The 71,308-nt window shown below is 32.4% G+C and overlaps 9 protein-coding genes and 6 pseudogenes across 9 annotated transcripts in view; 11 read left to right on the forward strand and 4 right to left on the reverse strand.

Moving 5' to 3' along the window:
* Window positions 1-4,261: 4,261 nt before the first annotated feature.
* Window positions 4,262-5,434, reverse strand: LOC146938438 (putative serine/threonine-protein kinase WNK11). The gene is made up of 2 exons (XM_085757845.1): window positions 4,934-5,434; window positions 4,262-4,843 (listed from the first exon to the last, which is right to left on the reverse strand). Exons 1-2 carry the CDS (start codon window positions 5,432-5,434, stop codon window positions 4,454-4,456), a joined length of 891 nt encoding a protein of 296 aa, XP_085613971.1. The 3' UTR covers window positions 4,262-4,453.
* A 2,392-nt stretch (window positions 5,435-7,826) lies between these two features.
* LOC146938439 (ras-related protein RABB1c-like) lies at window positions 7,827-8,387 on the forward strand. The gene is made up of 2 exons (XM_085757846.1): window positions 7,827-8,171; window positions 8,214-8,387. Exons 1-2 carry the CDS (start codon window positions 7,827-7,829, stop codon window positions 8,334-8,336), a joined length of 468 nt encoding a protein of 155 aa, XP_085613972.1. The 3' UTR covers window positions 8,337-8,387.
* Window positions 8,388-12,841: 4,454 nt separating this feature from the next.
* Window positions 12,842-13,639, reverse strand: LOC146938440 (putative serine/threonine-protein kinase WNK11). Its single transcript, XM_085757847.1, has 2 exons — window positions 13,346-13,639; window positions 12,842-13,255 (listed from the first exon to the last, which is right to left on the reverse strand). The coding sequence occupies exons 1-2, from the start codon at window positions 13,622-13,624 to the stop codon at window positions 12,866-12,868; spliced, it is 669 nt and encodes a 222-aa protein (XP_085613973.1). The 5' UTR covers window positions 13,625-13,639; the 3' UTR covers window positions 12,842-12,865.
* A 2,563-nt stretch (window positions 13,640-16,202) lies between these two features.
* Window positions 16,203-16,932, forward strand: LOC146938441 (ras-related protein RABB1c pseudogene; annotated as a pseudogene).
* A 4,292-nt stretch (window positions 16,933-21,224) lies between these two features.
* LOC146938442 (putative serine/threonine-protein kinase WNK11) lies at window positions 21,225-22,218 on the reverse strand. Its single transcript, XM_085757848.1, has 2 exons — window positions 21,705-22,218; window positions 21,225-21,614 (listed from the first exon to the last, which is right to left on the reverse strand). The coding sequence occupies exons 1-2, from the start codon at window positions 22,206-22,208 to the stop codon at window positions 21,225-21,227; spliced, it is 894 nt and encodes a 297-aa protein (XP_085613974.1). The 5' UTR covers window positions 22,209-22,218.
* Window positions 22,219-24,117: 1,899 nt separating this feature from the next.
* LOC146938443 (ras-related protein RABB1c-like) lies at window positions 24,118-24,794 on the forward strand. The gene is made up of 2 exons (XM_085757849.1): window positions 24,118-24,638; window positions 24,681-24,794. Exons 1-2 carry the CDS (start codon window positions 24,165-24,167, stop codon window positions 24,792-24,794), a joined length of 588 nt encoding a protein of 195 aa, XP_085613975.1. The 5' UTR covers window positions 24,118-24,164.
* A 386-nt stretch (window positions 24,795-25,180) lies between these two features.
* On the forward strand, window positions 25,181-25,681 carry LOC146938444 (putative serine/threonine-protein kinase WNK11 pseudogene; annotated as a pseudogene).
* A 2,713-nt stretch (window positions 25,682-28,394) lies between these two features.
* LOC146938445 (uncharacterized) lies at window positions 28,395-28,892 on the forward strand. The gene has a single exon (XM_085749634.1). The coding sequence runs from the start codon at window positions 28,395-28,397 to the stop codon at window positions 28,890-28,892; it is 498 nt and encodes a 165-aa protein (XP_085605760.1).
* A 2,094-nt stretch (window positions 28,893-30,986) lies between these two features.
* On the reverse strand, window positions 30,987-31,970 carry LOC146938446 (putative serine/threonine-protein kinase WNK11). Its single transcript, XM_085757850.1, has 2 exons — window positions 31,467-31,970; window positions 30,987-31,376 (listed from the first exon to the last, which is right to left on the reverse strand). Exons 1-2 carry the CDS (start codon window positions 31,968-31,970, stop codon window positions 30,987-30,989), a joined length of 894 nt encoding a protein of 297 aa, XP_085613976.1.
* A 1,378-nt stretch (window positions 31,971-33,348) lies between these two features.
* On the forward strand, window positions 33,349-33,875 carry LOC146938447 (putative serine/threonine-protein kinase WNK11 pseudogene; annotated as a pseudogene).
* A 9,511-nt stretch (window positions 33,876-43,386) lies between these two features.
* Window positions 43,387-47,327, forward strand: LOC146938448 (uncharacterized). Its single transcript, XM_085749635.1, has 5 exons — window positions 43,387-44,457; window positions 45,202-45,903; window positions 46,441-46,997; window positions 47,115-47,207; window positions 47,315-47,327. The coding sequence occupies exons 1-5, from the start codon at window positions 43,387-43,389 to the stop codon at window positions 47,325-47,327; spliced, it is 2,436 nt and encodes an 811-aa protein (XP_085605761.1).
* Window positions 47,328-48,496: 1,169 nt separating this feature from the next.
* LOC146938449 (uncharacterized) lies at window positions 48,497-51,701 on the forward strand (annotated as a pseudogene).
* A 10,151-nt stretch (window positions 51,702-61,852) lies between these two features.
* On the forward strand, window positions 61,853-62,466 carry LOC146938450 (putative serine/threonine-protein kinase WNK11 pseudogene; annotated as a pseudogene).
* Window positions 62,467-65,194: 2,728 nt separating this feature from the next.
* On the forward strand, window positions 65,195-66,681 carry LOC146938451 (uncharacterized; annotated as a pseudogene).
* A 2,147-nt stretch (window positions 66,682-68,828) lies between these two features.
* Window positions 68,829-71,308, forward strand: part of LOC146938452 (truncated FRIGIDA-like protein 1) — a 3,147-nt gene continuing 667 nt past the window's right edge. The window contains exons 1-3 of the mRNA XM_085752392.1: window positions 68,829-69,675; window positions 70,859-71,022; window positions 71,092-71,308. The exon at window positions 71,092-71,308 is cut by the window's right edge and continues 667 nt beyond it. Coding sequence (XP_085608518.1) covers window positions 68,946-69,675; window positions 70,859-71,022; window positions 71,092-71,308 — 1,111 coding nt within the window. The 5' untranslated portion in view covers window positions 68,829-68,945. The remainder of the gene's footprint in view (window positions 69,676-70,858; window positions 71,023-71,091) is intronic.

Genomic DNA, 71,308 nt, shown 5'->3' on the forward strand with positions numbered 1-71,308 from the left:
TCCACCACAATCGAATTCGAGTAGAGGCTTTACAAGCAGCGAAGAACATGAGCGAAATTGAGATAAAACCTGACAGAGAAGAGGGCAGCGAACCACAAAGGTTTCCGCCGGGATCGAAATCGACGATAAATTCGTCATGTAACTGAAAAATCTGAATCTTTCTGTTGACGGCAGAAGCGACTGGTTCCTGTTTTCCGGCGAAGCAGCAAACGCCGTAAACAGGTCCAAAGCATGTGATAACAGTATCGATGATGAGATGCTTCGAATTCTTGATCGTAGCTTCAGAAACTATGAACTCAGAGTCGCGATTCGTCGAATTCGTGGATTTGGCAGAAACGATTAACTCATAATCACGATCTTGCAGCTTCTGATTTTCTTCTGAAGCATCAAAAGTAGATTTCCGATTGCTGCAATGTGAATCAACGAGAAAACAAGGAACGTCACCTATCTTGATGGTGAATCCATCAATAACTGGTGCGATCCATGGTGAAGGAGGAGTAGTAGAAACCGAATCGCCAAAACTACCGAAAACAACTGAAACTTGCGAAGCTGAAGAACTCGAGGTTGCTGATGCGGAAGCTTCAAGATCTTCTTCTTCATCACCATCGGAATCTTCTTCTTCATCAGAAACTGGATCAAATTCGCTATCTCCATAGCGCTCTGATACCATGTTATGAAACATGATATCCATGAAGGAATGAGAGAAAACTAAGAGAATCTTTCTATTGATGATAAAAGTGAATGATACAAATGATAAGAGATAGTGAAATAGTACATAGGTGTAGCTTATTTATAGTGACTTGGAGTAACTAACTCCCTAACTAACTTTCTACTATAGTTACCACTAAGTAACTCTAGTTTATTCTCACTATACTCTAATAGCTCCCAAATCAAAACACATTGCTCCAAAATCCACAAAACTCCCTTCATTATCTCATTAGGCAATCATTTCGATTCTAACATCATTCATAGAAGAGACAAGAAGCTATTTCCAATATACTCAAACTCCAACGCCAAAAACATAACTTTTAAAGCATCTTTCATTTTTCACCCTCTAAATCACCCAAAGAGTAGCCTACCAAATTAACAACATACCTTTTCTAATTTTCCTCCGTTTCACTCCCTCCACCCAACATGCCAAATGATTAAATAAATTCTATGAAGTAATAAAATTCAACTGCAGCCACATCATCATATTTTGCCAAACCTTATCCCCATATAACAATAGAGAAAAATGTAAGCATTATTATATTGAAAGCCATATACTAGAGTGTATAACTACAAAAGCTATATTTCTAAAATGGCTTTCAAGGTTAACTTAGAACAAGCATGAATTTAGTGAATATTGAAGCACTGCTAAAAAGTTAAGAAAGGAACTTTGTCCTGAAAGTTTTATACTCCTATTCAAGCAACTCTGGGAATCAAAATGATAGTTGTTTGCTAGATTTAATTGGAAAGCATAAAGCATAAAATATGAAACGAACACTACTAGCACTTTTTTTCGAATTAAAAGTGAACTTTCCTGCGAAGCAGTTGACGAAAAAGCAGAGTTCATATTCCATACAAATTGATTCATGTTGCAATGTGCACTAATCAATCATAAAAATTGCTCTCCCTCCTTTGTTTGTATTCCATACAACCAGTTCGCATATATTTTTCTGCACGGTTATGCATAAATCACTAGGCGGTAGCCACTAGAAATCTACGGAAATGGCAGTAGCAACTAGAAATATATGGGAATGGCTAATAACTTTTAATCTCATGACATCAATTCAACTTTCAAGTTTGCATAATTCACCAGAGATAAAAGTGTAAAATTAGAGTTAAAAGATAAAAAAGAATACAAACAGCTCCACACAAAAAAATCTTCAACTGAGTTCACCATACAAAAGACAGTTTCACATTCCACACAAAAAGTGCACCACAAAATTGAATTCCAATAATTGTTTGAACATAGGTGTATTAAGACACTTTATTTGTATTGTATATGCATTACCATAGTGTTCTTGGATATAGCTCATTCTCATTAGTAACTTCAAATAATTGTATAAAGATGCATTATACCCGTTAGTTCTTGTTTCAATTATGCTTAATGGCAATAAAAGTTAGTGTTTCTTTAGTAACTTTACCGAATTCTCTCATGCAGCAACCACTGAACGTTGACTCCCCTGCTCCGATTCAAAATGTTTCCAAGCTGCTAGATGACATGATTATCGTCTCCGATCCATGATCAATATATTGTGTTGCCAAGTTATCGCTTATCTTTGTAACTAGCCCTATGTTGTATTCATAGAATTTGAACTCGTTACAATAACTCAAAGCTTTTATTAATTTATTTATTTTGGTACAAAAGCTTTTCTTAATTTAAAAGCATGATAAATATATTTAACAGAGACAACAATATTTTCATGTATAGATTCTGAAATTAGTATCGAAGCTGAAGTTATTGAGGATCATGGGACCAAACCTAACTCATCAAAAACCTACAAACTTTTGATAGAGTTGCATCGTATAAGACCAAACCCAAATGCCAGAAATTGTCAAAACATCAACCTTGGAATTCCAAGACTTGTTGCAATAAATGCTTTATTGCAAGAAATGCATTAGATGTGTGTAAATGAATGGTCAAGTAAATATTATGTTTACGTATTATAAAACAATAATCAAAGTGGCGCAGCGGAAGCGTGGTGGGCCCATAACCCACAGGTCCCTGGATCGAAACCAGGCTTTGATAAAGGCTTTGATAATTTCCCATTTTTTATCTCAATTATCTTCTCTTTGATAATTTCCCATTTTTTATCTCAATTATCTTCTATTTAATCTATCTCAATTATCTTCTATTTAATCTTCTATTTAACAGGCTTTGATAATTTCCCATTTTTTATCTCAATTATCTTCTATTTAATCTTCTATTTAACGACATAAGTTACTATTTTTTTTTTTATAATTTCCCATTTTTTATCTCAATTATCTTCTATTTAATCTTCTATTTAACGACATAAGTTACTATTTTTTTTTTTTATAATTTCCCATTTTTTATCTCAATTATCTTCTATTTAATCTATCTCAATTATCTTCTATTTAATCTTCTATTTAACGACATAAGTTACTATTTTTTTTCTCTCAATTTACTTCTATTCAATGACCGTCGTTTTGAATAGCTGTAGGTTACTTTTGATTATTTAAGTTAAAATATTTCAATTCTTGATAAAATGAAACCAAAAAATGAACGTTGACCAAAATAAACTATACACAAATTAAAAAACAAAAAAAAAACTATACACACTAATTCGCACACTTATTTGTTGAGTGTAGGTTGTTGATTAAATATGGTGCATGTTGTATCTTTCTTTTAGTGGCTTAGTCATTCTTCTTGTGCGGCATCTTTAATAATATGTTTTTTAAAAAGAACACCAAAATGATTGAAGCTTAATTAATATTATCACTTAATGTGTACAAGCTTTTCTGTCAGTACTGAAAAATACGTCAGTTTCATTCTCTCTAAATAAACCAAATAGTATAGTGCCATATAATAGTAAGACTCATACAAATTTGCTTTGAGAAGCCTCCCGAAGTAGTAAAATGTAAAAGATGATCTAATAGGTAGCCCGGATTTACCGTAACAAATCCAATCCAATCATACATTAATGACCAATTTTGGCAAAAAAATCATTTTTGATGAACAAGAGATCCACATCTTCATGCTTCCTGCCCACAAAACAAGTGCGCTACCGGCCCTATGGTAACAGACAGCAGCAGATGTACCCTTGACAGCGTCAAAACAGCCACCCAACGAGGTACGATGGCGTGCATTTGTACCAAGGACAGCTACAGACCTGCGCCCAAAAGAACATCACCAGGAAAGACCACGAAACTGCGGAATCAAAACTGATATTACGCACCAAAATCAAACACCAGCTACAGCCCTCCAACTCCTTAAGCCCGTACAATACTGATATGCAATTCAAAGCTCCAAAACTTAAAACCTAAAACGTCCTTCTTTGGTCTAGTGAACCAGTAACTCTAGAATTTAATAAAACTAAATCTAAATTTTCAGCAATTAACACAATAAATCAAATTGTCCTAAAGCTTATAGGAATGAAACTAGTCCAACAGAAACATCAAAACAGCAGACAGCTAACTGCAGGTAAGAAAAAGTAACCTAGGAGGAGTCCTGCATATATTTGAAACAAATATCATATCATACAATAAAATAAATATACAAGCAAGAACAGAAGATACCGTTTAGTCACAAAATAACTAAAGAAATTAACAATATCATTTTCATCATCGTTAAGTGTAACACACATCATATTCATCAAATCCTACCCTAAATTGATTTACAAACAAAAATTTGGGTAAATCAAATTTTTTCATAAAGAAATAAGAATACATACTATATCAACATATAGTTGGTCAAGATAAATACAAATTTCAAATCACAAAGTAACTATTAGTAATCAACATCGTCGTTTTCATCATACTCAACATCATCAAAAAAAGGATCCTTTAGCAATTCCTCAGCAGAAGGTCTAGCCCTTGGTTGAGCGAGACACTTTTCGATGAAAGTCTTCACTTCTACATCTTTTATCTTGTTCAAGGATTGCGGTCTCACACCTGAAGTCACCTTCTTGTATATCTTTGCAACATTGTCACATTCACTATATGGAATCTCTAGTGTCACCATCTCTAATACTAACATTCCAAATGAGTATATGTCTACCATTTCTGTGTAATCCTCTTCATATAGCTCTGGTGCCATAAATTCCGGTGTGCCTAGAACTGAATGCGCTGAATGATTCTTTCCCACAATTGCTGCCAAACCTAAGTCACCAATCTTAACCTAATATACATTAAAACAAATAATTTAGTACTAATGACATCTTGAGATAAACAACATGGAAAATAAGAATATGAAACAGAAATAATGTACCTGGCCAGTATTTCCATTGACAAAAACATTACTGCAGTTGAGGTCTCTATGAATGATACAAGGATCATGCACATGTAAATAATTCAACCCTTCCAAAATTTTCTTAGACCACTTCTTCAAAGCCTTAATAGAAACATGCTTATGTTTCTTCCTATACTCCCTCAAATTCCCACTTGTACAAACCTCGGTGATGAAATTCAGTGTGCTATACTTGTCTCTCCAAACACTGTAAAGTGCAATGATGTTTTTGTTTCTCATGTTTCTAAGAAGTCTCACTTCAGAGTAAAGTCTTTCAATCATTGCAGGGTCATTGCTGAAATTTCTGAGCTTAACTTGATTCCATGCTACTTCTATTCCTTCTTCATTATCAAATGCTTTATAGACTTTTTTACAAGCACCAGCTCCAAGTAATTCATCGTATCTTCCATATCTTCCGGTTGGATCAGTTTCAACAAATGTTTCTGAGTCTTTGTCGGATGGATTTTGTTGAGCACTTGGCATCTAGAACAAAAAACATGGATCAAATCAGATTATCTTAATTAAAACCAAATTAGAGACCAAAAAGTATAATAATAATAATAATAATAATAATAATAATAATAATAATAAATAATTTTAGAAACTTGATCTGATTATCATAGAACAGAATCAACAATATTTTTATGAATGTTTAACTATCTACATCGTGACCTAACATTTTTATGGCTCTACAACATAGGCAAACTTTGATCAAAAGTAGTTTAATTGTGATCCTCTTCAACAATAAACGAATTACGCAGCCGCGACGACTATTAAAATCTTAATATAACCTACTTATTGAGACTTGGTATGATACCTTTGATTTTCAAAGAACAAAATCAACAGACATTTTTAAAAGGTTTCCCAATTTATATGTTGCGACACTAGGGTTTTTGATGTCTCTACAACCATAGTCATACTTTGATCAAGAGTATTTTAATTGTGATCGTCTTCAATATTAAACATATTACGCACGCGGCCACTACCGTTTCCGCTATAAATATTAAAATATTAATATAACTTAATAGTTAGACTTGGTTTGTTCAAAGAACAAATTCAACAGAGTTTTTTAAAAAGTTTCCCAATTTATATGTTGCGACACCAGGGTTTTTGATGTCTCAATCAAACCTCAATTTAGGTCTAGGGTTCAAGTTCTGCAGAGAAGACATATACTAACACACTAACATTTATTATTAACAAGAAATAAAAAACCTTGATTTGGGTCTTGTTACTATGACAACAATTAAAACCTAAATTGAATATAGTTCTGTAAAAATAAAAATAAAAAGTTTTTCAATTTAAGAGTTTTTGAATAATGAATGGTTACCATGAAGTAGAAAACTGAGGCTATGTCGTTGAAAAGTGAAGCTTCGGATTATTTGAAAAGAGAGAGTGGAATGAACTGAGGTTACCAAACACTAGGAATGTGAAAAAGAATATTTGAACGGAAGTATTTATACACAAATTAAGGAGTGCAGTTAAAGTAATATTTGATTTGATTCACATTAGGATAAATGTTAAATATTTTTAGAATTCAGTATTGATTTTGAGATTAATCCGCAACTCAAATCAAAAGTTTGAGAAAATCTCTTTTTAAAAAATAAAAATAAAAATAATAATCTTACTAGATAAACACTTTGTTCCGTAACCTACTAAATCCCTCCCGTGTTAAAATTTAGTCTTTTTTCAATTATTTAATTATTAGATTTAAGTCAACCGAATTTAAATTCTTAAAAAAAAAAAAAGTCAACCGAATTTAAAGAAATTGTTCTTTATAGACCGTTTTTCCGCTCTTTTTATTGCGCTAACATTTTAAAATTATTAATGGTGTTTATTTATTTATTTTGATTTTGATTAAAACTAAAAATATAATCGTTTGTTGCTTTCAAGTGATAAAAAAACCAAATTAATCATGATCATCTATTTCAATGACACCAACAATATAACAAAATAATATAATCTAAATAACAATCTTTAATATAGACAAAAAAAAAAGTTGTTTAAGGGTATAATTGAAATAATGAAAAAGTAAGTATAGATATACTCATATAGTTTGTTACACTATTTAAATGATAAAGAAAAAAATTGAACATATATATATTCATATCGTGTTTGTTACACTTTGATTTTAATATTTGAATTTACTCTTATCTATTTTTTTATATGTGTTATTTGTATTGAAAGTTGAGGGTAATTTTAGAAAGAAAAAATGTCAGCACAAAAGAGTCAAATCACTATTTTCTTTAGATATAGTCTAGCTTACTAGCGAAAAGAAAAGCGTTCACTTACTCGTCTTTCCGATCTTTTAATTGCGCTAACGTTTGAAAACGATGAAAGTTGTTTTCAAATTATAACAAATCAATGTAATCATGGTTATCTATTTCTATGACACCAACAATATAACAAAAAAAATATAATCTACATTTTTTTTAATGACACCGACAACAATTTTTATCTTAGATTGTTACACTTTTAAAATATAAAGAAAAAAAAATTGTTACATTCTTATATTAATATTTGAATTTACTTTTATCTATTTGTTCATGTGCTATTTTTATAATTTAAGATTAACAAGGTTGTTTCATAAAAAAAAAAAAAAGATTAGCTAGGTTTTTTTTTAAGGAAGATTAACTAGGTTTTTTTTAAGGATTAACTAACTAGGTTTGTTATATCAGTAGGCGATTATCTTGATAGTTAGTTCCTCTATTCAAGTAGTATTGTATCCCTATAAATAGCTAGTTCCTCTATCCACTTTTTAAAACCATCACAACTCCTCGCTTTCATTCTCTATACTCTTTCCTACTTAAAAATACAAATCTCTACTTTCCTTCCTTGTTCCCTCTTTGCTTTTTCACAATAAGTCTCGTAGAAAAAAATGTCTAACTCATATGCCTTCAAATACATAATAATCGGCGACATGGGAGTCGGAAAATCATGTCTTCTACTTCAATTCACAGACAACCGCTTTCAACGCTTCCACGACGCAACAATTGGTGTCGAATTCGGTTTCAGAACAATCAACGTAAACAATAATCCAGTCAGATATGATCATTATGTTGATCATTATGCAAGTTCAGATATGATCATTATGTTGATCGGAAACAAGAGCGATCTCGCTGGTAATCGTGTGGTGAGTACCGAAGAAGGTGAGAAATTCGCGAAGGAGAATGGTCTGATGTTTATGGAGGTTTCGGCCAAATCAAGAGAAAATATTGAAGAGGCATTTGTAAAAACTGCTGAAAGTATATATAAAAATATCCAGGTTAGGGTTTCTGATGTGTTGGATGAGACTCATGGAATCAAAGTTGGATATGGTGGACCACCAGCAGAAGGTAGGGATAGCCATATGAACCCTTACGCTTTGGGTAGAAGCCGCTGCAGTTGAACTCAACAATATTCAACATATATTCATTTAACCTAGTTCTTTAATATGTAGTTCTTTTATTTTTTGGCTAGTCACCGTATTTTGTATGTTTATCCTTCTTATATTGAACATTGTTTAATTAATAATATAAATTAAGTTTGTTTGTTAAAAAAAAAAGTTCTTTTATATTTTATATTTTTAGAGGTTGAATGTAGATCTATACCACTATATTTTAATTTTTACTCTTTTTTATACTATTTTATCACTATTCTCTTCTTTTTTTGATTAATTTTTTTATCTCTTTTCTCGAACTTTTTGGGTTTGGATTAGATATGAAGATATACATGTTCTATATCCGCTGATAAAGATCATATATTATAGTTTAGTTATTTGAGGCTTTTGAAATAGTTCTCATAATTAAAAAAAAAAATTGTAATTTGATTTTAACTTTTGTATAGAACTTTAAATTTACGAATAATTTGTCATTAGTTTCTGCAACTAAAAAAATCAATCGGATTCCTAGACTTTTAAATCATTTTTAATTAAAGTCTCATGTGAAGTTTTAAACAATTTTTATATTAACTCTTTCAAATTTTAAATAATATGCATAATTGAGTCCCTAAATTTAAAGATTTAATTGTAATTATTTAAATGTCCTGGAACTTTACTTCAAAAAAAAAAAAAAAGTCCATGAACTTGATTAATTTTTTTTACTTCAATGACCTAAATCCAAATTATTGATTAATCAAAAATATTAATTAATTCCAGAAGTTATCATGATTGGTCATATGCTCCTTCTTCAAAGTGAGGAGGATGAGTGCTTGCAAAAGACACTGATACGCCCAAGTAAGATAGGAAGCTAGCAGGTAGCAAAGTGAGTAATTAGTGAGTGTAAGTGTGGTGATCGTACCTAGGGGTAAGGCCCCTTATGTATATATAGTAATGCATCCGTTGTGACATTCTTTATTGCATTCTATCTTCACTTCTGATATTTAGTACGGGTCATTGAAGTGACAACTCGCGAGTCGCATCGCTTCTGTTACTGAACATTTTGATGTGTGTCTCTGTGGTTATGTTTAATTGACGTGGCAATCAAAAGGTTGCTTTTGATCGTAATGAGTGTCTTCGAGTCATTCCTTACCGTTCATGAACGGTTCCCACCATTTGTATATATACATTTCATATTTCCTTTTTTCCCCATTTGAATATATGATCGGAGCCACCCTGGAAGAGTCAGGCCTTTCATTGCAATTAGAACCACATCATCTTCTCTGCCTCCAGGGCCGGCCTAAGGGCCAAGCAACCTAAGCAAGGGCTTTAGGCCTCAAAATTTTGGGTGAAAACAAAGGCCTCTAAAAAATTATTTTGGTTACAAGTATTTTATATGACAGATAAATTACAGACATTTGCATAACTTAACTGATTACCAAAAAGGCCTCAATTACTCATGGTCAAGAACTTAAATTTTGGTCTCCACAAAATTGATTTTATATAAAAATTATCTTAAAAAAAATATTTTTAAAGGCCACATTAAATTTTTTGCTTTAGGCCTCTTAATGATCTGTTGGGCCGGCCCTGTCTGCCTCTAGTAGTCATTGCTTAAAGTATTTTTCTATGCAAAGCACCCATCAATATTCATCAATTTCACCAGCAAACAGAGTAATCACCATCTCTGATTGATTAAGGGGGAAATATCATCAATGAAAGCACCAATGTAAAGATTGGGAAAATTGATTTACTCTACTTCAAGGGTAGATAAGCCTCGTAAGAAAAAGATAAAAAGAAAAGACTAATTTCTCATTTCTTAATCATTTTCATAGTCAAAACAAGATTACAGTCTTGTACAATAACCGAATTTAGAAACAAACTATCAAGAGAATGTCAACAATGCTAGCAAACTTAATTTAGAATTTAGATTAGTCGCCGCATGAGTCCATCTTTGGCTCCGACATTGTATTTGGCCTCCCAAATTATACCACATTGCTCCCAAATCCACTTTAAGTGAAACACAAAACTCCCTTCATTATCTCATTAGGCAATCCTTTCGATTTTAACACCATCCATAGAAGAGACAAGAAATTATTTCCAATATACTCAAACTCCAATGCAAAAACGTAATTTATCTCCTTAATGATTTCATCAATCTCCCTCATCCGGTTTTTAAGGCATCTTTCATTTCTCGCTTTTGAATCACCCAAAGAGTAACGTACCAAATTAACAACATTCCTTTTCTAATTTTCCTCCGTTTCACTCCTTCTACCAAACATGCCAAATGATTAAACAAATTCTATGGAGTAATAAACTTCAACGGCAACCACATCATCATATTTTGCCAAACCTTATCCACCATACAACAATAGAGAAAAATGTGTGTAAATGTTTCATCACGCCCTCAACACAACACACGATTCAAATTGGCATTTCCATCCAACACATTTCGGAGTGCAAGGTTTGACCACGTTCGAAAAAGATCAAGCAAAAGAGACCAAGAGAAAGCCACCATTTTAGATGGCGTCAGACTATTTCAAATTAATCCAAACATCCAATTCTCTAAAGTGTTCGTACTTCCTTCACAAACCAATAAACTATAAACTTTTGATAGAGTTAAATCATAAAAAACCAAACCCAAATGCCAGAAATTGTCAATACATATCAACCTTGGAATTCCAAGACTTGTTGCAATAAATGCTTTATTGCGAGAAATGCATTCTTTGCTACAAATGCATTAGATGTTGTGTAAATGAATGTTGAAGTATATATTATGTATACATATTATAAAACTAAAACAATAATAAAAGTGGTGTAGCGGAAGCGTGGTGGGCCCATAACCCACAGGTCCCTGGATCAAAATCAAAACCAGGCTTTGATAAGTTCCCATTTTTTTTCTCAATTATCTTCTATTTCCCATTTTTTTTCTCAATTATCTTCTATTTAGTCGGCTTTGATAAGTTCCCATTTTTTTTCTCAATTATCTTCTATTTAACGACATAAGTTAATATTTTTTCTCTCAATTATTTTCTATTTAACGACCGTCGTTTTGAAAAGTTGTAGGTTACTTTTGATTGTCTAAGTTAAAATATTTCAATTCTTGATAAAATGAAACCAAAAAATGAATGCCGATAAAAATAAACTATACACAAATTAGTAAGCCAGGCTTTGATAAGTTCCCATTTTTTTTCTCAATTATCTTCTATTTAACGACATAAGTTACTATTTTTTTCTCAAGTATATTCTATTTAACGACCGTCGTTTTGAAAAGTTGTAGGTTACTTTTGATTATCTAAGTTAAAATATTTCAATTCTTGATAAAATGAAACCGAAAAATGAATGCCGATAAAAATAAACTATACACAAATTAGTAAGAAAAAAAAAAACTATACACAGTAATTCGCACACTTATTTGTTGAGTGTAGGTTGTCGTTTATATATGGTGCATGTTGTATCTTTCTTTTAGTGGCTTAGTCATTCTTCTTGTGCGGGCATCGCTTTTAATAATATGTTTATTAAAAAAAAACACCAAAAAGATTAAAGCTTAATTAATATTTTCACTTAATGTGTACAAGCTTTTCTGCCCGTGCTGAAAAATACGTCAGTTTCTTTCTCTCTAAATAAACCAAATAGTATAGCGCCATATAATAGTAAGACTCATACAAATTTGCTTTGAGAAGCCTCCTGAAGTATTAACATGTAAAAGATGATCTAACAGGTAGCCCGGACTTACCGTAACAAATCCAATCCAATCATACATTAATGACCAAATTTTGGCAAAAAAATCACTTGATGAGCAAGTGATCCACATCTTCATGCTTCCTGCCCGCAAAACAAGTGCGCTACCGGCCCTATGGTAACAGACAGCAGCAGATGTACCCTTGACAGCGTCAAAACAGCCACCCAACGAGGTACGATGGCGTGCATTTGTACCAAGGACAGCTACAGACCTGCGCCCAAAAGAACATCACCAGGAAAGACCACGAAACTGCGGAATCAAAACTGATATTACGCACCAAAATCAAACACCAGCTACAGCCCTCCAACTCCTTAAGCCCGTACAATACTGATATGCAATTCAAAGCTCCAAAACTTAAAACCTAAAACGTCCTTCTTTGGTCTAGTGAACCAGTAACTCTAGAATTTAATAAAACTAAATCTAAATTTTCAGCAATTAACACAATAAATCAAATTGTCCTAAAGCTTATAGGAATGAAACTAGTCCAACAGAAACATCAAAACAGCAGACAGCTAACTGCAGGTAAGAAAAAGTAACCTAGGAGGAGTCCTGCATATATTTGAAACAAATATCATACAATAAAATAAATATACAAGCAAGAACGGAAGATACCGTTTAGTCACAAAATAACTAAAGAAATTAACAATATCATTTTCATCATCGTTAAGTGTAACACACATCATATTCATCAAATCCTACCCTAAATTGATTTACCAACAAAAATTTGGGTAAATCAAATTTTTTCATAAAGAAATAAGAATACATACTATATCAACATATAGTTGGTCAAGATAAATACAAATTTCTAATCACAAAGTAACTATTAGTAATCAACATCGTCGTTTTCATCGTACTCTACATCATCAAAAAAAGGATCCTTTAGCAATTCCTCAGCAGAAGGTCTAGCCCTTGGTTGAGCGAGACACTTTTCGATGAAAGTCTTCACTTCTACATCTTTTATCTTGTTCAAGGATTGCGGTCTCACACCTGAAGTCACCTTCTTGTATATCTTTGCAACATTGTCACATTCACTATATGGAATCTCTAGTGTCAACATCTCTAATACTAACATTCCAAATGAGTATATGTCTACCATTTCTGTGTAATCCTCTTCATATAGCTCTGGTGCCATAAATTCCGGTGTGCCTAGAACTGAATGCGCTGAATGATTCTTTCCCTCAATTGCTGCCAAACCTAAGTCACCAATCTTAACCTAATATACATTAAAACAAATAATTTAGTACTAATGACATCTTGAGATAAACAACATGGAAAATAAGAATATGAAACAGAAATAATGTACCTGGCCAGTATTTCCATTGACAAAAACATTACTGCAGTTGAGGTCTCTATGTAAATAATTCAACCCTTCCAAAATTTTCTTAGACCACTTCTTCAAAGCCTTAATAGAAACATGCTTATGTTTCTTCCTATACTCCCTCAAATTCCCACTTGTACAAACCTCGCTGATGAAATTCAGTGTGCTATGCTCCTTGTCTCTCCAAACACTGTAAAGTGCAATGATGTTTTTGTTTCTCATGTTTCTAAGAAGCCTCACTTCAGAGTAAAGTCTTTCAATCATTGCAGGGTCATTGCTGAAATTTCTGAGCTTAACTTGATTCCATGCTACTTCTAATCCTTCTTCATTATCAAATGCTTTATAGACTTTTTTACAAGCACCAGCTCCAAGGAATTCATCGTATCTTCCATATCTTCCGGTTGGATCAGTTTCAACTTTCAACAAATGTTTCTGAGTCTTTGTGGGATGGATTTTGTTGAACACTTGGCATCTAGAACAAAAAACATGGATCAAATCAGATTATCTTAATTAAAACCAACTTAGAGACCAAAAAGTATAATAATAATAATAATAATAATAATAATAATAATAATAATAATAATAATAATAATAATAATAATAATAATAATAATAATAATAATAATAATAATAATAATAATAATAAATAATTTTAGAAACTTGATCTGATTATCATAGAACAGAATCAACAATATTTTTATGAATGTTTAGCTATCTACATCGTGACCTAACATTTTTATGGCTCTACAACATTGGCAAACTTTGATCAAAAGTAGTTTAATTGTGGTCCTCTTCAACAATAAACGAATTACGCAGCCGCGACGACTATTAAAATCTTAATATAACCTACTTATTGAGACTTGGTATGATACCTTTGATTTTCAAAGAACAAAATCAACAGACATTTTTAAAAGGTTTCCCAATTTATATGTTGCGACACTAGGGTTTTTGATGTCTCTACAACCATAGTCATACTTTGATCAAGAGTATTTTAATTGTGATCGTCTTCAATATTAAACATATTACGCACGCGGCCACTACCGTTTCCGCTATAAATATTAAAATATTAATATAACTTAATAGTTAGACTTGGTTTGTTCAAAGAACAAATTCAACAGAGTTTTTTAAAAAGTTTCCCAATTTATATGTTGCGACACCAGGGTTTTTGATGTCTCAGTCAAACCTCAATTTAGGTCTAGGGTTCAAGTTCTGCAGAGAATACATATACTAACACACTAACATTTATTATTAACAAGAAATAAAAAACCTTGATTTGGGTCTTGTTACTATGACAACAATTAAAACCTAAATTGAATATAGTTCTGTAAAAATAAAAATAAAAAGTTTTTCAATTTAAGAGTTTTTGAACAATGAATGGTTACCATGAAGTAGAAAACTGAGGCTATGTCGTTGAAAAGTGAAGCTTCGGATTATTTGAAAAGAGAGAGTGGAATGAACTGAGGTTACCAAACACTAGGAATGTGAAAAAGAATATTTGAACGGAAGTATTTATACACAAATTAAGGAGTGCAGTTAAAGTAATATTTGATTTGATTCACATTAGGATAAATGTTAAATATTTTTAGAATTCAGTATTGATTTTGAGATTAATCCGCAACTCAAATCAAAAGTTTGAGAAAATCTCTTTTTAAAAAATAAAAATAAAAATAATAATCTTACTAGATAAACACTTTGTTCCGTAACCTACTAAACCCCTCCCGTGTTAAAATTTAGTCTTTTTTCAATTATTTAATTATTAGATTTAAGTCAACCGAATTTAAATTCTTCAAAAAAAAAAAGTCAACCGAATTTAAAGAAATTGTTCTTTATAGACCGTTTTTCCGCTCTTTTTATTGCGCTAACATTTTAAAATTATTAATGGTGTTTATTTATTTATTTTGATTTTGATTAAAACTAAAAATATAATCGTTTGTTGCTTTCAAGTGATAAAAAAATCAAATTAATCATGATCATCTATTTCAATGACACCAACAATATAACAAAATAATATAATCTAAATAACAATCTTTAATATAGACAAAAAAAAAGTTGTTTAAGGGTATAATTGAATAATGAAAAAGTAAGTATAGATATACTCATATAGTTTGTTACACTATTTAAATGATAAAGAAAAAAAATTGAACATATATATACTCATATCGTGTTTGTTACACTTTTATTTTAATATTTGAATTTACTCTTATCTATTTTTTTATATGTGTTATTTGTATTGAAAGTTGAGGGTAATTTTAGAAAGAAAAAAGCCAGCACAAAAGAGTCAAATCGCTATTTTCTTTAGATATAGTCTAGCTTACTAGCGAAAAGAAAAGCGTTCACTTACTCGTCTTTCCGATCTTTTAATTGCGCTAACGTTTGAAAACGATGAACGTTGTTTTCAAATTATAACAAATCAATGTAATCATGGTTATCTATTTCTATGACACCAACAATATAACAAAAAAATATAATCTACATATTTTTTTAATGACACCGACAACAATTTCTATCTCAGATTGTTACACTTTTAAAAGATAAAGGAAAAAAAAAATTGTTACATTCTTATATTAATATTTGAATTTACTTTTATCTATTTGTCATGTGCTATTTTTATAATTTAAGATTAGCTAGGTTTTTTTTTTAAGGAAGATTAACTAGGTATTTTTTTTTTTTAAGGATTAACTAGGTTTGTTATATCAGTAGGCGTTTATCTTGATAGTTAGTTCCTCTATTCAAGTAGGATTGTATCCCTATAAATAGCTAGTTCCTCTATCCACTTTTTAAAACCATCACAACTCCTCGCTTTCATTCTCTATACTCTTTCCTACTTAAAAATACAAATCTCTACTTTCCTTCCTTGTTCCCTCTTTGCTTTTTCACAATAAGTCTCGTAGAAAAAAATGTCCAACTCATATGCCTTCAAATACATAATAATCGGCAACATGGGAGTCGGAAAATCATGTCTTCTACTTCAATTCACAGACAACCGCTTTCAACGCTTCCACGACGCAACAATTGGTGTCGAATTCGGTTTCAGAACAATCAACGTAAACAATAATCCAGTCAAGTTGCAAATATGGGACACAGCAGGTCAAGAAAGATTCAGATCAATAACAAGATCATATTACAGAAAAGCAGCATGTGCGTTACTAGTTTATGATATAACAATGAGAGAAACGTTTAATCACTTGGATACTTGGTTAAAAGATGCAAGACAGCATGCAAGTTCAGATATGATCATTATGTTGATCGGAAACAAGAGCGATCTCGCTGGTAATCGTGTGGTGAGTACCGAAGAAGGTGAGAAATTCGCGAAGGAGAATGGTCTGATGTTTATGGAGGTTTCGGCCAAATCAAGAGAAAATATTGAAGAGGCATTCGTAAAAACTGCTGAAAGTATATATAAAAAAATCCAGGTTAGGGTTTCTGATGTGTTGGATGAGACTCATGGAATCAAAGTTGGATATGGTGGACCACCAGCAGAAGGTAGGGATAACCATATGAGCCCTTATGCTTTGGGTAGAAGCTGCTGCAGTTGAACTCAACAATATTCAACATATATTCATTTAACCTAGTTCTTTAATATGTAGTTCTTTTATTTTTTGGGTAGTCACCGTATTTTGTATGTTTATCCTTCTTGTATTGAACATTGTTTAATTAATAATATAAATTAAGTTTGTTTGGTAAAAAAAAAGTTCTTTTATATTTTATATTTTTAGAGGTTGAATGTAGATCTATACCACTATATTTTAATTTTTACTCTTTTTTATACTATTTTATCACTATTCTCTTCTTTTTTTGATTAAATTTTTTATCTCTTTTCTCGAACTTTTTGGGTTTGGATTAGATATGAAGATATACATGTTCTATATCCGCTGATAAAGATCATATATTATAGTTTAGTTATTTGAGGCTTTTGAAATAGTTCTCATAATTAAAAAAAAAAATTGTAATTTGATTTTAACTTTTGTATAGAACTTTAAATTTACGAATAATTTGTCATTAGTTTCTGCAACTAAAAAAATCAATCGGATTCCTAGACTTTTAAATCATTTTTAATTAAAGTCTCATGTGAAGTTTTAAACAATTTTTATATTAACTCTTTCAAATTTTAAATAATATGCATAATTGAGTCCCTAAATTTAAAGATTTAATTGTAATTATTTAAATGTCCTGGAACTTTACTTCAAAAAAAAAAAAACAGTCCATGAACTTGATTAATTTTTTTTACTTCAATGACCTAAATCCAAATTATTGATTAATCAAAAATATTAATTAATTCCAGAAGTTATCATGATTGGTCATATGCTCCTTCTTCAAAGTGAGGAGGATGAGTGCTTGCAAAAGACACTGATACGCCCAAGTAAGATAGGAAGCTAGCAGGTAGCAAAGTGAGTAATTAGTGAGTGTAAGTGTGGTGATCGTACCTAGGGGTAAGGCCCCTTATGTATATATAGTAATGCATCCGTTGTGACATTCTTTATTGCATTCTATCTTCACTTCTGATATTTAGTACGGGTCATTGAAGTGACAACTCGCGAGTCGCATCGCTTCTGTTACTGAACATTTTGATGTGTGTCTCTGTGGTTATGTTTAATTGACGTGGCAATCAAAAGGTTGCTTTTGATCGTAATGAGTGTCTTCGAGTCATTCCTTACCGTTCATGAACGGTTCCCACCATTTGTATATATACATTTCATATTTCCTTTTTTCCCCATTTGAATATATGATCGGAGCCACCCTGGAAGAGTCAGGCCTTTCATTGCAATTAGAACCACATCATCTTCTCTGCCTCCAGGGCCGGCCTAAGGGCCAAGCAACCTAAGCAAGGGCTTTAGGCCTCAAAATTTTGGGTGAAAACAAAGGCCTCTAAAAAATTAATTTGGTTACAAGTATTTTATATGACAGATAAATTACAGACATTTGCATAACTTAACTGATTACCAAAAAGGCCTCAATTACTCATGGTCAAGAACTTAAATTTTGGTCTCCACAAAATTGATTTTATATAAAAATTATCTTTAAAAAAATATTTTTAAAGGCCACATTAAATTTTTTGCTTTAGGCCTCTTAATGATCTGTTGGGCCGGCCCTGTTTGCCTCTAGTAGTCATTGCTTAAAGTATTTTTCTATGCAAAGCACCCATCAATATTCATCAATTTCACCAGCAAACAGAGTAATCACCATCTCTGATTGATTAAGGGGGAAATATCATCAATGAAAGCACCAATGTAAAGATTGGGAAAATTGATTTACTCTACTTCAAGGGTAGATAAGCCTCGTAAGAAAAAGATAAAAAGAAAAGACTAATTTCTCATTTCTTAATCATTTTCATAGTCAAAACAAGATTACAGTCTTGTACAATAACCGAATTTAGAAACAAACTATCAAGAGAATGTCAACAATGCTAGCAAACTTAATTTAGAATTTAGATTAGTCGCCGCATGAGTCCATCTTTGGCTCCGACATTGTATTTGGCCTCCCAAATTATACCACATTGCTCCCAAATCCACTTTAAGTGAAACACAAAACTCCCTTCATTATCTCATTAGGCAATCCTTTCGATTTTAACACCATCCATAGAAGAGACAAGAAATTATTTCCAATATACTCAAACTCCAATGCAAAAACGTAATTTATCTCCTTAATGATTTCATCAATCTCCCTCATCCGGTTTTTAAGGCATCTTTCATTTCTCGCTTTTGAATCACCCAAAGAGTAACGTACCAAATTAACAACATTCCTTTTCTAATTTTCCTCCGTTTCACTCCTTCTACCAAACATGCCAAATGATTAAACAAATTCTATGGAGTAATAAACTTCAACGGCAACCACATCATCATGTTTTGCCAAACCTTATCCACCATACAACAATAGAGAAAAATGTGTGTAAATGTTTCATCACCCCCTCAACACAACACACGATTCAAATTGGCATTTCCATCCAACACATTTCGGAGTGCAAGGTTTGACCGCGTTCGAAAAGATCAAGCAAAAGAGACCAAGAGAAAGCCACCATTTTAGATGGCGTCAGACTATTTCAAATTAATCCAAACATCCAATTCTCTAAAGTGTTCGTACTTCCTTTGAAAAACCAATAACATATACACTTTTGATAGAGTTAAATCATAAAAAATCAAACCCAAATGCCAGAAATTGTCAATACATATCAACCTTGGAATTCCAAGACTTGTTGCAATAAATGCTTTATTGCGAGAAATGCATTCTTTGCTACAATTAAATGCATTAGATGTTGTGTAAATGAATGTTGAAGTAAATATTATGTATACATATTATAAAACTAAAACAATAATAAAAGTGGTGTAGCGGAAGCGTGGTGGGCCCATAACCCACAGGTCCCTGGATCAAAACCAGGCTTTGATAAGTTCCCATTTTTTTTCTCAATTATCTTCTATTTAACGACATAAGTTAATATTTTTTTTCTCTCAATTATCTTCTATTTACCGTTGTTTTGAAAAGTTGTAGGTTACTTTTGATTATCTAAGTTAAAATATTTCAATTCTTGATAAAATGAAACCAAAAAATGAATGCCGATAAAAATAAACTATACACAAATTAGTAAGCCAGGCTTTGATAAGTTCCCATTTTTTTTTTTCTCAATTGTCTTCTATTTAACGACATAAGTTACTATTTTTTTCTCAAGTATATTCTATTTAACGACCGTCGTTTTGAAAAGTTGTAGGTTACTTTTGATTATCTAAGTTAAAATATTTCAATTCTTGATAAAATGAAACCAAAAAATGAATGCCGATAAAAATAAACTATACACAAATTAGTAAGGAAAAAAAACTTTACACAGTAATTCACACACTTATTTGTTGAGTGTAGGTTGTCGTTTATATATGGTGCATGTTGTATCTTTCTTTTAGTGGCTTAGTCATTCTTCTTGTGCGGGCATCGCTTTTAATAATATGTTTATTAAAAAAACACCAAAAAGATTAAAGCTTAATTAATATTTTCACTTAATGTGTACAAGCTTTTCTGCCCGTGCTGAAAAATACGTCAGTTTCTTTCTCTCTAAATAAACCAAATAGTATAGCGCCATATAATAGTAAGACTCATACAAATTTGCTTTGAGAAGCCTCCTGAAGTAGTAACATGTAAAAGATGATCTAACAGGTAGCCCGGACTTACCGTAACAAATCCAATCCAATCATACATTAATGACCAAATTTTGGCAAAAAAATCACTTGATGAGCAAGTGATCCACATCTTCATGCTTCCTGCCCACAAAACAAGTGCGCTACCGGCCCTATGGTAACAGACAGCAGCAGATGTACCCTTGACAGCGTCAAAACAGCCACCCAACGAGGTACGATGGCGTGCATTTGTACCAAGGACAGCTACAGACCTGCGCCCAAAAGAACATCACCAGGAAAGACCACGAAACTGCGGAATCAAAACTGATATTACGCACCAAAATCAAACACCAGCTACAGCCCTCCAACTCCTTAAGCCCGTACAATACTGATATGCAATTCAAAGCTCCAAAACTTAAAACCTAAAACCTCCTTCTTTGGTCTAGTGAACCAGTAACTCTAGAATTTAATAAAACTAAATCTAAATTTTCAGCAATTAACACAATAAATCAAATTGTCCTAAAGCTTATAGGAATGAAACTAGTCCAACAGAAACATCAAAACAGCAGACAGCTAACTGCAGGTAAGAAAAAGTAACCTAGGAGGAGTCCTGCATATATTTGAAACAAATATCATACAATAAAATAAATTGATTTACCAACAAAAATTTGGGTAAATCAAATTTTTTCATAAAGAAATAAGAATACATACTATATCAACATATAGTTGGTCAAGATAAATACAAATTTCTAATCACAAAGTAACTATTAGTAATCAACATCGACGTTTTCATCGTAGTCTACATCATCAAAAAAAGGATCCTTTAGCAATTCCTGAGCAGAAGGTCTAGCCCTTCGTTGAGCGAGACACTTTTCGTTGAAAGTCTTCACTTCTACATCTTTTATCTTGTTCAAGGATTGCGGTCTCACACCTGAAGTCACCTTCTTGTATATCTTTGCAACATTGTCACATTCACTATATGGAATCTCTAGGGTCACCATCTCTAATACTAACATTCCAAATGAGTATATGTCAACCATTTCTGTGTAATCCTCTTCATATAGCTCTGGTGCCATAAATTCCGGTGTGCCTAGGACTGAATGCGCTGAATGATTCTTTCCCACAATTGCTGCCAAACCTAAGTCACCAATCTTAACCTAATATACATTAAAACAAATAATTTAGTACTAATGACATCTTGAGATAAACAACATGGAAAATTAGAATATGAAACAAAAATAATGTACCTGGCCAGTATTTCCATTGACAAAAACATTACTGCAGTTGAGGTCTCTATGAATGATACAAGGATCATGCACATGTAAATAATTCAACCCTTCCAAAATTTTCTTAGACCACTTCTTCAAAGCCTTAATAGAAACATGCTTATGTTTCTTCCGATACTCCCTCAAATTCCCACTTGTACAAACCTCGGTGATGAAATTCAGTGTGCTATGCTCCTTGTCTCTCCAAACACTGTAAAGTGCAATGATGTTTTTGTTTCTCATGTTTCTAAGCAGTCTCACTTCAGAGTAAAGTCTTTCAATCATTGCAGGGTCATTGCTGAAATTTCTGAGCTTAACTTGATTCCATGCTACTTCTATTCCTTCTTCATTATCAAATGCTTTATAGACTTTTTTACAAGCACCAGCTCCAAGTAATTCATCGTATCTTCCATATCTTCCGGTTGGATCAGTTTCAACAAATGTTTCTGAGTCTTTGTCGGATGGATTTTGTTGAACACTTGGCATCTAGAACAAAAAACATGGATCAAATCAGATTATCTTAATTAAAACCAACTTAGAGACCAAAAAGTATAATAATAATAATAATAATAATAATAATAATAATAATAATAATAATAATAATAATAATAATAATAATAATAATAATAATAATAATAATAATAATAAATAATTTTAGAAACTTGATCTGATTATCATAGAACAGAATCAACAATATTTTTATGAATGTTTAGCTATCTACATCTTACCTAACATTTTTATGGCTCTACAACATAGGCAAACTTTGATTAAAAGTAGTTTAATTGTGATCCTCTTCAATAATAAACGAATTACGCAGCCGCGACAACTATTAAAATCTTAATATAACCTAATTATTGAGACTTGGTATGATACCTTTGATTTTCAAAGAACAAAATCAACAGACATTTTTAAAAGGTTTCCCAATTTATACGTTGCGACACTAGGGTTTTTGATGTCTCTACAACCATAGTCATACTTTGATCAAGATTAGTTTAATTGTGATCGTCTTCAATATTAAACATATTACGCACGCAGCGACTACCGTTTCCGCTATAAATATTAAAATATTAATATAACATAATAGTTAGACTTGGTTTGTTCAAAGAACAAATTCAACAGAGTTTTTTAAAAAGTTTCCTAATTTATATGTTGCGACACCAGGGTTTTTGATGTCTCAATCAAACCTCGATTTAGGTCTGGGATTCAAGTTCCGCAGAGAAGACAAATACTAACACACTAACATTTATTATTAACAAGAAATAAAAAACCATGATTTGGGTCTTGTTACTATGACAACAATTAAAACCTAAATTAAATATAGTTCTGTAAAAACCAACAAAGTTAAAAAATAAAAATAAAAGGTTTTTCAATTTAAGAGTTTTTGAATAATGAATGGTTACCATGAAGTAGAAAACCGAGGCTATGTCGTTGAAAAGTGAAGCTTCGGATTATTTGAAAAGAGAGAGTGGAATGAACTGAGGTTACCAAAAACTAGGAATGTGAAAAAGAATATTTGAACGGAAGTATTTATACACAAATTAAGGAGTGCAGTTAAAGTAATATTTGATTTGATTCACATTAGGATAAATGTTAAATATTTTTAGAATTCAGTATTGTTTAGAGATTAATCCGCAACTCAAATTAAGAGTTTGAGAAAATCTCTTTTTAAGAAATAAAAATAAAAATAATAATCTTACTAGATAAACACTTTGTTCCGTAACCTACTAAAATCCTGTGTTAAAATTTAGTCTTTTTTCAATTATTTAATTATTAGATTTAAGTCAACCGAATTTAAATTCTTCAAAAAAAAAAAAAAAAGTCAACCGAATTTAAAGAAATTGTTCTTTATAGACCGTTTTTCCGCTCTTTTTATTGCGCTAACGTTTGAAAACGATGAACGTTGTTTTCATATTATAACAAATCAATGTAATCATGGTTATCTATTTCAATGACACGAACAATATAACAAAAAAATATAATCTACATTTTTTTTTAATGACACCAACAACAATTTTTATCTTAGATTGTTACAGTTTTAAAAGATAAAGAAAAAAAATTGTTATATTCTTATATTAATATTTGAATTTACTTTTATCTATTTGTCATGTGCTATTTTTATAATTTAAGATTAGCAAGGTTGTTTCCTAAAAAAAAAAAAAAAAGATTAGCTAGGTTTTTTTTTAAGGAAGATTAACTAGGTTTTTTTTTTTTTTTTAAGGATTAACTAGGTTTGTTATATCAGTAGGCGATTATCTTGATAGTTAGTTCCTCTATTCAAGTAGGATTGTATCCCTATAAATAGCTAGTTCCTCTATCCACTTTTTAAAACCATCACAACTCCTTGCTTTCATTCTCTATACTCTTTCCTACTTAAAAATACAAATCTCTACTTTCCTTCCTTGTTCCCTCTTTGCTTTTTCACAATAAGTCTCGTAGAAAAAAATGTCTAACTCATATGCCTTCAAATACATAATAATCGGCGACATGGGAGTCGGAAAATCATGTCTTCTACTTCAATTCACAAACAACCGCTTTCAACGTTTCCACGATGCAACAATTGGTGTCGAATTCGGTTTCAGAACAATTTACATAAACAATAATCCAATCAAGTTGCAAATATGGGACACAGCAGGTCAAGAAAGATTCAGATCAATAACAAGATCATATTACAGAAAAGCAGCATGTGCGTTACTAGTTTATGATATAACAAGGAGAGAAACGTTTAATCACTTGGATACTTGGTTAGTTGATGCAAGACAGCATGCAAGTTCAGATATGATCATTATGTTGATCGGAAACAAGAGCGATCTCGCTGGTAATCGTGGGGTGAGTACCGAAGAAGGTGAGAAATTTGCGAAGGAGAATGGTCTGATGTTTATGGAGGTTTCGGCCAAATCAAGAGAAAATATTGAAGAGGCATTCGTAAAAACTGCTGAAAGTATATATAAAAATATCGAGGTTAGGGTTTCTGATGTGTTGGATGAGACTCATGGAATCAAAGTTGGACCACCAGCAGAAGGTAGGGATAGCCATATGAGCCCTTATGCTTTGGGTAGAAGCTGCTGCAGTTGAACTCAACAACATTCAACATATATATATTCATTTAACCTAGTTCTTTTTTTGTTGGAAAAGATTTAACCTAGTTCTTGAATGTAGTTCTTTTTTTTTTTATTTCTTTAGAGGTTGAATCATGAATGTAGTTCTTTATCCCAATAATTTAATTTTAACTCTTTTTTTATACTATTTTATCACTATTCTCTTCTTTATCACTATAAAATATTTCTTTAGAGGTTGGATATGATATTACACATGCTCTATCTCTCTAAAATAAAGGATTATATTGGACTGAAAATTCAGTAAAACCGTAAGAAATTTATGGAATAAATTTTTTTTTTGACGAAGTTTTATGGAATAAATTTTTCTTTTAAGAGTGTAGATGCCAAGTTTTTGTTGTGTAGATGCTAAGTGTTAAACATAATCCATCAAACAATGACTCAGAACCATTTGTTCAAACTGACCCAACTGGAATATGGTAGATACAACGAGCTACTAGGATCAGGTTCTTGTAAAAAAGTGTACAAAGCATCTGATCAAAGAGAAGGAATAGAAGTTGCATGGAATCAAGTTAAACTCGGAAATTTCAGTAATGACCCCGCAATGATTGATAGGATTTACTCTGAAGTGAGATTGCTTAGAAGCATGAAAAACAAAAACATCATTGCCCTTTATTCTGTTTGGAGGAATGTTTGTACAAGTGGTTTAGGGTTTTAACTGAAGTTTGTACAAGTGGTAATTTGAGAGAGTATAGGAAGAAACATGAGCATGTTTCTGTTAGGGTTTTGAAGAAGTGGTCTAAGCAAATTCTGGAAGGGTTGAATTATTTACATGTTCATGATCCTTGTATTATTCATAGAGACCTCAATTGCAGTAATGTGTTCATCAATGGAAATACTGTCTAGGTATATTTCCCCTTTGTCGTACCCTAATCTTTGACCTAAGATCTTACTGTTAATCGACGAGTGTTATAATCGACGAGTGATAACAAACCTAGTTAATCTTCCTTAAAAAAATAACAACATAGTTTTTTTTTTTTGAAGGGAAAAAATAACAACCTAGTTAATCTTCCTTAAAAAATAAGAACCTAGTTAATCTTAAATTATAAAACAAAAAACGCCGAGTGATAACAAACTAGTTAATCTTCCTTAAAAAAATAAAACAACCTAGCTAATCTTAAATTATAAAAAAAACCTAGCTAATCTTAAAATAAGATATATTATATATGATAAATCTATATTCCTATTTTGACTCTTTTTAGATGAATTTTTCTCTTTTTAAAATTACCCTCAATTTATGATACTGATCGAAATGATGACTTTTGCAACTTGGAATGGGCAACCAAACAATTAACTTTTTGCAACTCTGAATTGGCAAACAAACTATTTTTATTTTTACTTCAAGAAGTCATTAATATAGTTGCCAATTCAAAGTTGCATATGAATAATGTACTTGTTTACAATAAGTTACATAAACTTTATATAAATATTAACATAAGGATTAGAGTTGAAAACGACCTTTTGCATATAAAAGTTAAATAAATTTTTATTAACTTAAAGAATTTGTAAAGTTGTAAATAACAAAGAAAAAGTTATAAAAACTTTTTTTGCAAGAACCACCAAGTAAAAATTGAAAAACTATTTTTGCAGTAACCACCAAAACTATTTTTGTCATCTAAATATTAAAATTGGGAATTAAATAAACTTTAAAAAAATTGCATGTGAATAATGTATTTGTTTACATAAGTTGACTATTTATTATTCTTATTTTCGAAAAATGGTTTTTCTTCTCTCTTATTAACTGCAGAATAAACTAGTTTTTTTTGTTACATTTGCAGAAAAGCTAAATAAAATTAGAAATAACAAGTAAAAAGTTAAATAAACTTTTATATAATTTGTTGATAAATAAAACAATTGTTCAATTTCAGTAAAAAATAAAACATATGCGTTTTCAAATTAACAATATGACTGAATGTAATTACATTGGAAAATTGATTAACAACCACTAAGTAATGATCCCTTAAAAAAAATTGAATACACAATAACAAAATTATTAATAAAGCCCATAAATTAAAATAGACATGAAAAATTGAATTTTAACGAAGAATGAAATGGATAAATAAAATGGAATTTATATATTTTTTTATTAACGAAAATGTTTTGGTTAAAATTACTTAATCAACATCGTATAAAATAACACATTAAAAACTTAAAGACATGATTAGTAACTTAAAATGACTTTTGAAGGGTTAGGGTTGACAACGTTGAAGGAGATGATCGCCAACGTCGAATCTTATGGTCAACATTGTTCAAATGAGATGATCGCCAACTGCAAGTCTTATGGTTTGGATTGTTAATGTTCAAGGAGATGATCGCCAGCCTCAAGTCTTAGGGTTAGGGTTGACAACGTTCAAGGAGATGATCGCCAGCTTCAGGTCTTAAGGTCAACAATGTTCAAAGTAGATAATCGCCAATTTCAAGTCTTAGGGTTAGGGTTGGCAATGTTCAAGGAGATAATCGCCAACCTCAAGTCTTAGGGTTAGGGTTGACAATGTTCAAGGAGATGATCGCCAGCTTCAGGTCTTAGGGTCAACAATGTTCAAAGTAGATAATCGCCAATTTCAAGTCTTAGGGTTAGGGTTGACAATGTTCAAGGAGATAATCGCCAACCTCAATTCTTAGGGTCAGGGTTGACAATGTTCAAGCAGATGATCGCCAGCTTCAGGTCTTAGGGTAAACAATGTTCAAAGGAGATAATCGCCAATTTCAAGTCTTAGGGTTAGGGTTGACAATGTTCAAGGAGATGATCGCCAGCTTCAAGTCTTAGGGTTAGGGTTGGCAACGTTCAAGGAGATTATCGCCAGCTTCCAGTCTTAGGGTTAGGGTTGACAATGTTCAAGGAGATAATAGCCAGCTTCATGTCTTAGGGTTATGGTTGTCAATTTTCAAGGAGATGATCGCCAACTTCAAGTCTTAGGGTCAAAATGTTCAAAGGAGACAATCGCCAATTTCAAGTCTTAGGGTTAGGGTTGACAATGTTTAAGGTGATAATAGCCAGGTTCAAGTCTTAGGGTTAGGGTTGACAATGTTGAAGAAGATGATCGCCAGCTTCAAGTCTTAGGGCTAGAAGGATATAAATTGCTTAAAATAATTTTCAAGTCTTATTATTATTTAATATATAATTCAAGTTTTTTACAACGATTGTCGCCAACTTAAAGTTTTTAATATATAATTCAATAATATTATTTAGAACAAGATAAATTGCTTAAAATAATTTTCCTTAAAATAATTTTTTTTTACCAAATAATGGTTATGCGTTTTTTATTATTTTTTAATTAACAATATGACTGAATGTAATTACATTGGAAAATTGATTAACAACCACTAAGTATTGATTCTTAAATAAAAAATAAAAAACCACTAAGTAATGATTACACATTGAAAAAAGTCACATTTTAGTCATTCAATGTGCCTACAAAGAAGTCATATCGTTTCCCACGTACCAATAGTTCTCTCTCTATCGCTTCCATCATATCTTTTCCATTACAAGCCATATGTTATAAGTATCAATAGTTCTCTCTCTATCCCTTCCATCACATCTTTTCCATCACAAGCCAACATGGAGTTTCCACCACCAGAAATAATGTTAGATATCCTTTTGAAGGTAGAGGCAGAAAATCCTCTACCTTTTAGGCATGTTTCCAAGTTTTGGAAATCCCTCACTATTGATCCTTATTTCATGGAAACTCACATTAGTAGATTGACCACTGCCATTTTTGATTTACTGAAGGATGCTTCTGAACTGTATTCTGATTTCAAACTACAATACATTGAAAATCACATTCTCATGCGTGAAGAAAATGCACCAGACGCTGCAGAGATACGTAGGGTTTTGAATTCATTTGATGAGGTTCAAAGACATTGGGATACTATGGAGAAGCTTTGTGATGAAGAAAAGGAGAAGAATGAAGGAGATCTTCGAACTGCTATCTTGAATCATATGATGGTGGATGTTATATATATGAAAGTCAACTTCAACGTTTTAAGAGATATTATGCAGAATGTTGAGGATAGAATGAGATGTTATCAAAGGTGTATGCAGATTTATCGCAATTAAATCTTCATCTTGATCCTCATAGTTGTAATTTTATCCTTGATTATCTTTCTTATGAATTGTCTTTGATTTAAAATGTATTAGTTCATCTTATTGTGTTTGATTTAAAATGTATTAATTCATCTTCTAAGTTCATCTTGATTTAAAATTTATTGGTTCGTCTTCTTAGTTCATTTTCTGGTTAATCCTATTATTTTTTACTTAGATAAAACTTAGCAAAGAAAAAAGTTAATAGAGACATCAATATTTTCATGTATAGATTCTGAAATTAGTCTTGAAGCTGAATTTATTGAGGATCATGGGACCAAACCTAACTCATCAAAAACCTACAAACTTTTGATAGAGTTAAATCATAAAAGACCAAACCCAAATGCCAGAAATCGTCAAAACATCAACCACAGAATTCCAAGACTTGTTGCAATAAATGCTTTATTGCAAGAAATGCTTTAATTGCTACAAATGAATTAGATGTTGTGTAAATGAATGTTGAAGTAAATATTTTGTTTACATATTATAAAACAACAATCAAAGTGGCGCAGCGGAAGCGTGGTGGGCCCATAACCCACAGGTCCCTGGATCGAAACCAGGCTTTGATAAGTTCCCTTTTGTTTTCTTCTCAATTATCTTCTATTGTTTTCTTCTCAATTATCTTCTATTTAACGACATAAGTTACTATTTTTTTCATCTTCTATTTAACGACATAAGTTACTATTTTTTTCTCAATTATCTTCTATTTAACGACGGTCGTTTTGAATAGCTGTAGGTGAACGTTGATCAAAATAAACTATGTTCCCTTTTGTTTTCTTCTCAATTATCTTCTATTTAACGACATAAGTTACTATTTTTTTTCTCAATTATCTTCTATTTAACGACGGTCGTTTTGAATAGCTGTAGGTGAACGTTGATCAAAATAAACTATACGCAAATTAAAGCTATATATGGTGCATGTTGTATCTTTCTTTTAGTGGCTTAGTCATTCTTCTTGTGCGGCATCGCTTTTAATAATATGTTTTTTAAAAAAAAAACACCAAAAAGATTGAAGCTTAATTAATATTATCACTTAATGTGTACAAGCTTTTCTGTCAGCGCTGAAAAATACGTCAGTTTCTTTCTCTCTAAATAAACCAAATAGTATAGCGCCATATAATAGTAATTAAGACTCATACAAATTTGCTTTGAGAAGCCTCCTGAAGTAGTAAAATGTAAAAGATGATCTAATAGGTAGCCCGGACTTACCGTAACAAATCCAATCCAATCATACATTAATGACCAAATTTTGGCAAAAAAATCACTCTTGATGAACAAGTGATCCACATCTTCATGCTTCCTGGCCACAAAACAAGTTCGCTACCGGCCCTATGGTAACAGACAGCAGCAGATGTACCCTTGACAGCGTCAAAACAGCCACCCAGCAAGGTACGATGGCGTGCATTTGTACCAAGGACAGCTACAGACCTGCGCCCAAAAGAACATCCACCAGGAAAGACCACGAAACTGCGGAATCAAAACTGATATTACGCACCAAAATCAAACACCAGCTACAGCCCTCCAACTCCTTAAGCCCGTACAATACTGATATGCAATTCAAAGCTCCAAAACTTTAGTTTTTAGAGGCAATGCTCCAAAACTTAAAACCTAAAACCTCCTTCTTTGGTCTAGTGAACCAATAACTCTAGAATTTAATAAAACTAAATCTAAATTTTCAGCAATTAACACAATAAATCAAATTGTCCTAAAGCTTATAGGAATGAAACTAGTCCAACAGAAACATCAAAACAGCAGACAGCTAACTGCAGGTAAGAAAAAGTAACCTAGGAGGAGTCCTGCATATATTTGAAACAAATATCATACAATAAAATAAATATACAAGCAAGAACGGAAGATAACGTTTAGTCACAAAATAACTAAAGAAATTAACAATATCATTTTCATCATCGTTAAGTGTAACACACATCATATTCATCAAATCCTACCCTAAATTGATTTACCAACAAAAATTTGGGCAAATCAAATTTTTTCATAAAGAAATAAGAATACATACTATATCAACATATAGTTAGTCAAGATAAATACAAATTTCTAATCACAAAGTAACTATTAGTAATCAACATCGTCGTTTTCATCGTACTCTACATCATCAAAAAAAGGATCCTTTAGCAATTCCTCAGCAGAAGGTCTAGCCCTTGGTTGAGCAAGGCACTTCTCGATGAAAGTCTTCACTTCAACATCTTTTATCTTGTTCAAGGATTGTGGTCTCACACCTGAAGTCACCTTCTTGTATATCTTTGCAACATTGTCACATTCACTATATGGAATCTCTAGTGTCACCATCTCTAATACTAACATTCCAAATGAGTATATGTCTACCATTTCTGTGTAATCCTCTTCATATAGCTCTGGTGCCATAAATTCCGGTGTGCCTAGAACTGAATGCGCTGAATGATTCTTTCCCACAATTGCTGCCAAACCTAAGTCACCAATCTTAACCTAATATACATTAAAACAAATAATTTAGTACTAATGACATCTTGAGATAAACAACATGGAAAATTAGAATATGAAACAGAAATAATGTACCTGGCCAGTATTTCCATTGACAAAAACATTACTGCAGTTGAGGTCCCTATGAATGATACAAGGATCATGCACATGTAAATAATTCAACCCTTCCAAAATTTTCTTAGACCACTTCTTCAAAGCCTTAATAGAAACATGCTTATGTTTCTTCCTATACTCCCTCAAATTCCCACTTGTACAAACCTCTGTGATGAAATTCAGTGTGTTATGATCCTTATCCCTCCAAACATTGTAAAGTGCAATGATGTTTTTATTTGTCATGTTTCTAAGAAGTCTCACTTCAGAGTAAAGTCTTTCAATCATTGCAGGATCATTGCTGAAATTTCTGAGCTTAACTTGATTCCATGCTACTTCTATTCCTTCTTCATTATCAAATGCTTTATAGACTTTTTTACAAGCACCAGCTCCAAGTAATTCATCGTATCTTCCATATCTTCCGGTTGGATCAGTTTCAACAAATGTTTCCGAGTCTTTGTCGGATGGATTTTGTTGAACACTTGGCATCTAGAACAAAAAACATGGATCAAATCAGATTATCTTAATTAAAACCAACTTAGAGACCAAAAAGTATAATAATAATAATAAATAATTTTAGAAACTTTATCTATGACAACAATTAAAACCTAAATTGAATATAGTTCTGGAATAACCAACAAAGTTTAAAAAAAATAAATAAAATTTTTTTTGCAATTTAAGAGTTTTTGAATAGTGAATGGTTACCATGAAGTAGAAAACTGAGGCTATGTCGTTGAAAAGTGAAGCTTCAGATTATGTGAAAAGAGAGAATGGATTGAACTGAGGTTACCAAACACTAGGAATGTGAAAAAGAATATTTGAACGGAAGTATTTATACACAAATTAAGGAGTGCAGTTAAAGTAATATTTGATTTGATTCGCATAAGGATAAATATTAAATATTTTTGGAATACAGTTTTGATTTTGAGATTAATACGCAACTCAAATTAGAAGTTTGAGAAAATCTCTTTTTAAAAAGTAATAATAATCTTACTAGATAAACACTTTGTTCTTTTTTTTTTTTTTTTGACAAGATAAAGACTTTGTTCTGTTAAAATTTAGTCTTTTTTCGATTATTTAATTCTTAGAGTTGGGTCAACCGAATTTAAAGAAATTGTTCTATAAAGACTGTCTCCCGCTCTTTTTATTGTGCTAACATTTCAAAATTATTAACTGTGTTTTTATTTATTTTGATTTTGATTAAAACTAAAAATATAATCGCTTGTTGCTTTCAAGTTATAACAAACCAAATTAATTATGATCATCTATTTCAATGACACAACAAGATAACAAAATAATATAATCTAAATGGAAAAAAAAAGTTGTTTAAGGGTATAATTGGAATAATGAAAAAGTGAGTATAGATATACTCATATAGTTTGTTACATATTTAAATGATAAAGGAAAAAAAATGAACATATATATACTCATATCGTGTTTGTTACACTTTTATTTTAATATTTGAATTTACTCTTATCTATTTTTTTATATGTGTTATTCGTATTGAAAGTTGAGGATAATTTTAGAAAGAAAAAAAGTCAGCACAAAAGAGTCAAATCGCTATTTTCTTTAGATATAGTCTAGCTTACTAGCGAAAAGAAAAGCGTTCACTTACTCGTCTTTCCGATCTTTTAATTGTGCTAACGTTTGAAAACGATGAACGTTGTTTTCAAATTATAATAAACCAATGTAACCATGGTTATCTATTTCAATGACACCAACAATATAACAAAAAAATAGAATCTACAATTTATGGAATAAATTTTTTTTGACGAAATTTATGGAATAAAATTTTTTTTTTTTTGACGAAGTTTTATGGAATAAATTTTGCTTTTAAGAGTGTAGATGCCAAGTTTTTGTTGTGTAGATGCTAAGTGTTAAACATAATCCATCAAACAATAACTCAGAACCATTTGTTGAAACTGACCCAACTGGAATATGGTAGATACAACGAGCTACTAGGATCAGGTTCTTGTAAAAAAGTGTACAAAGCATTTGATCAAAGAGAAGGAATAGAAGTTACATGGAATCAAGTTAAACTCGGAAATTTCAGTAATGACCCCGCAATGATTGATAGGCTTTACTCTGAAGTGAAATTGCTTAGAAGCATGAAAATCAAAAACATCATTGCCCTTTACTCTGTTTGGAGGGATGTTTGTACAAGTGGTTTAGGGTTTTTACTGAAGTTTGTACAAGTGGTAATTTGAGAGAGTATAGGAAGAAACATAAGCATGTTTCTGTTAGGGCTTTGAAGAAGTGGTCTAAGCAAATTCTCGAAGGGTTGAATTATTTGCATGTTCATGATCCTTGTATTATCATAGAGACCTCAATTGCAGTAATGTGTTTATCAATGAAAATACTGGCCAGATATATTTTCCCTTTGTCATACCCTAATTTTTGACCTAAGATCTTACTGTTCCTACTTGAATAGAGGAACTAACTATCAATACAATCGACGAGTGATAACAAACCTAGTTAATCTTCCTTAAAAAATAACAACCTAGTTAATCTTAAATTATAAAACAAAAAAAGCCGAGTGATAACAAACTAGTTAATCAATCTCAACATCTATCTCTTAATTAATTATACCTTATAATTAAATAAATTAAATTAAAATTTGACATATGATCACACTATGCAGATTAGCTGGGGGTTTAATTGAATACCAAAATATATTATATTGAGTACAAAAATATATTATATTAAGTACAAAAATATCTCATATTATGTACCAAAATATATTTTATTGAGTACCAAAATATATTATATTATGTACCAAAATATATTTCAGATCAAGTACTAAAATATATTAGATTGCATACCAAAATATCTCAGATTGTGTTCCAAAATATTCTAGATTGCGTATTTCGCATCAACACTTGACACGTTTATGAACACCCAAATCGTTTCGGCAAATATTATTATCAAATCCAAAAGATCATATATGATATAAATCGTTTCGGCAAATATTATTATCAAATCCAAAAGATCATATATGATATTGAAACTCTTTCAAATCATGATTCTTTTAAATTATAAACAAATCAAGTTAAAGTCATGCAAATCGATTAAATAATTTCAAAAGATCATATATGACATTGAAACTATTTCAAATCATGATCTTTTAAATTAACTATCAATTTAGGATCGTTTATTACCTTTCAAACAATTTTTGAAAAACAATCCAAAAGGTAGAATTTTTTATTTACTTAATTATAGTAATATTGACACTCAATAATTATTATAATTAAATCTGCTTTATTTAGGCAATCAATTTATTTCCAAAACAAATTACAGGGCTAAAATTAAGCAAATATTTTATTACCAAATTCTAAAATCATATCTGATATTGAAACTCTTTCAAAATCATGATCTTTTAAATTTACTACCTTTCTCCAATTAAATAAATTAATTAAACATAAATATTTTCAAGGATTGTTTGTTTAGCATGAACAACCGGATCTATGATGCTTCACCAGATTCGGATATTGAAGCTCACTCTCACGAATTGTTCAAATTCACAACAATCTCTTTGAAAACAATTGATCGAATGATACAACCATAATAATACAACGCTTGTATAGTTAGGTATCCTAATACAACAATCAAACATCAATAGTTTTAACAATTGTTTGTTCAGTATGGACAACCGAATCTTTGATGCTTCACCAGAATCGGTATTCGAAACTCAATCTCACGAGTTGACTACAAATTCACAATCAATTATATAAAACCTATTGAACGAATGATATCATCAATATATCACATATAATGATGTTGTATTAAAATCATATATCACATATATGATATTGATCAATCAATTTTAATTAATATTTAAATTTAAATAATAAAATATTAACACTTAATATTCTATTTTATTAACGGATTTGCATTCCAAATTAATTCCTTATAGAATGTCAAAATATTAGCAAATCAAATATTTGCGAAAATATTATTATCTCTTAAAACAATTTTAAAAGATAATCTAATTTGATTTGTTTCCAATCATGTTCCCGTCGATATGTATAATCGATATGTCGATACTTCACCAGAAACGGTTTCTGAAACATCAAACAAATCGAAAAGCCATGCACAGAAAACATGATACGATGCCAATTTTAATTCTCTTTATTATTTAATTCCGATTCAAAATGTTTAATCATATTAAAACATAAAGCAGTAACAAAGCAATCCGATTCATGGTTTCGTAATTGGCTCTGATACCACTGAAGGAAAATCGAATAGAAGAATGGAGTAGAAGCAGCGGAAAATTTTCGATTTTCATTCCTTGGATCATTACGAAATTCAAACATGAATCAGTGATTCGATTGTTACCTTGAACTGTGGAATCTGAAAGCTGGAACTGGAAACTGGAATCTCGATCACAGCCAAGCAAGCAGCAAGCAGCAAAGCCTCTAGCAAGTCCACACGAACAGTGCTCCTCCAAAACTCGGTGCTAGCCAATGAATTGGAAGTGCAGAGAAGAAACGGGTTGCTTCAAAACATGTAACCAAAAACTTCAGCACCAGAGTTCTATTTATAGAACTTCTAGTGTGCTCTGCAAGTCATAAGTCACTATTGGGCTTCAGTAAGCCCAACAACGAGTTTAGTAATTTTGCTAACTAATTAGCGTTATTTACTAAACGCACCCCTTATATAAGTCATACTTATATATTTCTCTTTTGACTGTTCTTTGTGTGTGACCCTATAGGTTCTAGTCACGTTGGCAATAATATTAAATCTAATATTTAATACTATAAACAATGAGCGGTATCTAGCAACACATCATTGCTACCCAAGTGACAAGAATGTCAAGTGATCTGACGAAACCTTTCCATGATAACACTCATGTGTATATTTACTCCTTTGTCTCGATATCTTCATTGATCCCAAGGCATAGTTATTGTCACCCTTGTATAGATCAATATTTATATTTCTTGATTCCAAAATATACTGAATAACGAATAAGTCCAATATCTTCTATTGACTTAGTTCGGCATGGCCATGCAATTTTACAGTCATATTTCATCAAGAGGCCTAAAGATATATCTCCTGTTTATGAGGAGGGACAAATCCCATCTAGGACACTCATGTCCCTCAGCATGATTCTTCAAGTACCCATCAACCAACGTTATAGTCATCTAGTTACAGACAACGTTTGAATGGCAACAAAGCACTTGAGTCCACATCTAGGGATCATAGTGGTTTCAGGTCTAAGAGTGATATACACCATTATCATTGTGAGAATATCTTATGACATTTTCATAACATACTATGTAGTATTCTCACGGTGGGTCAATCCAGTATAAATATTACTCCTAATATTTATACCTATGTATAGACTTAATATCTCAATATCAATGACCCATGAGATGCGGTCATCAGTCTACATACATAATAGTCTTTATGCTTTATTATTATCCCAATTCATATTAAAGCTTGACTATGGATATGTTTAAGAATAGCGTTCTTTACGTAATGTAATCTCATGATTAAGTCACACTTAATATTCCATTACATGAACTATCTATTCTAGGGACTTTATTATTTTGAAACATAACAAAATCAATAAAGAAATGCCTTATTATTATATATATTCACAATATATATTTATATCAATATCATGATACAAAGCCAAACCCAATCAATATTGATTGGATATTAGGGCTTACTCCAACAATCTCCCACTAGCACTAAAAGCCAATCAAATATTAACTCAATATATATTGATCAAGTGTTAGCATCAAGCACACCCTGGGCATGATACTATTCTAGTAGATAAGGAACTCTTTCCTATGTTGGTAGGTTACACTTCTTTCAATTTCCACTTTCGATCTTCCATCGAAAAGAAATTGAAGTGTCAAAGTATACATTTAGATTATTGGTGAGATCAAGTATTCATTGCTCGCAAGATTAAACCAATTTCACCTCAGACGGGATCAATGGAATCCGCAACGCAAGAGACACATGGTTTCGCTCAGTTATGAGCTAAACAATCCAAATCATATATATTTGACATCTGTAATAGAAACAACAACTATTTGAAGCTTGTACTTTTACAAATTTCATAGTTGATATCCAAGCATAGCATTTATTCCAAATTGCGATTTGGATATACTGTACACCGATATTAAAGTTAGCATCATTGTAACTTCTTTACAATGTTCCTTTGATCCGTGTTCAAGAAACAATCCTTAGTCCTTTAAGACATCCATGGATATTCTTGAAAGTATTCTAGTGTCGAACACTACAATCAATTTTGGTACATATTGAAAATAATTTTCTAACCATGTCTCATATGTGTAGATAAATTGTTTTGGTGACTAGTATGTCATCCACATACTCCACCAAACTAATATCAATGCTCCCACTATTCTCCTTGTGTGCACAAGATTTTTATTAATCAAAGTTTTTCATAAAACTTCACTAATAAAACAAATAATTCAACTTCAAGAAGCTTGCTCCAATTCATACATGAATTTTGTAATATATATACCTTTCTAGCATCCTTTGGATTAACGAAACCCTGCATATATGTCAAATACATATACAAGGTCATTCTAATTAAAGAATGCAACATCGTTGTCCATCTCCTAGAATTTGGATTATACAATAATGACAAGTGGGATCGTTAGATTTAAGCATTATGATGATGTAATAGTTTCGTCATGATTTGCATCACGAGTTGCATGAAACCTTCTACAATCAATCACATCTTAAATGTATTCATAATACCATCCATGTTAGCTTTCTACAAGGAAACTCACATTCATCTCGTGAGTCATACTCATTTGGATGATTTAACCAATATCCATATATGGTTTGTGTACATGGATTCTTTATAAGATCCCATGGCATTTAGCCATTTCTCAAAGTTCAGGTCATTTACGACCTTCTAGTAAGTTTGGGGCTCATCTACCATGAAAATCATAACACCTTGTTGAGCCATGACAAAATCATGTTACTCATTGTAGTGATATGACATATCAAACTCATCTAGATCTTGTGCTACTCGAACTGGTGATTTAACAACAACCCTTTGTTGAATTAGTTCATGTTCCATTCTTAAAGATACATGTATTTTGTGGTACTTGACTTAATTCAAGTTCTACAACACTCCCACTGGCTCCTGCAGAGACATACTCCTTTAATAGGAATACTCCAGATCTAGAGACAAACGACTATTGTCATGACAGGTGATGTATAATCAGTATCCCTTAGTTTCCTTAGGGTACCTCCACAAATGTACATTCATTTAATTTGTAGTTTAGTTTATCTAATAAACCATATAACCTCAAATTATCATTAAGTCAAAAACTAGGTACTCTTACCTCCATATCTAATATGGTGTCTTTATAATTACTCTATTGGAACTTGTAGTGGGTGAAGAATAACTGTAATTTAATTTAACATCAAGAGTCAATGAGTTATAACCAAACTATTTTAGATCGATTCATGTCAAACAGGAAGCGATATAAATAATAATCATACTCATTAATCAAGCATTTACCATCACGACTTACTCATATGGTCTTTATACTTTTCAAACCTATTTCTTTTACTTCATTGTTAAACTCTTTGAACAATTTCAAAGATTTCTTGAATTGTGTCAAATACATTTTTCTCATATACTATTAATTAGTAATGTTAGATGAAGTAATAGAAACAATATCTAGCAAATATGTTTAGTTCTCCATATACATCTCATATGTATATAAACTCAAATAAATTACGTGCCCTTTCACCTTTGTTGGTGACCGGTGCATTAATCTATTTTGAAAAGTGGGGCTCACATTCTTCAAATGATATAAAACCAAATGAGTCCAATAGTCCATATCCATGGATTTTGGAAATGTGAATCACACTTGTTTGTACTAAACAGTGATGCCAATGATATACAAAAGGTTCAAATCTCATTTGATCCTTTTCTCATATGTTATAGACTAGCTTATCAAGATCATGGAACTCAAATCCATTACTTGATCAGCACATTGTATAGAAAACATTATTAGGACAATAGGACAATATTTGTCTATCATTCAACTACATAATCCTTCTCTTGTCAATACAAGATTTATGATTTAATGTTTCTATTTTATATGGAATTTAATAACAATTATTTGGTTCCATATCAGTTTAAGTTTAAGTCCAAGCATAAGCTCTTATAGTCAATGAAACAATTTGTTCCATTCCAGACGTAGGTGAACTTCACTTATAGTTAATGTTCTGCTTCTTTAAAACTCTCTATATTTCAACAAATATGAGATTAATCATCAAGTATCATATACTTATGATGAAGAAGTAGAAATTTAACTTTCTATAACTATATGGGTAAATAAGAAGTCTTACTTCTTTCTTATATTTTGACCCTTTCAAAACTACGAGCAATTTTTATTTTTCAACTTTTGAAATAATTGCTTCCCCTTTTTGCAACCGTGTTTAACCTTTCAAAGGTAGAAAAACAGAATTTGAATTTTATTCTTATCCATGTACATCTACTTGATAGGCTTAAACTATTCATCTTATAACATTGAGGTTGAATGATCATATCATTCTCCATCGTCGTTACCACTATGAGATATCCTATATCTACTCATTTGACCCAATGCTTCTGATAAGCGTTGTTTTTCAAATATAGACATAGAAAGTTGCTAGGAAATAACTGCTCGAGAATATATAGTTTTTCTCATTCTTAAGAACAATTCTAAAATTTTGTACCAATTCAGAAACTCTTTTCTGAAAATTTTGTTCTTCATAAGAACTTTTAACAGTATAATAAAATTTATATGCTAAAGAAATTCTAAATACAGAAAATAAATAAAATAAATGTATCATGATTTAAAACATATTTAAATAGGTCTTTAATTAAATACGCTCCCACTATTTTACTCAAATCAAATGACCTTCAAAACACTTGATTCGGAAAATCCCGTTGGAAGATTTTCTAGTGGGTTGAAATCCATATTTCACCTTGCTTTAAGTCAACGGGGGCTGTACTCAAAACTCAGTTATTTAGGTAGGAACTCCTTCCAATTGTATCTCATACAACTTTCAAATCATTTGAGTGAATAACTCCTTACTCTAATCTATCATATAGATGTTCCCAAACATTGCTTCTAAATTTATTTTAATCTTATTAAAATTAATTTAGTTAAGTTAAACCCAAATGAATAACACTTGGGTAAATTGGATTACCGCACCGCAACTTACTAGTATAGAAAGTGCACCTCGCGGAGGCGAAACCTACACATTTCGATATTAGTCTTGAAGGGTGTTAAACTTTTGGAAAGCATTAAACTTAATATTTTGAATTGAAGGATTTTTATTAAGTTTGATCTCACCTCACCATGGCTTATATATCATATATATTCGCACTCCAATCATAACATGCATAACGATTATACAATAATAAAAGTGACATGATTATGGTCATCCTAACGCTATGACTCTCTCAAGCCAATGAGAGAATCTAAACTAATCCTAGAAACGACCTTGCTTCTCCAAGCTTGACCTCCAGGACTATCCTAACGTCATGAGCCCTATTACTTCTTTGCATTCTATTTACATTACATATGAAAGAAACTCGTTTTACATACGAGGGAGTGGATGAGAAGAGAATGTACAATAGAGATATAAGAGAGAGGCACGACACGCAGGCCGTATTTTAATATCCAAAAGAAATAAAATATAAGGACTAGGGCCATAATCATTCACATGATAATAATAACAAACACACTTTTATTATTATTAATTATACCTTATAATTAAATAAATTAAATTAAAATTTGACATATGATCACACTATGCAGATTAGCTGGGGGTTTAATTGAATACCAAAATATATTATATTGAGTACAAAAATATATTATATTAAGTACAAAAATATCTCATATTATGTACCAAAATATATTTTATTGAGTACCAAAATATATTATATTATGTACCAAAATATATTTCAGATCAAGTACTAAAATATATTAGATTGCATACCAAAATATCTCAGATTGTGTTCCAAAATATTCTAGATTGCGTATTTCGCATCAACACTTGACACGTTTTGTTGAGGCAAAATCCCTAATTAATTTTAAAGATAATAAACCAATATGATTAAAGAATTAATGGACTTTGATTAATTCCTTGGTATTTAACTTGTGCTCTTGAGTGTTTTACTAAGACAGGAACAAGGTTTAAATCATACCAAGAATAAAGAAATCAAAGGACATTTGAATTCAAGATCTAACACTGAGGTCAGAAAGTTAGATCAGAATGTTGCTCAGAGATCAGAATGTTCGCACAAGAGATCAGAAGGTTGCTTTTATACAAGCCCAGAATCTCAAGAACATGGATCAAGGTCATGCAAGGCACATGTGACATAAATAAATGTCAAGAGAAGTACTTTTGCATGGATCAATCAAGCAATAAAGGCATATACAAGGATTATGTCAAAAAGGATACTTTATGTTCTTTTAAGACTATGAACATTAAAGTCCTAGGAATATTCCACAAGGGAATATCATCCTAGATGTTATATTTACTGCTCTTCATTGTGTTTCACTATTAGGATTTGATTACATCAAATGGTAGTCTTACAAATCATCCTAAGTGAAACAAATGGAACATTCTGATGATCAGAATGTTCAGCTCAGCACAGGCCTACTTTATGAACAGTACAGTAGGTGAAAAGCAAAAGCAAAAGCAAAGCAAATCTATCTTGCTCAATCAGAGATAGACACGTATGAGAGTTGGTACAGAACAAGGACCACACAATCTCTCAAAGCCTGTGTATGAAGATGCAGAATCCCACTATATCCTCCTGCACCAAGTTCCAAGGCAGATCTGGCAACTGAACTTTCTGAAGTATGAAGAAAAGTCCATACTTTGGTTATTGCCCAGAAATTCATATGAAAAGCATATGACACGCCCAGAACTTCATATATTCATTCATATATAATGAACCCAGATAAAGAACATGATGAACCCAGATGAAGATCATCATGAACGCAACAACATTCTGAAGTTCATCAGAGATCAGAATGTTTGCCCAGAATTTCAAGTAAAAGCTTGTGGGACCCAGGACACATGGCATAACACCATTGGACACCCCACAACGGCTATTTGAGCCCAAGGACTCTATAAATACAGTTCAAAGGCTCGGCATTACTTGCACCATTGCAAAGCATACAAGAAAACAACTTTGATTTTGTTTGAAGCTCTTGCAAACTGAAATTGATCAATCTCTAAGGCTTTCATTACTTAGTGCAAATCAATACTCTTTGTTATCTCTAAGATAACTCCTCTCTCTTCTTCCTCCTCTGTTTGATTTACAAACATTCAACTTCCATACAAATTGTAACTAAGTCTCATCTAGCTTTAGGGGTACTAAAGTGTTAGTTTGAGCAAAGGTTGTAAAAGTCTAAGTGGGTAACTTAGCAAGAAGGTGAAAGCCTGCTGAGGCTTAGAGAATACAGGATTGTAATTGTTCATGTGAACAAAGATTGTAAGGTGCAGGACTTGAGAGGTTATCTCAAGCATCATAGTGGAAACTCTCACAAGATTGTGAGGAGAGGACTAGCCCACATTGGGTGAACCTCTATAAATCTCTGTGTGTTCTTTCCTTCCTCCTTATACTCTTTAATTTCAGTATACACAACACACACCAACACATTTACTTTATTAATCAGTTTCTGTGTATGAACTTCAGAACGTTCTGAGTTCAGAAAGTTAACTTAACCATTCCAAGTAAACTACTTGAGAATAACTTTTAAAGTTTCAGGATAATTTTTAAAGGGTCACAATTCAAACCCCCCCTTTCTTGTGACTATTTTATCTACTTCAATTGGTATCAAGAGCCCGGTTCTAAGGGTTTGAACACTTTAACAAGTGTTAGAGAAAAGATTCAGGAAGCATGTCTAAAGTCAAGTACATAGCTGAAGGAGGATCATCAAACAGACCACCACTTTTTGATGGCTCAAACTATTACTTCTGGAAAGGCAAAATGGAACTCTTCCTCAGATCTCAAGACAATGATATGTGGCAAGTCATCACAGATGGAGATTTTGTCCCAACAACCAAAGAAGGAGCTGTCAAAGAAAAGAGTTCATGGTCAACAGATGAAAAGGCTCAGGTATTGTTAAACTCTAAAGCTAGACTCTTTTTATCATGTGCACTAACCATGGAAGAAAGTGAAAGAGTTGATGAATGTAAGAATGCTAAAGAGGTATGGGATACTCTGAAAATACATCATGAGGGTACATCTCATGTCAAAGAAACTAGAATTGACATAGGTGTCAGAAAGTTTGAAGTCTTTGAAATGAGTGAAAATGAAACCATTGATGAGATGTATGCTAGATTTACTACAATAGTAAATGAAATGAGATCTCTTGGAAAGGCATATTCTACTCATGATAGAATCAGAAAAATATTAAGATGTCTTCCAAGTGTGTGGAGACCTATGGTCACTGCAATCACTCAGGCCAAAGATTTGAAATCTATGAACCTGGAAGATCTCATTGGATCACTGAGAGCTCATGAAGTGGTACTTCAAGGAGACAAACCAGTAAAGAAGGTTAAAACACTTGCTTTAAAAGCATCTCAGCAAACCCCATCAGTTGCTGATGATGAGGTACAAGAACCACAAGAATTAGATGAAGTTCATGAAGAAGAAGCTGAAGATGAACTTGCACTAATCTCCAAAAGAATTCAAAGAATGATGTTGAGAAGAAATCAGATCAGAAAGAAGTTTCCAAACACCAACAATAGCACCAGAACTGAAGCTGACAAAAGCCAAGTCACTTGTTATGGCTGCAACAAAACTGGACACTACAAGAGTGAATGTCCTGACATCAAGAAGGTGCAAAGGAAACCTCCCTTCAAGAAGAAGGCAATGATCACTTGGGATGACTTAGAAGAATCAGAACCTCAAGAAGATGAAGAAGCCAACATGGGATTGATGGCTCAGTCAGATGATGAAGAAGAGGTAATTGTCTATAAAACTGATTCTTTCTATAAAGATCTTGAAAGTAAAATAGATAGTCTCTTATATGACTCAAACTTCTTAACTAATAGATGTCATTCTTTAATCAAGGAACTTTCTGAAATAAAAGCAGAAAAAGAAACACTTCAAAACAAATATGATGAATCTAGAAAAACCATACAGATTTTGCAAGATTCCCATTTTGAAATGTCAGAAAAACAAAAAGAGTTAAACAAGAAACAAAAAGGCATTATTTCTATACCTTCTGAGATGAAAAAGGAAAACACACTTTTGAAAAAGGAAGTTGAAACTTTGAAAAATGATCTTACAGGTTTTATAAAATCTACAGAAACATTTCAAAATATCTTAGGATCTCAAAATGAAAGTGCTAAAAAATCTGGCTTAGGCTTTAAGGATCCACACAAAATCATTGAAAGTTTTGTACCTAAAACTAAACCAAGAACTAAATGATATTTTTGTGATAGGTATGGACATGATGAAAAAATATGCCATGTTAAGAAAAAACTTATCAAAGAAAATAAAATTAATCTTAGTTCAGAACGTTCTCATCTCAACAGATCAGAAAGTTCACAAAAGGCTGAGAAAGCTAAGAAGTCATGCTCCTACTGTAACAAATCTGATCACACAAGACAGAATGTTACAATAAGGAAGGATCTCTTAGAAGAACTAACCCTCAAGGACCCAACATTACATGGGTACCTAAAATTTTTATCTTGTCACATGTAGGTCCTGCCTCAGGGTGCTAGAACAAAGCCATGGTACTTGGATAGTGGTTGTTCTAGGCACATGACAGGTGACAGGAATTGTTTCCTGACCTTTGAAAAGAAGGATGGAGGACTGGTGACATTTGGAAACAATGACAAAGGTAAGATCAGAGGTAAAGGTACTATAGGTAAACCTAACTCTGCTAAGATAGAAAATGTTCAGTATGTAGAAGGTTTAAAACACAATCTACTTAGCATAAGTCAATTATGTGATAGTGGATTTGAAGTGATCTTTAAACCTAACATATGTGAAATAAGACAAACCTCCTCTAACAAACTGTTTTTCACTGGATCAAGAAGAAAGAACTTGTATGTCTTAGAACTAAATGATATGCCTGCAGAATCCTGTTTCATGTCTCTTGAAAAGGACAAATGGATTTGGCACAAAAGGGCTGGTCATATAAGCATGAAAACCATTGCTAAACTTTCTCAACTTGATCTAGTTAGAGGTTTGCCTAAGATTAGCTTTGACAAGGATAAGATCTGTGAAGCATGTGTCAAAGGTAAACAAGTGAAAAGTAGTTTTAAAACCATTGAGTTTGTTTCAACTCAGAAACCTTTAGAACTTCTTCACATTGATCTATTTGGTCCAGTTCAAACTGCTAGTCTAACAGGCAAAAGATATGGGTTTGTTATTGTTGATGATTTTTCCAGATTTACATGGGTGCTGTTTTTAAAACACAAAGATGAATCTTTTGAAGCATTTCAACACTTTTGTAAAAGAGTTCAAAATGAAAAAGGTTCTAATATCATTACAGTAAGGAGTGATCATGGAGGAGAATTTGAAAATGCATCTTTCAAAACATTCTTTGATGAAAATGGTATTAAACATAATTTCTCTTGTGCAAGAACTCCACAACAAAATGGAGTTGTTGAAAGAAAAAATAGGACTTTGCAAGAAATGGCTAGAACAATGTTAAATGAATCAAATGTTGAAGATTATTTTTGGGCAGAAGCCATTAACACATCTTGCTACATTTTGAATAGAGTTTCAATAAGAAAAGTTCTTAATAAAACTCCATATGAACTCTGGAAAAACATTAAACCTAGCATATCTTATTTTCACATATTTGGCTGTTATTGCTACATTCTGAACAATAAAGAAAAATTGGGTAAGTTTGATCCTAAATCAGATAAAGCTATCTTTTTAGGATACTCTACAACTTCTAAAGGTTATTGAGTGTACAATCTAAAAACCCAGACAGTTGAAATTAGTATGCATGTCATATTTGATGAATATGATGAACATTCTCAACCAAAAGAAAGTGAAGACACAGAAGTGCCAACACTTCAGAATGTTCCCAGTCAGAACATTGACACTTCAGTTGAGAAAGAAGATGATCAGAATGTTCAGGATCAAACCTTCCAAAGTCCACCAAGAAGTTGGAGAATGGTAGGAGACCATCCTGTAGATCAAATCATTGGAAGCACAACTGATGGTATAAGAACCAGATTGTCCTTTCAAGATACCAACATGGCAATGATCTCTCAAATGGAACCCAAGTCAATCAATGAAGCTATTATTGATGATTCCTGGATTGAGGCCATGAAGGAGGAACTTTCTCAGTTTGAAAGGAACAAAGTTTGGAACCTGGTTCCAAATAATCAAGAGAAAACCATCATTGGAACAAGATGGGTTTTCAGAAACAAGCTTGATGAAAATGGTAAGGTTGTCAGAAACAAAGCAAGGTTAGTTGCTCAAGGTTACAACCAACAAGAAGGTATTGACTATGATGAGACCTTTGCACCAGTGGCAAGGTTAGAAGCCATCAGAATTCTTCTTGCATATGCTGCACATAAAAGCATTAAACTTTTTCAAATGGATGTTAAAAGTGCATTTTTAAATGGTTTTCTAAATGAGGAAGTTTATGTAAGTCAACCTCCTGGTTTCATAAGTAAAGAAAAACCAGATCATGTTTTCAAACTCACTAAAGCACTCTATGGTCTTAAACAAGCTCCTAGAGCTTGGTATGACAGACTTAGCACATTTTTAATTGAAAATAGTTTTTCAAGAGGAAAAATTGATACCACACTTTTTAGAAAAACACATGACTCTGACTTACTTATTGTTCAAGTTTATGTGGATGATATTATTTTTGGTGCCACCAAAATGAAAATGTGTGAAGAATTTTCCAACCTTATGCAAAGTGAATTTGAGATGAGCATGATGGGTGAACTTGGTTTCTTCCTTGGTTTACAAATCAAACAACATCCAAATGGAATTTTCATAAGTCAAGAAAAGTATGTCAAAGACATTCTTAAGAAATATAAAATGAATGAGGCAAAAATCATGGTCACCCCTATGCATCCATCTTCAAGTTTAGATAAGGATGAGAGTGGAAAATCTATTTCTGAAAAAGAATATAGAGGCATGATAGGCTCATTATTATATTTGACTGCTAGCAGACCTGACATTATGTTTGCAGTAGGTTTATGTGCTAGATTTCAAACTTGTGCAAAAGAATCTCATTTAACTGCAGTTAAAAGGATTTTTAGATATCTAGTAGGTACTACTGATCTTGGCCTTTGGTATAGAAAAGGTTCTAGTTTTGATCTTGTAGCATATTGTGATGCTGACTATGCTGGAGACAAAGTTGAGAGGAAAAGTACAAGTGGCTCATGTCAATTCTTGGGACAAGCATTGATTGGATGGTCTTGCAGAAAGCAAAACACCATTGCACTTTCCACAACTGAAGCTGAGTATGTATCTGCAGCTAGTTGTTGCTCTCAAATTTTATGGGTAAGAAATCAGTTGGAAGACTACTCATTAAGGTACACAAGTGTTCCTATTTTCTGTGATAATACAAGTGCAATTAATCTTTCTAAGAACCCTATTCAGCATTCTAGGTCTAAACATATTGAAATAAAGCATCATTTCATTAGAGACCATGTTCAGAAAAAGAATATTGCATTAAGCTTTGTTGATACTGAAAATCAACTAGCTGACATTTTCACAAAACCCCTTGTTGAGGATAGATTCAATTTTCTTAAAGAAAAATTGTCAATCATAAAAAATCCCAATAAAGATTGATTGCAGATCACTAAGGGCCTTAGACTAAACCCCTTGATGTCATCTGATGCAAATCAGATAGATCTGTCATAATCAGAACATTCATCAGAATGTTCCTGAGTTCAGAATGTTCCTGAGCTCAGAATGTTCTTGAGTTCAGAATGTTCATCAGGTCAGAATGTTCATATGTTCAGAATGATAATCCTAACATTCATTCAAACAACATTCACAAGTTTGTTCATCTGGATTTCATCCTTTCAGGATGTCCACAAAACTCAGTTATGTTCAAAATTTGATTTCTGGGTCAACTATCCCATGCGTGAGATTTAGTGTTGACTTTATCCAAAAATCCTTCTATAATCTTAAGCATTTAATGTTTGGTTATAAGAAGATGAGTTTAAGGTTTAACCACCATGTAAAACCTGAACTATCAAATCAACCAATCCCTTCCATTTCCCACAAACGGCTACTTTTCTCTCTCTCTCCTCTGACCGTTACTTTTCTGCAGTTTCCTCCTTCCCAATGCAAACTGCTATCATTTTCTCTCCCTTTCTCTTTCCCTTCTGCACGATTGGTCTATATAATCAGTAACCACTTCTGATTATTCTACAACCATCTCAATCCAAACTTCTTTCTTCTCAACTCACAAAAATCTACAAACCCTCTGTTTTTTCTCTCTCTCTCGCTTACGAAGAAAATGGCAAGAACAAAAACCACTTCAAAACTCTCTGATAATGAAGTTCCACAAGTGGAACGTTCTCAATCACCACCACCAAACGCTGCTGGTCAATCCTCTGATCAACAACCACTAAGTGAAACCCCTGTTCACACTGTTCTTCCAGATGTGGTCTACCCTGCTCTTGATCCACCCAAATCCTCAAAATCAAAAGCCTCTAAGAAACCCATCACCAAACCCAGACCTATCCCTACTAGAAGATCATCTAGGATGAAGCATTCATCAAAGGAACCTAAGGTCTCACATGTGAATCTTGTCTCTGACGAAGAGAAGAAGACAGATTCAAGTGATGATGAAAGAGAAGAGGATTCTGAAGAGGATCCAGAAGAAGAAATGGAAATCTCTGAAAAAGAAGAAGAAGACTCTGAGCAAACTCTCTCTGAAATAATAAAATCCATGAGAGTACACTCCAAGAAAGGAAAGAAAGTTGCCACTCCCTCTCCATCAAAAGGAAGTTCATCATCTCAGGAAGATGATGATGAGAATGATGAGGAAGATTCTGAAGAAAAGACTCCTGAAGAAGAGGAGAAAATTTCTCCTAAAAAGCATGGCAAAGGAAAAGACATTACTAGAGTTGCTGCTGTTCTAAAAGCTCAGAGAGCAGAAAAGATTGCTCTCAGACCAATAAGCAGAACAAAGTATTTTGAGTTTGAAAGCTTGGAGACAAAAGGATGGAACCTGAAGAAGTTCACTGATCCACAAGGCTGGACTAACTTTGTGTCTCTACAAGAACACACATATGAAGGTTTGGTCAGAGAGTTCTACACCAACCTGGTTGTGAAGCAGAAGAAAAAGGAAAATGAGAACTTTCTCATCTCTTCTGTAAAAGGAGTTCAGATCACCATCACTCAAGATTTTCTCTCTAAAGCTTTGAAAATTCCTAATGAAGGTAACAAACTGTTTTCTTGCTCATGGTATAATGATGTTAGGGTTAACCGTAATCAACTCATAGTCAAATAAACCAAAGAAAACCTCACTTTTAACTCCACAAATCTAGAAGATATTCCAAAAATCCTTCATAATATGGTTAGGCACACCTTAGTCCCTAAGTGTGGATCTGTTGATGTTGTTTCTGATATGGATCTATGCATCATCTACCACCTCATGACCAAAACCAAATTGAACCTCTGTTTCATCATCATTCAACATATGATAGATTCCTGCTTGGCCATGAAACAAACTGTTGCTGGGTTACCTTATGAGATGCACTTAACCCCCATCTTTCAGAAAGCAAAGGTGCCTCTTGAAGGAGAAGACCGAAAGCTTGATTTCATGAAGTTCACATCCAAAACACTAGGTCAGCTACGCATCACCACCTCAAACATGCCATCTTTCACAAACTCTGGCACTTCTGGATCTACTAAGAGATCTACTGCTCAGAAGGTTCAGACAACTAGGAAGAAAAGAAAGGTAGAAGAAATCAGAGATGAACCTCCTAAGAATGCAGAGGTCAGACCTCCCTCTCCACCAGCTTTGGAAGTGTTTTCTCAAGTTTCTCAACTTGCAAAGGAGATTGTTCAAGAAGGAAGCTCTCAGTTCAAGGCCTTGATTGGTGAATCAATGATTGAAGATGATGCTCAGAAGGATGATGATGCATCTCTTCAAAGGGAAGCTGAGAATGTTAAGCAAGCAACTGAGATTCATGAAGGTATATCTCAGATGGCTGGTAAGGAAAACTCTGTTGATCCAAATCAAAGAGTTGAAGAAAATACTGAGAAGACAGCTCAGAATGTTGATGAAGATACTCAGGAAGTGGCAGAAATTTTAGCTTCAAACATGTCCATGGAGGAAGATGTTCAAGTTGAACAAATGGAGTTCACAACTGGTTTTGATCTCAACATTGAAGATGTCAACACTGACTTCAACAATGAAGTGTTCCAAGATGGTCAGGACACCACTCAACATGTTCAGGAACCAGCTGCAGGTCAGAATGTTGAAATCTCTGAAGCTCAGAATGTTGAAATTCCTGCTGAAGATGTTCCAGTCAGTCAGAATGTTCAAGTCTCTGCTGGTTTGAATGCATCAAATGAGCCTCTTCTTGCTCAAGTTAGCCAGCTGTCAGCAGATCCAGTGCCTATGGCCTCAGGATTTTTGCCCTCTGCTGAGGTACAGCTCATGGCTCAAACTGGTCAGAATGTTAACCTCTCATCCTCCACAATGGGATCTGTTGCTGGTACAAGCAACTTTTTGGTTTCTAACCTTCCAACTCCAGACACCATTCCCTCATACACTCCACCACCACCACCAATGAAAACTTCCACCACAAGCAAGCTTCCTAATATGGCTGCTCTTTTTGACTCCCTCAATACCTTTGTGTCTGCCAACAAAGAGAAGGCTGAAGCTTCTGATGCTGTTCCACCTGCTGCAACTGCCAAGCCTTCAAGGGCTGAGAAGTTAGCCTCAAGGGCACTCAGGGTCTCCACCAAGACACACAAAATTGTCTGTGCTTTGGCTGATTGGACTGTCAAAGTCCATGCTCCTGGTCTGGCCATTGATCCACCAGTTTTTGATGATCCATCTGTGTTTGAGTCTGAACCATCCTCTGATTCTGGGGATTCTACTCCCTGAATCTTTCTGTATTGTCCTCCCTATCCTTTTTGCAGATGACTAAAGGGGGAGAAGCTTTAGGATTTAAGTCTTAAGTCTTTCTTAGTTTTTAGGCCCTAAGTAGGTCTAGTGATCAATAGTTATTGGAGTTTAGAAACTTCACTTTTTGCTTGATCACATGCTTTGAATTTCTTTTTTTGTTTTTGAACCATATAATTCATGTAATTGTACTTCATGATTTACATTAATGAATGATATTGATTTTGGTTCAAATCTGCATATTTTTATTTTATGCAATGAATTATGAAATTGAGGGGGAGCTTTTTAAAGTTCTTAAAAACTCTGCATAATGGATTATAAAAATGAGGGGGAGCATTAAAATAAATTTTCAAGCTCTGTTATTCTTCATATATATAATCAAAATCCTTAATCCTAAATCATAGGTTTATCATCTTCAAAAAGGGGGAGATTGTTGAGGCAAAATCCCTAATTAATTTTAAAGATAATAAACCAATATGATTAAAGAATTAATGGACTTTGATTAATTCCTTGGTATTTAACTTGTGCTCTTGAGTGTTTTACTAAGACAGGAACAAGGTTTAAATCATACCAAGAATAAAGAAATCAAAGGACATTTGAATTCAAGATCTAACACTGAGGTCAGAAAGTTAGATCAGAATGTTGCTCAGAGATCAGAATGTTCGCACAAGAGATCAGAAGGTTGCTTTTATACAAGCCCAGAATCTCAAGAACATGGATCAAGGTCATGCAAGGCACATGTGACATAAATAAATGTCAAGAGAAGTACTTTTGCATGGATCAATCAAGCAATAAAGGCATATACAAGGATTATGTCAAAAAGGATACTTTATGTTCTTTTAAGACTATGAACATTAAAGTCCTAGGAATATTCCACAAGGGAATATCATCCTAGATGTTATATTTACTGCTCTTCATTGTGTTTCACTATTAGGATTTGATTACATCAAATGGTAGTCTTACAAATCATCCTAAGTGAAACAAATGGAACATTCTGATGATCAGAATGTTCAGCTCAGCACAGACCTACTTTATGAACAGTACAGTAGGTGAAAAGCAAAAGCAAAAGCAAAGCAAATCTATCTTGCTCAATCAGAGATAGACACGTATGAGAGTTGGTACAGAACAAGGACCACACAATCTCTCAAAGCCTGTGTATGAAGATGCAGAATCCCACTATATCCTCCTGCACCAAGTTCCAAGGCAGATCTGGCAACTGAACTTTCTGAAGTATGAAGAAAAGTCCATACTTTGGTTATTGCCCAGAAATTCATATGAAAAGCATATGACACGCCCAGAACTTCATATATTCATTCATATATAATGAACCCAGATAAAGAACATGATGAACCCAGATGAAGATCATCATGAACGCAACAACATTCTGAAGTTCATCAGAGATCAGAATGTTTGCCCAGAATTTCAAGTAAAAGCTTGTGGGACCCAGGACACATGGCATAACACCATTGGACACCCCACAACGGCTATTTGAGCCCAAGGACTCTATAAATACAGTTCAAAGGCTCAGCATTACTTGCACCATTGCAAAGCATACAAGAAAACAACTTTGATTTTGTTTGAAGCTCTTGCAAACTGAAATTGATCAATCTCTAAGGCTTTCATTACTTAGTGCAAATCAATACTCTTTGTTATCTCTAAGATAACTCCTCTCTCTTCTTCCTCCTCTGTTTGATTTACAAACATTCAACTTCCATACAAATTGTAACTAAGTCTCATCTAGCTTTAGGGGTACTAAAGTGTTAGTTTGAGCAAAGGTTGTAAAAGTCTAAGTGGGTAACTTAGCAAGAAGGTGAAAGCCTGCTGAGGCTTAGAGAATACAGGATTGTAATTGTTCAGGTGAACAAAGATTGTAAGGTGCAGGACTTGAGAGGTTATCTCAAGCATCATAGTGGAAACTCTCACAAGATTGTGAGGATAGGACTAGCCCACATTGGGTGAACCTCTATAAATCTCTGTGTGTTCTTTCCTTCCTCCTTATACTCTTTAATTTCAGTATACACAACACACACCAACACATTTACTTTATTAATCAGTTTCTGTGTATGAACTTCAGAACGTTCTGAGTTCAGAAAGTTAACTTAACCATTCCAAGTAAACTACTTGAGAATAACTTTTAAAGTTTCAGGATAATTTTTAAAGGGTCACAATTCAAACCCCCCCTTTCTTGTGACTATTTTATCTACTTCACGTTTATGAACACCCAAATCGTTTCGGCAAATATTATTATCAAATCCAAAAGATCATATATGATATTGAAACTCTTTCAAATCATGATTCTTTTAAATTATAAACAAATCAAGTTAAAGTCATGCAAATCGATTAAATAATTTCAAAAGATCATATATGACATTGAAACTATTTCAAATCATGATCTTTTAAATTAACTATCAATTTAGGATCGTTTATTACCTTTCAAACAATTTTTGAAAAACAATCCAAAAGGTAGAATTTTTTATTTACTTAATTATAGTAATATTGACACTCAATAATTATTATAATTAAATCTGCTTTATTTAGGCAATCAATTTATTTCCAAAACAAATTACAGGGCTAAAATTAAGCAAATATTTTATTACCAAATTCTAAAATCATATCTGATATTGAAACTCTTTCAAAATCATGATCTTTTAAATTTACTACCTTTCTCCAATTAAATAAATTAATTAAACATAAATATTTTCAAGGATTGTTTGTTTAGCATGAACAACCGGATCTATGATGCTTCACCAGATTCGGATATTGAAGCTCACTCTCACGAATTGTTCAAATTCACAACAATCTCTTTGAAAACAATTGATCGAATGATACAACCATAATAATACAACGCTTGTATAGTTAGGTATCCTAATACAACAATCAAACATCAATAGTTTTAACAATTGTTTGTTCAGTATGGACAACCGAATCTTTGATGCTTCACCAGAATCGGTATTCGAAGCTCAATCTCACGAGTTGACTACAAATTCACAATCAATTATATAAAACCTATTGAACGAATGATATCATCAATATATCACATATAATGATGTTGTATTAAAATCATATATCACATATATGATATTGATCAATCAATTTTAATTAATATTTAAATTTAAATAATAAAATATTAACACTTAATATTCTATTTTATTAACGGATTTGCATTCCAAATTAATTCCTTATAGAATGTCAAAATATTAGCAAATCAAATATTTGCGAAAATATTATTATCTCTTAAAACAATTTTAAAAGATAATCTAATTTGATTTGTTTCCAATCATGTTCCCGTCGATATGTATAATCGATATGTCGATACTTCACCAGAAACGGTTTCTGAAACATCAAACAAATCGAAAAGCCATGCACAGAAAACATGATACGATGCCAATTTTAATTCTCTTTATTATTTAATTCCGATTCAAAATGTTTAATCATATTAAAACATAAAGCAGTAACAAAGCAATCCGATTCATGGTTTCGTAATTGGCTCTGATACCACTGAAGGAAAATCGAATAGAAGAATGGAGTAGAAGCAGCGGAAAATTTTCGATTTTCATTCCTTGGATCATTACGAAATTCAAACATGAATCAGTGATTCGATTGTTACCTTGAACTGTGGAATCTGAAAGCTGGAACTGGAAACTGGAATCTCGATCACAGCCAAGCAAGCAGCAAGCAGCAAAGCCTCTAGCAAGTCCACACGAACAGTGCTCCTCCAAAACTCGGTGCTAGCCAATGAATTGGAAGTGCAGAGAAGAAACGGGTTGCTTCAAAACATGTAACCAAAAACTTCAGCACCAGAGTTCTATTTATAGAACTTCTAGTGTGCTCTGCAAGTCATAAGTCACTATTGGGCTTCAGTAAGCCCAACAACGAGTTTAGTAATTTTGCTAACTAATTAGCGTTATTTACTAAACGCACCCCTTATATAAGTCATACTTATATATTTCTCTTTTGACTGTTCTTTGTGTGTGACCCTATAGGTTCTAGTCACGTTGGCAATAATATTAAATCTAATATTTAATACTATAAACAATGAGCGGTATCTAGCAACACATCATTGCTACCCAAGTGACAAGAATGTCAAGTGATCTGACGAAACCTTTCCATGATAACACTCATGTGTATATTTACTCCTTTGTCTCGATATCTTCATTGATCCCAAGGCATAGTTATTGTCACCCTTGTATAGATCAATATTTATATTTCTTGATTCCAAAATATACTGAATAACGAATAAGTCCAATATCTTCTATTGACTTAGTTCGGCATGGCCATGCAATTTTACAGTCATATTTCATCAAGAGGCCTAAAGATATATCTCCTGTTTATGAGGAGGGACAAATCCCATCTAGGACACTCATGTCCCTCAGCATGATTCTTCAAGTACCCATCAACCAACGTTATAGTCATCTAGTTACAGACAACGTTTGAATGGCAACAAAGCACTTGAGTCCACATTTAGGGATCATAGTGGTTTCAGGTCTAAGAGTGATATACACCATTATCATTGTGAGAATATCTTATGACATTTTCATAACATACTATGTAGTATTCTCACGGTGGGTCAATCCAGTATAAATATTACTCCTAATATTTATACCTATGTATAGACTTAATATCTCAATATCAATGACCCATGAGATGCGGTCATCAGTCTACATACATAATAGTCTTTATGCTTTATTATTATCCCAATTCATATTAAAGCTTGACTATGGATATGTTTAAGAATAGCGTTCTTTACGTAATGTAATCTCATGATTAAGTCACACTTAATATTCCATTACATGAACTATCTATTCTAGGGACTTTATTATTTTGAAACATAACAAAATCAATAAAGAAATGCCTTATTATTATATATATTCACAATATATATTTATATCAATATCATGATACAAAGCCAAACCCAATCAATATTGATTGGATATTAGGGCTTACTCCAACACCGATCACTATTGATACGAGATTGGGAGTCAGTTCTTTGTCGTTGGTTTTTGGGCTTATGTTTTGTGCTCTTCTGGTGGAACAGAGGTCGCGAGGTTGTGGCAGCTACATGATCCTTCAGTCAGGTGCTCTTCGTGATGTGGCTCAGCTTAGGTGTTGGGGTCTGGGAGTTTTATTTTGAGGGTGTTCTTTGGCGGTGAGTAGTGACGATGGGCGGTGGTGGATACCGTGTTTACGGTGCTTGTTTTTTATAGGAGTCAGTTTTAGGTGGTGATATGTTTTGGTGGGTTTATTTTCAGGGGTGTTTAGTTGGTTATGGTGTACCGTCTATATGTGGCACCATTTGTATCTTGTTTCGTCCATACCTTGCGTCTTGCGGGGATGGCGTCTAATAATATTTGCCGATTCAAAAAAAAACAAACTAGTTAATCTTCCTTAAAATAATAAAACAACCTAGCTAATCTTAAATTATAAAAAAAAACCTAGCTAATCTTAAAATAAGATATATTATATATGATAAATCTATATCTATACTATATATAGAAAATAATCTATTTTGACTCTTTTTAGATGACTTTTTCTCTTTTCAAAATTACCCTCAATTTGTCCTCGTGAGCTTAACTCAGTTGGTAGCAAAAATGCATAATATATGCAAGGTCTGGGGGTTCGAACCTCGGACACCACCAAAAAAACTACCCTCAATTTTCAATACAAGATAAAAGTGAATTCAAATATTAAAATAAAAGTGTAACATTTATCCTTTAAAAATTATAACAAACTAAGATAAAATTGTTGTCGGTGTCATTGAAAAAAATAATAATTTATATTATATTTTTTGTGTAATTGAGATAGATAATCATGGTTAGTTTGATTTGTTATAATTTGAAAGCAAAAAATTTATATTTTTACTTTTAATCAAAATCAAAATTTCATAAAAAAAAACAATGCTCATAGTTTTCAAACGTTAGCATAATTAAAAGAACGGAAAGACGAGCATATGAATGTCCGTCTTTTCGCTAGTAATCTATACAATATATAAAGAAAATAATTTTTTTGGCTCTTTTGGGCTGACTTTTTTTCACACATATAAAAAATAGACGAGGGTAAATTCAAATATTAAAATAAAAGTGTAACAAACACGATATGAGTATATATATGTCTAGTTTTTTTTTCTTTTATCATTTAAAAAGTGTAACAAACTAGATGAGTATATCTATACTTACTTTTTCATTATTCCAGTTATATCCTTAAACAACTTTGTCAATATTAAAGATTGTTGTTGGTGTCATTAAAAAAAATAGATTATATTTTTTTGTTATATTGTTTGTGTCATTGAAATAGATAATCATGGTTAATTTGGTTGGTTATAACTTGAAATTAAAGCAACAAACAATTTTATTTTTAGTTTTAATAAAAATCAAAAAAAAAAAAAAACAATGTTCATAATTTTCAAACGTTAGCGCAATCAAAAGAGCAGAAAGACGGTTTTTACGGGACAATTTCTTTAAATTCGGTTGACTTGACTTTAATAATTAATTAATTAAGTAGGACATTACTTCATGATATTTCTTTGTAGACTAATTGTTCAGATCGTGGTTGTGGCTTCCTGGCCCTTCAGGGGGTTATTCAATTCGAGGTGTGTACCACTTGTTAATAGCTAAGGAGGCTCCACTTGTTAATAGCTACGGAGACTATATTGTCGAAGCATATAACAATTATTTATGAACTCACCATATTTTAGTTTGCCTGCATATAAAATAAAGATAAAATAATGATATTTTGTTGTTTATTTTAATAGTAATTAGTAACATCATAACATAAATGTATAAATGACATGTTATGTAAAAGAAACATTGTTATGATTGCGAAAATCTCCATCTTCTCCTTCTATTTTCCTTTCTTTAATGAGAACTTTTGTTGAATTTTGAGAAACTCCTCTTGATAAAGCTACATATAATTGACCATGGTTGAAAACATGTCGTGAAAGATAGATTCCGACATTGGGAATGGTCTGCCCTTTAACATTAATTTTTGCTCACATTTGTTACTAATATTTTTTTTTAAGGATTTAAAGTCCAATCTTTAACATTATATTTAGCTCAAGTTTGTTACTAATATTTTTTTCAGAGGATTTAAAGTTCAATCTTTAACATTATTTTTTGCTCACGTTTGTTACTAATTTTTTTAGAATATTTAAAGTTCAATCTTTAACATTATTTTTTGCTTACGTTTGTTTACTAATATTTTTTTTTAGAGGATTTAAAATCCAATCTTTAACATTATTTATTGCTCACGTTTATTACTAATATTTTATTAGAGGATTTATAGTCCAATCTTTACCAATATTGTTTGCTCGCGTTTATTATTAATCTATTTTTAGAGGATTTAAAGTCCAATCTTTAACAATATTATTTGCTCACGTTTGTTACTAATATTTTTTTTATAGGATTTAAAGTTTAATATTTAACATTATTTTTTGCTCACGTTTGTTACTAATCTTTTTTTAGATGATTTAAAGTCTAATCTTTACAATTATTTTTTGCTCACGTTTGTTACAATTGATCAAAGGCTAATGAAGAGTAACTTATATTAATAAAATAATATGGAAATACTATTTTTTGTGGAAGGGATATGAAAATACTTAGCAATCTTTGTCAGTTGTATTGAGGGGAACAACACAGATATACAACATAAAAGCGGCTGATAAAAAAGTAACATGAGTTTTTATTTTGTGGTAGTTTTTTGTGAGTTTGATCTTTGGTTAACGGAAGTAAAAGAGGGTTAACGGGGATGATTAGTGACATGGATTACTAATCCACGTGTTATTTTGTAATTGACTATTTGTATTTAAAATTAAGGTATTTTTGGAAAGAAAAGTTCAACCCAAAAGTGTGTTGAAAGGGGTAGTTTTCTTTATATATTGTATAGATATAGATTTAATATAGTGCTAACAAATCTTTTTCTAAAATATTTTGAATCCTAATATTTTTTAGAGGATTTAAAGTTCAATCTTTAACATTGTATTTTGCTCACGTTTGTTACTAATATTTTTTTCAGAGGATTTAAAGTTCAATCTTTAACATTATTTTTTGCTCACGTTTGTTACTAATCTTTTTTTTAGAGTATTTAAAGTCCAATATTTAACATTATTTTTTGCTCAAGTTTGTTATTAATCTTTTTTTAGAGGATTTAAAGTCCAATATTTAAATTTATTTTTTGTTCACGTTTACTACTAATTTTTTTTAGAGGATTTATTGTCCAATCTTTAACAATATTTTTTGTTCACGTTTGTTCTAATCCTTTTTTTAGAGGATTTAAAGTGAAATCTTTAACAATATTTTTTGCTTGTTACCAATATTTTTTTAGAGGATTTAAAGTTCAATATTTAACATTAATTTTGCTCACGTTTGTTACTGATATTTTTTTAGAGTATTTAAAGTCCAATCGTTACCACTATCTTTTGCTCATGTTTGTTACAATTGATCAAAGGTTAAAAACGAGTAACTAATATTAATAAAAAATAAAATAATATGGAAATAGTGTTTTTTGTGGAAGGGATATGAAAATACTTGACAATCTTTGTCGGTTGTATTGAGGGGAACAACACAGATGTACAACATAAAAACAGTTGATAAAAAAGTAACATGATATTTTGTTTTGTGCTATTTTTTTGTGAGTTTGATTTTTAGTTAACGGAGGTAAAAGAGGGTTAACGGGGACGACTGGTGACATGGATTACTAATCCACGTCTTATTTTATAATTGACTATTTGTATTTAAAATTAAGGGTATTTTTGGAAAGAAAAATCCAACCCAAAAGTGTGCTGAAATGGGTAGTTTTCTTTATATATACTATAGATATACTATAGATTTTAAAAGAGATAAAAGAGATTTTCTCAAACTTTTAATTTGAGTTGCGTATTAATCTCAAAATCAAAACAGAATTCCAAAAATATTGAATATTTATCCTAAACTAATGCGAATCAAATCAAATATTATTACTGTAACTGCACTCCTGTGTATAAATACTTCCGTTCAAATATTATTTTCCACAATTCCTAGGTTTTGGTAACCTCAGTTCATTCTACTCTCTCTTTTCACATAAATCCTCAGCTTAACTTTTCAACAACATAGCCTCAGTTTTCTACTTCATGGTAACAATTCACTAATTAAAAACTCTTAAATTGCCATTTTTTTTAAACTTTGTTGGTTTTCAAGAACTATATTCAATTTAGGTTTTAATTGTTGTCATAGATAAACAAGACCTAACTCAAGGCTTTTTTCTTGTTAATAATAAATGTTTTTTTTGACGTACAAGTGATAATAATAAATGTTAGTGTGTTAATATTTGTCTCCTTTGTAGAACTTGAACCCTAGATTGTAACCAAAAAGAACTTGAACCCTAGACCTAAATCGAGGTCTGCTTGAGACATCAAAAACCCTGGTGTCGCAACATATAAATTGGGAAACTTTTAAAAAAAAAAACTCTGTTGAATTTGCTCTTTGAAAATCAGACCAAGTCTAACAATTAGGTTATACGAAGATTATAATTGTTGTACCGGAAACGAGGCCGCACACCTAATATGTTTAATATTGAAGAGAATCACAATTAAACTACACTTAATCAAAATATGAATATGGTTGTAACAAAAAAAAAAGTATGAATATTGTTGTAGAGACATCAAAAGCCCTGGTGTCGCAATGTATAAATTGGGAAACCTTTTACAAAACTCTTGATTTTGTTCTTGAAAATCAAAGTATCATACCAAGTCTCAATAATTAGGTTATATTAAGATTTTAATAGTTGGCGTGGCCGCGTAATAGGTTTAAAATTAGAGAGGATCACTATTAAACTACTATTAATCAAAGTTTGCCTATGGTTGTAGAGACATAAAAATATTATGTCACGATGTAGATAGCTAAACATTCTTAAAAATATTGTTGATTCTGTTCCATGATAATCAGATCAAGTTTGTCACGATGTAGATATTGTTGAAGAAATTATTCTTATTATTATTTTATTGTTATTATTATTATTATTAGGGTTGAATATGTTTTTAATCCCTACAAAATAATGAGATTTCATGTTTAGTCCCTATACAATTTTAATGGTAATTTTAGTCCTCCATAACTTTAGTCCCTATTTTGAAAACTTTTTGCAAAAACTTGATATTTTAGTCTTCCAAAATAGTCCCTATAAAATGAAAATACGGACTAAAAGTGAATAAATTTTTTTAACGGACCAAACTTAAAAGCTTGAAATTATTTTGGTCTCTAAGTTGGTTTTAATTATGATAATCTGATTTAAGTTGGTCCGTGTTTTTTGTTCTAGATGCCAAGTGTTCAACAAAATCCATCAGGAAAAGACTCAGAACAATTTGTTGAAACTGATCCAACTGGAAGATATGGAAGATACGATGAATTACTTGGAGCTGGTGCTTGTAAAAAAGTCTATAAAGCATTTGATAATGAAGAAGGAATAGAAATAGCATGGAATCAAGTTAAGCTCAGAAATTTCAGCAATGATCCTGCAATGATTGAAAGACTTTACTCTGAAGTGAGACTGCTTAAAAACATGACAAACAAAAACATCATTGCACTTTACAGTGTTTGGAGAGACAAGGAGCATAACACACTGAATTTCATCACAGAGGTTTGTACAAGTGGGAATTTGAGGGAGTATAGGAAGAAACATAAGCATGTTTCTATTAAGGCTTTGAAGAAGTGGTCTAAGCAAATTTTGGAAGGGTTGAATTATTTGCATGTTCATGATCCATGCATCATTCATAGAGACCTCAATTGCAGTAATGTTTTTGTAAATGGAAATACTGGTCAGGTAAATTTTTTTCACCCTTTTTTATTTTGATGTTTCAATTACATGTTATGTTATCTTGATCTTGATTTAGTAGCTAAAAGTTAACTAGTGAAAGTAACACACCATTTTTTTTTTTCCAATTCATATGATTAGTTTTCTATGTGTTTAAGGTTGCATTTTTTAATTGTGACAACTTATATTTAGTTTTTCTAATGTGAGCAATTTAATTTAGATGTTAAAGTAAATAATCTCAAAAATAGATGAGAAAATTAACTATTGATACTCAACACAAGATGTCATTAGTACTAAATTATTTGTTTAAATGTATATTAGGTTAAGATTGGTGTGGTAGACATATACTCATTTGGAATGTTAGTATTGGAGATGGTGACACTTGAAATTCCATATGGTGAATGTGACAATGTTGCAAAGATATACGGAACCTTTGTACTCTGCTATTTGTATCTTTGCAGCCATGTCCGTCTTGTATAGGCTTGCTTTCAATAATTTTTGCTATTTAAATAAAAAGGTTAATTAATTGCATATTGGCTGTCATCAAATTCTGTTGGTGTGATTTGCTAGATGAAATAATAAGTTCATTAGAGGTGACCTTTAAACCTAGCCACCACTGATGGTTCTTCATGTCTTCAACAACCTGTTGTTCTTCCATGACTAAAGATTTGGCATCCACATAAGCATATTTCCCACAAGAAAAAAACACTTAGTGTAGTCTCATGTTCCAAAGGTATTTGGGATATGTTTATGAGACAAATCAAATTCGACATAGATTCTTGCAAACTATCCTTGAGAATGAAAACATGTGAGACGATACACCAGAAACATTGCGCTCATAGTATTTCCCGCTCTTTCAAGGTAAATGTCGTTATATAATTTTAAGGGGATCTATGAAATTCTAAGCCAGATTTCGACTCTTCTTTCCTTTTATGAACTCTAAAAAAATTCGACGCTATCTTTAAAAATTGATGAAATTATCTTCCATCTTCCATGGACCAACCTAGAGAGCATGTCTTTAGATCATCTTTTGCGTTGAACTGCACAACATAGAAATCTCAAGGGACATATGTAATCTTGATATCCTCTTTTTTGACCCAATCTATTTTGAGTTTGTTTTTGATGTAGGAAGTTAGTAATTTTATAGTATTTTTATCCTTTATTATAAAAGCTAGACTTGCTTGGCTACCATGTTTGCCCTAATTCACCCTATTTTGCCCTAATGCCTAACATTTTTCCCTCCTAAACAAGTACTAATTGCTACTCTAATCTCACCCGTTCAAACTCTATTTTCACACTTAATCACACCCGTTGATTCAAACTCTAAAAATGTTCCCTCATATAACTTCGTTAATGCAATTGAAGACGTATTAAATGCTAATCAATTCGTTCAACAATCCCCTTCACTAATTGCTAATCAAAACAATTGAAGACGTATTAAATGCTAATCAAAAAAATCATAAACATCCATTAAAACGAACTTATATCAATTGGTCCCGAAAAGAAGTAGGCCTTGAAATATAAACGCAAACCAGAAAATTGATGCATAGAAAATTGATGCCCTACACTTGAAATATAACTTTACATCTATATATCAATTGGTCACGACAATTATAAGAACATAGAAAATTGATGCAGTATATTTTTTGGTAAATTTTATGTTTCCATTCTTTATGGTAATGACACTTTTTTTGATGTCCTCTGTTTTTATTTATGATGTGACTTAAGATCAGTGTAGTGCTATATGCAATTTTGTTAACAAGTATTCAATTTTATTTTCGTATAGGAATTGCTTTTAATTGCTTTTAATCTCGCCCGTTGATTAAATCTCTGTCCTCAAACTCATCGTTTTCTATCATAGGAATTACTTAATGCTAATTAAAAACGAATAACACACTTTTATTGCAATTAAAATGAATGACACACTGTTAATGGCAATAATTGTCGTAGTTAATGGCTTGAAATCGTAGTTAATGGTAATTGAAACTAACAAAGAGAATTGCCAATTACCTATTTAAATACCACTTAGTTGTAGAGCAAAATACAACCATTCTCTACTTTAAGAAAATTTAAGCAACTATAACTCTTTCTTGCACTTGCTAATATGGCAAAAATTTTCACCCCCATTTCAGCTGTGACAGGTGGAAAGAAGGATTTGAAGTTGATTGTCCGCGTGGCCCATATATGGCTGATCCGTGATAAGGAAAATCTAGACGATATCATCTTCATGAACATGATATTGGTTGATGAGAAGGTATATTATATAAATCGATTGTATAAATAAATGATCCTTTTTTCAAGTTGCCACTATGATAACATATACTATGGTTTATATTTGATGACATGTTATTTTTTGTTTAGCGAGGACGGATCCATGCCACTGTTCGTAAGTTCCTGGTGCCAACGATTCAAGGAATGATTGAAGAAGGAGGAACATATAAGCTAGAGAATGTCATGGTAGGATTTAATGAGGGGAATTACAAACTCTTGCCACACAAGCACAAACTTAATATGTCGGAAAATGCGAGATTTACTAAGGTGAATGCAAGCAATTTACCTCGAAACTTGTTTGAATTCATGTCTTTCAAAGACATTTTGATCTCTCCGGCAGAGGACGTGGTTGCTGGTATGAAAAAGTATTGAATTCATCATACAAATTGCATATAAATGGTAAAAGGAATAGTCACAGAAAGTTGTGGTTAGTTTATTAATTAACACGGAAATTGTTGAAAACACTAACGTGCTATATTTATGTGAGTACTTTATTTTATTTATCCATCCTTATATCCAAATATGTCCATTGCATATTTGGTCCTGACAGATGACCAATTAAAAGCGTATGCATTGGCAGAAATTGAGATCATGCTACAAAGTTCTGGAAAGGGGTTGAAAGATTATCCTCCAATGCCACGTGCAGATCGTGCATTGGTTCCTGATGTACAAGATGTGCTCATAAATGAAGAGTTGAATTATAATAGGAAGGCTTTAGCTAAAGAACATGAAAGATTGATGTCGTCTATGACATCAGAGCAACGTAATGTGTATGATACAATAATGAATAGGGTAAGCCAAAATGAGCCAGGGGTATTTTTTCTTTATGGTTACGGTGGCACAGGGAAAACCTTTTTATGGAGGGCTATGGCAGCTGCATTGAGATCACAAGGTGAAATCGTTCTAACTGTTGCTTCAAGTGGTATAGCTGCATTGCTCATACCTGGAGGCAGAACCGCACACTCAAGATTTGGCATTCCTATTCTTATCCACGAAGCTTCAACATGTCCTATAGAACCTGATTCACCGTTAGCTAAGTTAATAATCAAGGCAAAACTCATTATATGGGATGAAGCTCCTATGATGCACAGACATTGCTAAGAAGCGGTTGATCGATTATTTCACGATGTGATGAGAGATGTTGACAAGAGATTTAAGCACATTCCATTTGGTGGAAAAGTTGTTGTTTTTGGAGGAGACTTCCGACAGATTCTTCCTATTGTGCTGAGAGCCACCAGGCAAGAAATAACAAATGCCACAATAAATTCTTCAAATATATGGAATTATTGTGAAGTTCTCACCCTTACAAAGCAATACTTGCTCCAACAAACGCAATAGTGGAATAGATCAACGATTACAAGTTAGATTTGATTCCTGGTGAAGAGAAAAGATATTTGAGCTATGATACTCCATTGACACAGAATGGAAATTGTGATGATGTTGATGATGTCCACACTCCAGAGTTTCTCAACACAATAAATGCTTCAAGATTCCCACATCACACGATAAGATTGAAGATTGGAGTTCCAATTATGCTTTTGAGAAATATTGATCTAAAGTTATGATTATGCAATGGAACAAGGTTAACCATAACCAGAATGGGAAAATTTGTACTTGAAGCAAAGGTTATATCTGGAAGTAACATCGGCGAAAAAGTTTTCATACCCAGGTTATCTCTTCAACCGTCTGATATTAAAATTCCATTCAAATTTCAGAGAAGACAATTTCCAATATCTGTTTCATTTGCCATGACAATCAACAAGAGTCAAAGACAATCACTTAAAAATGTTGGTATTTATTTGCCGAGTCCTGTATTCTTGCATGGTCAGTTGTACGTTGCAATCAAAGTCACTTCAAAACAAGGTTTGAAAATACTAATTGTTGATGGAGATGGAGAGAGCACTGATACGACCTCAAATGTTGTTTATCACGAAGTCTTTCGTAATGTATCTTGATGGTTAATGTTCAAACCTTTTTGTTATGTATGCTACCATTTCATTTTGTTATGTATGATATAAAACTTCTATCGGCAATGTATGGTTACATTATTTTCATTGATTCGATTAACTTCTATGTGGTAGGACCTGTGCGGTAGCACGGGTCATTGGTCTAGTTTTAGTCAAATTTTAGTAATTTTTAGTTTTTGTTTAAGTTTGTTATTTTCGGTCCATTAGGGTTTTGTTATTTCCCTGTATAAGCTTAACAGTTGTAGCCTAAAAGGCATAACTTCTATTCAATCAATAATATTTTAGAGATTTATCTCAATTTCTGGTGGATTTCGGAACCCTATTTTCAAAAGTTTGTCGCTTGCAAACTTATTTTTTTTAATCTAGGTTTAGCGCTTGCTAGTCTACGCTTCCGACTGCGTCATTCATATTAAAATTTGGCTAAAATAAAAATACTATATTGTACCCAAAAAAAATACTATAAAATTACTAAGAAAACCCTCCTACATCAATCTCCTTCACCTCTGAAGAACTCGACCCCGAGTTCTCATTCTAATAAAGAGCCTTCCCATTCATTGGTGACTCCTCCAATAAAAAGAGAATACCCTTTAAAAAAATTAAATTTTTTTGTTTACCTTATTTTTATTTGTATATGTGCCTAAACCAATTATATTTGTGGTTGTGACTACACAAGAATGGCTATATTATTTGAGTGTTGTTGATTTAGATATGCATTATATTTGTAAGGTATTAGTTGTAGATAATTGCAGTCTAATTTCTTTATATTTTAATAGATATCCTTATATTTTTGGTATACAAATAATAGATATCCTTTTGCCTCTTAAAAAAATAAAGTGAGTAACATCAATCTAGGGTGGCCCTGAGCATGGTAAACAGGGCGGCAGCCCAGGACACTATATTTTTCAGGACATCAAAATTTTATTTTTTTGCCTATATATATATATATATATATATATATATATATATAAAAGGAGAATTTATATTATTTAAACTATGTAAAATATTTGCTAACAAAGTTATAGGGACACTACAAAAGTCAAAATTAATAAATGCATGTGATTAAATAAAATATTGAATGAAATCAATTAACTACATCCACAGTTGGGCACTAAAATTAGAATAAGAGTCCGAGTTTCAACTCGTATATATTAACACTCAAAAGTCATATTATTTTACCCAAGTTTATGTGTATTCTTTATTTCTAATTCTCAATCTCTAATATTTCAATCTCAATTATGTTAACACCAGAACACAAGTTACTGACATTCGACCACAATATCACAAGTCTCTCTCTCTCTCTCTCTCTCTCTCTCTCTCTCTCTCTCTCTCTCTCTCTCTCTCTCTCTCTCTCTCTCTCTCTCTCTCTCTCTCTCTCTCTCTCACACACACAAGGACTTTTTGTTTTTTTATAGACGTGTGACATTGTGGTTGATTAATTTCATTAATGTCGCCAAATAAACCATCTCTTAAAAATGCATAACACATAGGGATGGGAATAGGCTAGGCCGAGCTAGGCTTTGTAAGGCCTGAGCCTGGCCTGCCAATTTTTTTGAAGGCCTAAGCCTGGCCTGCGGCTTGTCATAGGCTTACTTTTTAGGCCTGAGTTTGGCCTTCTGAAAGCCCGATACGCCCTGCTAGCCTGTTTAAAAGCCTATTTCATATGAACATATTTAAATCAACAATTTGATCTAAGTGTAAATAGACTAACAAACTAATATATCAATTAGATTAAACTCTCTTTTGATAATCAACATGAGTTTTTAGGGAATTTTACTATATATTGTATCATATTTCAGTTCTAGTTTATAATAATACATTTAAATATGCAAAAAATTAATTTATACTAATAAATTTAAATTACTAAAAAAGTTAACACGTTTTTATTTTAATTTAAAGTACAAAATATAATATAATAATAAATAATATTATTCATATTTTTCCCTCAAAAAAATATTATTCATATTTACTTAAATAAGCCGGCCTAATAGACCTAAGAGGCTTTTTGAGTTGCATGTGGCATGACCTATTAAGCTAAATAGGCTTTTAAAAAAGCCTAGGCCTTCTCTATTTAAAAAAAAAGTCTGGTCTGACCTGACCTGTCGTAGGCTAGACCGTAGATCCCTGTAGGCCGGCCTAACCTATTCCCATCCCTAATAACACACAAGGTCTAGGTTCAAATCCCGACCACCAACAAAAAAAAAACACTACCAAAAATAAATAAACCATCTCTTTCCATTGTCTGTGTTTCTTGCACTTATTCATATTTTTCGAGTCTCTCTCCACTCATTTCCTCTCCAAACTCTTAAACAAGCCTAAAAATAAATCTCAAATTCCCCCTGTTCAACTCCAACACTCCAACAATGGCTACAACATTGGAAACAATTTCATCAGCATTAAACCTAATCGATTCCAAGAAACAAAATCTCAAAATCGCATTCGAAAATCTTCAATCCAAATCTTCTTCACTCCCTCTCTCATGGCTTCAACTCGATTCCCACTTCACCTCTTTCCAACACTCTCTCACTCACCGCTTCCAATTTCTCCAATCACTCCAACAACAAACCCAATCCAAAACCCTAATTTCAAACCCAAACAACGAAAAATTGAAGGTCATGTGTGAGAAGATGGATGGTATAGGTTTAAAGAATTACGTTAGCGACAATTTCAAGGATAAAATTAGGGTTCAAGCGGAACTTCGTGAAGCGTTACGGTTTTCACCGGATGCAGGGATGATGATTCTGCAATCATTGGAAGGGTTTTATGGAGTGAATGGAAGTTTCAATCATAAGGGAATGAGAGAAATGGGGAGAGTTTGTGTTATGTTGTTGAGGGTTTTGAGTGTTTCTGGTGTGAATGTGAGTGGTAAGGCGAGGGAGAAAGCGTTGAAGGTGGCGATTGGTTGGAAAGTGAGGTTGATGAGTGCTTGTGGGAATGTTCTGGGGGCGTTGGGGTTTTTGTATTTGGTTTATGCTTTTGGTATTGTTGAAGAATTTAGTGTGGGTGAGCTTGTTGAATTTGGTGTTGTAGCTGCTGTTCATGGCGAGTTCATGCAACTTGGTAGCAAAATTGGTTTGATAGATAAAATTCCTGGTAAGGATATTGTTTGAGATGTTAATTGTTTAGGATATATCTCTTGTGTGTGTTTGTGTTAGAATAGGAATTGGGATTTGATTATGTAGCATTCGACACTTCTGATTAAAAGCATGTTGACACATGTGATTACATTCATTTTTGTCGGATGGTAATTGAAGTTTATGTCAGCTTCTTTTTTTTTTTTATGTGCAACTTACATGACTTAATTTTTAGCAAGTTTAGTAAGATTGCTGTGCAACTAAAGGATATAAAAATTAGTATAGTGTCCGCCTCCTATGAAGCACAGACTCAAACACGGACACTTGACACGACATTGACACGGACACGTCGACACCGCAAATGTAAAAAGCCTAGGACACTGACACCGCTACCTATATATTAATTTATTCATAAAAGATCTAAATTGAGAATCAAAATACATACATATGCATCTAACTTGAGCAATTTATTTCATTAAAAAAAGTTCTATACCGAGATCCAATAGTATTTGGCCTTTATTCATCCATCTACCATCGAAAATCGAAAAATTTAAAAACGTTGAAATCAACTTTAATGTCTATTGTCTATAACCCCTTGTTGAATAACATTTCTCACACATCTTTAGCTCTTGAATCTAATGTGTGTGGAAGCAGATAAAAAAAACCAGATATTTGTCTGATTTGCCCGACATGCCTCATATAAGTGGTATATAGGCGTCGGACACCGGTCTAAGGAGTATCAAAGTAAAGAAGAAAACAACTTATTTAGGACACTTGTCCGACACATGTCGTACTAGTGTCATAGAAGTGTTGGACACCGACGCATGTCGGACACTGTTGACACGCCTAATCCTAGAGGTGTCCGTGCTTCACAGTTCGTCTCAACATAAAATTGTTTTCTCAAATGTGTATTTAGTAATCTTTATCAAATGTGTGTATTTTGTATTTCCAAAATGAGTGGTTATTATCCCGTTGAAAACATAGAGGTGGCTAACCAGCTTATAAAAATACTACCACACCCATGAAGAGTTGCTAGGCTACTAGGAAATTAAGTAATGTTTAAAAAGAATTAATTTTAGTTAATTTGTGACGTGACAGTTTTATGCATCTCTAATGGTATATGTATGCTCACATGCCCGACTTTTAATTTTACCCTCTTAAATCTTTTTATTTGTAAGGCAGTGCTTGTTTGTGGTCTGCAGAGATTATTCAGAAACTTGTTGATAGGGGCAAACACATTCTTGCTGTCAAGTATGTTTTTGAGTTTAATCTTGCTCATAAGATTCCACCTGTTCCTATTTTGAAAGCATACGTCGATGAGTCTAAGAAACTTGCTGAAAGACTTTCCCTGGAAGGCAAGCCAAGGGTAAGTGTCACCTTGATAGCTTACATAATGCATGGTGCCAACTCCTTTATTCATCATGTATTTTTGCAGATGGAAATTACTGACAGAGAAATGCGTGCATTGAAATCGGTAATTGAAGTTATTGAGAATTATAAGCTTGAATCTGAATATCCGCAAGCTAGCCTTGAGCAGCGTATAGACCAATTGAAGGGTCCGGATGCAAATATGGAACATAGAACACCAGCTTCTATTCTAAATCAGCATACACTGGAACGACGGCAACGAAAGAGAAGGATGAAGAAGCAGC

Source organism: Medicago sativa, chromosome 3 (assembly GCF_051527215.1).
Source record: "Medicago sativa cultivar Bolivia chromosome 3, Bolivia_mono, whole genome shotgun sequence".
Taxonomy (NCBI): Eukaryota; Viridiplantae; Streptophyta; class Magnoliopsida; order Fabales; family Fabaceae; genus Medicago; species Medicago sativa.

Excerpts from the sequence above, each read along its gene's own strand:
- LOC146938448 (XM_085749635.1), top strand. The coding sequence starts at position 43,387 with ATGTCTAAAGTCAAGTACATAGCTGAAGGAGGATCATCAAACAGACCA. Across the intron at positions 45,904-46,440 it reads ATTTTTCCAGATTTACATGG|ACAGTTGAAATTAGTATGCA; the intron begins GTGCTGTTTTTA and ends CTAAAAACCCAG. Across the intron at positions 46,998-47,114 it reads ACCTTTGCACCAGTGGCAAG|TCAACCTCCTGGTTTCATAA; the intron begins GTTAGAAGCCAT and ends AGTTTATGTAAG.
- LOC146938445 (XM_085749634.1), top strand. The coding sequence starts at position 28,395 with ATGGAGTTTCCACCACCAGAAATAATGTTAGATATCCTTTTGAAGGTA.
- LOC146938442 (XM_085757848.1), bottom strand. The coding sequence starts at position 22,208 with ATGCCAAGTGTTCAACAAAATCCATCCGACAAAGACTCAGAAACATTT. Across the intron at positions 21,615-21,704 it reads TCAATGGAAATACTGGCCAG|GTTAAGATTGGTGACTTAGG; the intron begins GTACATTATTTT and ends AATGTATATTAG.
- LOC146938439 (XM_085757846.1), top strand. The coding sequence starts at position 7,827 with ATGTCTAACTCATATGCCTTCAAATACATAATAATCGGCGACATGGGA. Across the intron at positions 8,172-8,213 it reads CAAGAGAAAATATTGAAGAG|GTTAGGGTTTCTGATGTGTT; the intron begins GCATTTGTAAAA and ends AAAAATATCCAG.
- LOC146938440 (XM_085757847.1), bottom strand. The coding sequence starts at position 13,624 with ATGATTGAAAGACTTTACTCTGAAGTGAGGCTTCTTAGAAACATGAGA. Across the intron at positions 13,256-13,345 it reads TCAATGGAAATACTGGCCAG|GTTAAGATTGGTGACTTAGG; the intron begins GTACATTATTTC and ends AATGTATATTAG.
- LOC146938438 (XM_085757845.1), bottom strand. The coding sequence starts at position 5,434 with ATGCCAAGTGCTCAACAAAATCCATCCGACAAAGACTCAGAAACATTT. Across the intron at positions 4,844-4,933 it reads TCAATGGAAATACTGGCCAG|GTTAAGATTGGTGACTTAGG; the intron begins GTACATTATTTC and ends AATGTATATTAG.
- LOC146938446 (XM_085757850.1), bottom strand. The coding sequence starts at position 31,970 with ATGCCAAGTGTTCAACAAAATCCATCCGACAAAGACTCGGAAACATTT. Across the intron at positions 31,377-31,466 it reads TCAATGGAAATACTGGCCAG|GTTAAGATTGGTGACTTAGG; the intron begins GTACATTATTTC and ends AATGTATATTAG.
- LOC146938443 (XM_085757849.1), top strand. The coding sequence starts at position 24,165 with ATGTCTAACTCATATGCCTTCAAATACATAATAATCGGCGACATGGGA. Across the intron at positions 24,639-24,680 it reads CAAGAGAAAATATTGAAGAG|GTTAGGGTTTCTGATGTGTT; the intron begins GCATTCGTAAAA and ends AAAAATATCGAG.